At 39.0% G+C, this 72,089-nt stretch overlaps 1 non-coding gene across 1 annotated transcript; it reads left to right on the top strand.

Moving 5' to 3' along the window:
- The first annotated feature begins 2,016 nt into the window (after positions 1–2,016).
- Positions 2,017–2,110, top strand: TRNAI-UAU (transfer RNA isoleucine (anticodon UAU)). The gene is made up of 2 exons: positions 2,017–2,054; positions 2,075–2,110. It is a non-coding gene; the product is annotated as a tRNA-Ile (tRNA).
- Positions 2,111–72,089: the final 69,979 nt, after the last annotated feature.

The following is a 72,089-nucleotide window of genomic DNA, read 5'->3' as shown; positions in this document are numbered from 1 at the left end:
GAGAACAAACATAAATTAAGCACTTAATAAAATTATTTTTATTAAAAAATTCCTATATAGTTGCTGAAAACAAAAATTCTAATCAATAACAAACTTATTACTTGAACCTATATACAGTTATGTTCCCACAAAGCAGCTGATATGGACAAACTTCGCTGCTATATTCATCAACATACTACCAAGGTCCTCAGTCTGAGGGGATAAACATAAGAAATAAGTGACTCACTTAGCAGAATAGAATAATTAAAGATCCTACTAAAACTTCTAGAATCTTCACCATTATCACTGTTACTTTTAGGGGAAAGCTGATTAAAATACAACAAGCAGTGATTATCATCCATATAAACATTAAAACTAGATTCAGAATCTTCTTTCTTGCCCGAGTCTAAGGTTAAATCTGCAATAAAGCTTCAGCTTTGAGTCTTCCTGGCATTCTTGTGTTTGCCAAAAAAGCCCTTGGTTGGATGAAATTATGTTCACAGCAATCTTTGTGAGGCATAGAACATTTTGTTAGTATAATGATGCACTATTAAGGGCAATGAAGGCTGCTGCTGTTTTCTGGTATGCCAACTAAACCTAGGTGATAATGGAAAGTTTCTTTAAAAAATGAACTGTCAGTTTTCTCTTTTCTCCATGCCAGCCACCTTCATCAAGGACCAGATACAGCAATTGCATTCTACTTCACCTGCCAATGATGTACATCACTGAAATATATTTTAAAGCCTACAGTAATGTCAACAGCAGAACAACTTTCTTGACAAGTGACAAGCACCTCCTCTCCATTCAAAGCAGTCTCAAGAAATGTTAGCTAATTTATGGATCCATGGCAGGGAGGAGGTAATGGAAGTTACACACAAGTGCTGCTCAGTCTGCCAGAAGTAGCTGGGAGATCCATGCGATTTCCTTAAACTGAGTGTGCTCATCCCCCTGCTGGCCACCAATAGCTCATTTTCAGAGGCCATGGAAATACCAGCCCTGTGCATCATCCATCCTGTAATGCCCACAGTAAATCACTGTAGAAAGGAAAACTTGTCAGTAACCCAAACAGTAAATATGGCAACACTGCTAACCACAAGTGAAAAAATGAGCATTTGTCTGCCTCAACTGTGTAATAGTGTTGCAGAACTGCTTGGATTTAAATATCTTCTGATGCCAATTATGTTTACAATCTTCACATAAAACAGATCTGACTGCTGAATAAATCCACGTTAGAGGTACACTTTGGCAATAAGCGTGTAGTGTTGAATAAATACTTGTTTGGAAGGTGCCAGGCATCCCTCGTGTCACACACAAACACGCAGGGTACGCAGGTAGCGATGCCACAGCCAACGCTTAATTCCTTGGCCGTAGCCGGCTGCTCCTCCCGGTGGCCTGGGCCTGCGCTCCACACACGGTGCATTATCTCCCCACGGCCGCCGATGAGCGTGAGTCAGAGAGTGGCTGACCCAGCGGCCAATGCCTTTACCGAAGGCCGGCAGGAGGCTCGGACCGGCGCGACCCGGGGCCTGTCTGCATCGCCTCCGGAGCTGAGCGCTACGAGGGCCGCTTCAGCCGACAGCGGCCCGAGGCTGGCCGGGTCACCTCCTACCACCCAGGACTGTCACCTGCTGCCGCTCGGGCCACGCCGCCCCCGCCGGCGGCAGCCGCGCTCCCGGCCAGGCAGCCCCGCCCGCTCGGCGCAGGGGCCGGGCTGTCCCCGCCGGGCCTGGGGCCACCCCCATGTCCGGCCGGCGGGGGGGCCGCGGCGGGGGGTGTTTGTCTGGGCGCTGCCGCCGCTTTCCTCCCTCCCATGCTCGGCGGCGGCGGCGTCTTCCCGCAGTGGCGCAGCGCCCACCGGCTCCTTCCTGCCCTCTCCCCGCAGCGGCACGGCCCCAGCGCCAGGAGCGCGGCCCGGGCAGGGAGCCGGGGCGCCCCGAGGCCGCCCCCCAGAGCAGGGTACAGGCGGGTGTCAGCTGCCCTTCCCCCGCCGGCGCCGGGCGAGCCCTGATAAAGCGTTCGGGAGGCGATGGTGTCAGGGCTCCAGTGGCGCAATCGGTTAGCGCGCGGTACTTATACAGCAGTACAAAGCCGAGCAATGCCGAGGTTGTGAGTTCGAGCCTCACCTGGAGCACACAGCTTTTTGGGAGGCAAAACTGGCTTTTTTGGGACTCGGCGGCGCTGCGGAAGCAAAAAGTGAAGGGAAAAATGATGCAGCCGTGGCGGCAGCGTAGGCGCCCTGGAGAGGGGCACCCGCGCCCCGGGAAGGGGCTGGCGCTGGTCCCGCGGGGCATGGCGCTGGCAGCGTGTGTGCGGTCACGGGGGTGGGCTGGGCGTGTGCAGGACACAGGAACCAGCGTGTTCATCGGAAGAGCTGCTTGGGAGTAAGAACTTGCAGGAAATAAAGGGTTGTTTCGTACCATGTTGTTTAATACGGACTGCGAGCAAACACTGACTGGTGCGATCACTACAACTGAAGGGTGACAACACCTCCTTGTTTTCCTCCTTTGGCCGTGATGGGTCTTTCTCATTACCTCAGTAATGCTTTACAGATGCGTGGGACGCAGCAGGAAGTAAAGTAATTCAAATAATTTCTGATTTCACCACTTAAGAAAGGCAGCACGGTCATGGGAAAAAGGGCAACTTCCTGTCAGAGAAAGTTGGAAGACAGTCGCTTGTGAACTCAGCTCTGTGTTAGCATCTAGTTGGCTGCTTTCACAGTGCCATTGATATCAAAAAGTTAAGTGAGACCTTCAAGATCATGCACCTGGAGCTGCCTCCATTGCCCACATCAGCCCTTTAGCATCTGTACCGCAGAGGTTAACTTCCTGAAGTGCCACTCTAAGGGTTTTAATTGCCACTTGTTCTCTATTCTAGTTACCTTCACTGATTTCAGTGCTGGAGCAGTGGTGCCTGAAGTGTGCACCCTATCAGTATAAGGAAGTCTAAATCAACAAGAGAGATCTGTAATGTATTAAAGGGTGAATAAAATCCATCTTCTGCTTGCAGTGAGTTTCACATTTTCTCCTTCATGCAGCAGATTCATGTCTCAGTGCTCAGGAGTACAGGGAGTATGAGAGGACTGTTTGCAGAGGTACTGGAAATGGTAGAAAATTAAAATGCTCCTTTTGTGTAACTGGAGAAACCCCCCCCCCAAAACCCTTAGCAGAAGGTGGTGGACTCCATTCACTGGACAGAGATGTCTTAAGAAACTGAGTGGGGACAGTGCTGCTTCCTTTCCACTTTCCCCTGTGGGTCTCCAGGAACAGGCAGCAGCTCCTGTGTTCTCTTGCAAAGGAGGAACTGCTAGTTTTTGGGGTCTTGCTCTGGTGTGCTGGGCAGGTGATTGTGCAATTTCTGCCATGTTCAAGCTCCATGAAGCAGATGTTGGTTGTTGCCTCCAGAGATGTTTTGCGATGTGCCTGTGCATTGCCAGAGAGTAGCCAGGACATGCAGTGGGAGCACATGGTACTATGGCCTGCTCTACAAGATCCCTTTGGTTCTTACCTAGGCTTTTACTCTCCCTGCAAGATGATTTTTGTCTTGACTCTGGGGGAAAAAAAGTAAAAAGAAACAAAAATTCCTCTGTGAGACCACACTTGTTTGCATTCCTGCCCGTCCTGATGGACTCCTAGGCCTGACACCTGAGGGAAACGTTCCAAGGTGGGCATTTCACACTGAAAATCATGCTAAATCAGGGCAATTTATGGGTATTTACTAGACATCCCTGTAAAATGAGAATGTTATTTGTCTAATAGTGTTTACAATAGAAAGTGAACCGCTGCTAAAGCAGTAGGGCTGTGAAGTAAGATGAGATAAGCCCTGTCAGAGTGGTGCAGCTGGCGGTGGGTGCCTGGGCAGGGGCATGCTGGCATCTCCTACTGCCCCAGTGCATGGCAATGCTGCTGTGGGGGCTGGCACCAGGGAGGTCCTGCAGATTCTGGGGAGAAAGGATGCCATGCTGAGTTGAGGTCAGTGACTGCCTCATTTCCTTCCCCCAGAGCTGCTGTGGGGAGGAGGAGGTGAGCCTGGGTGCCTCTGGGAGAGCAGCTGTACCCAGGGCAGGATTTCTCCAGGGCATGTGGGAAGTCCTTGTGCAGTGCTGAGCTGGGCAGCCATGGTGCCACTGGTGTGGTCTCAACAGCTCTGAAGGGGTGAAGTGTGGAGTGACCTGGCCTGTTAGTTGCATTTGCAAATTTTTCCTGAGAACTAAGTGTCTTACAGGCTTATGAAAAGAAAGTATATGTTTTATTATGCTAAGTTGATTTTTATTGGGCTTTTTGTTCCTGAATTGTTGGCTATTGCTTTAATGCTAGTTAACACTGGCTTATGTATACAAATATATATGTATATCAATACATGTATGCATAAAAATACCTTTGAACCATTATAGGAGAGCTTCCCATTGCCTGTATTTTAGTCCTATCTTACTTTCTAAGTCTTTAATGAAGGCACATGATATATTTGGAAAACACCTGTGTGTGAGGGATGCAAAGTGTCAACCACACTAATGTGATCTACTGGGAAGTAATCCCTTCCTCCTCCCTCCTCTTCCTGAAATAGTAAGGTGATTCACCTGTGCCTTGTTTTAGCCAACTGCTGGAACTTGTTCTCCCTCTGAGCCACTTCTCAGTGCTTATCACTGTCTTTATAGGTGGTAGCTGGGGTAGGCCTAGCTTTAGTTTGGGGTCTACTATCAGTTGGCAAGGGGCTTGAACTAAGCCATGTGTGTTCCTGGAAGTGCATTCAGGAGGAAAGGCTTCCCCATGATGAGTCTTCCATGCTGCTTAGTTCATCCAGGGGCCTGCCTCATCAAGGGACCTGCCTCTTCTAGCCTATGCCATGGTCTCTATTTCTCTGTTAATTTGCCTGGTGTGAATGGCATCCTCACAGGTCTGTATCTCTGTAACTCCTCTGGAATTGTTCCAGGGTCGATTTTGAAAAGGTCTGTCTTCTTAAAACTTATGTTGCTCTTCCTTTAATGTTGGGCATGGACTGTATCTACTCTCCAGGCTTATTCTGACTGCTATGAGTTCCCACTGATTGGAGAAAGAAAGAGAGCTTGACATGTGTGCTGCCTATTGATGGAAGGAAAATTTACAAAGATGTAGCTATTGCCTGATCTTGGAGAATTAATAATCAGGTTAGGGAGAAGGATTTGTGTTTATCCCTGTATGATCTGTTCACACAGAGCAAGGGTTGGGACATATAGGAAAAGAAAAGACAGGCTCATGCAGGATAGGCATTCCAACATTTATTTCTAGGGCTAGCAGCTTTTGTTTCAGGCATTTTGATACAGTTTTGTGTTTGTGAGGCTCTTAAGTGTTTGTTTAACTTAAACTTCCTTGAATGTAACAGTCTGAAACTTTCCATAAAATTGGAGTTTGCATATTGTAACAAATGCCTGTAAAACCCTACGATAAAGACTCAACCAACCTAACTGTTATGAAACCACAGTAATAAATTCTTATTGTCATTGCAAATAGTAAATAGCAAAAAAAGACTGCTCTTAACAGCTTTTTCCAATAGATGGCACTGTGGTCCCACAGAGCGAGAAAGAAAACCCAAAGCAAAACATTCCCAGACATCCTAAAAATAGAAACCACTTGCCGAATGCTCCCTTGTGGACAGCAGAGAACAATAGGCCAGCATTCCGAGGGTTGCTTAGAAAACAAAGTCTTTTGGAGGTATAGATGCATTTTAGTTTTATTTGGGGTTCCACCATCACCTTTGTCCTTTGTATGTAACATGTTAAGGACTTTTTCTGAAGTTAAAGTCTGTTGAAAGTTGTGTTTGGAGTAAGAGAGATGAATGGGCTGTATCATGTGTTGTAAGTCTATATGAATTCAGTAGTGCGTCAAAGTGCCAGTGCAGCAAGCCTGACTTAGATTCTCTTAAACAATTTTTTTTTGAAGACTAGCTGGTGTTAAGAGGTTTTAGTGCAGATCTTCCAGAAGTCCAGGTGGCTACTTCCCACTGGAGGTGCCCCTGATATGAAGATAAAGCTTAGAAACAGCAGCTGAAGGGAGAGCAATGAAGTGTAGGTGTTTGCAAACTGTGTGTAAGAGCTCTTTGAACCCAAACAGAAATATGCAATTTCTGTGAGGGGAGAGATGAGGTAAGGGTGGGGAGGAGAGGGGAAAAAAAAAAAGATGCTCACATGGAAACCTCCTTGAGGAAGAGAAGGGCAAAGAGATGAAGAGGACAGTGGGGCTGATCCAGGCTGATAGACGGAACACGAGTGGGAAGAACTTGTAAGAGGAGTAAAAAAGCAAGCTTACAAAGAGAGAGACTCCATGCATTGATCTCTGAAAGTGGAGAAGGGTGTATTACAGGGAGGGAACAGGAACAAAAAAAATGTAAGGAAGAGCCAGGTAGAAGAGCATAGTTAAAGAAGTGCTAAAAAAAATCATTCTGTCTGGTATAGCTATATGAATGTGCTGCCTATGAGTAAGTGTTAGCTAGTCAAGCCAACCTAAGATGGAGTTTTTGTAGAAAGCAAATTGGCCTTTATGTTTTGCTTGCGCAAAGAGAGATCTTAAGAGGCAGGTTTTTCTTCTGTGTGTTTTGAGTGGTTACTTTACTGTGGCAATGTAAGAGACCCCTCGGTGTCTCAAGGGTTTGAAGTTGGTGTTGGGAGGGTTAGAGAGCTCAGCTGGTTTGGAAAAGGAAGGAAATGGACAACCAGTACTGCATTTTGTGCCTATTTAATTTTCTTGCTTATGCTGAGTTTGATGTGTTATGCTCTGCTTTTAAGGTGGAAAAAGACTCTTGGTTTCTTCAAATAGTTTTGGTACAGCCTAAATATTTGAAACCTTGGAAAAGTCTCAAAACACAGCAAAACAATCTAAACCAAACCCAGAGGACGAAGACGCTGAGGAAGTGGCTGAAATGGAAGGGGATAGTCAGAGAGTCTGTAATTACAACTTTTGGGGAAGGGATGCTCGTATGAATTAGGCAATTGAGCCTGTACTGACTACTTTAGTTCAGAGATCTTTATACGTGGGGTAGCAGATTTATGGTAGCGTGAATAAATACTTCTAGAAATTTTACTATATGTATAAAAATATATACATATGAAGACTGTGTAAGAGGATAAAGCAGTGATTTTAAAATGTTTTCCTTCTGAAAATTTGGTGTAAAAAGAGGCAGTTGTGCTGGAGGTTGTGTGGCTATACAGTGTAACTTAGAGATTGGTTTTGTGAAGAAAGGCTGTCAGTCAGTAAACATGAACATTCAAAGTCACTTGCAAGGTCTTAGAGTCAGTTGACTTCACTGCTTGCATTTATTTTCCATTTATCCTACCTGTTGAAATGGGGATGAAAGTTGGTTAGCTGTCCATCTTAAATTTAGGCACTACTTACATGCTGTTTAAAGGAAAAGTTTAAAGGATATACCTCTATCTTTAAGGAAAGTCACATAATACTTGTGCCCGTACATTTAAAAGCCATTTAATATTAAAAACCTGTGAACAATGCAAGTTTGTGTAGCTGCCACATCTTCTTCCTCATAGAGGGACTCAACCTCAAAAGATATCTCCTGGCACAATTTTAGGAAAGGCGGGAAGAACGCATCTATATGCTTCCCTCCCCACGTTCATTTCCCCATACTCCCGGCTGCCTCTTGAGAGGTTCAGGTTGTTTCCTACTTTGTCTAGTGCTCTAAGTGTTTTACACTGCAGCCCAAGGTTCATGCCAGTTGCCTTGTCTCAATACAACTGAAACACTGCTCACGTAGATCCCTGTGGAGTGGCAGGTGGAGTTGCACTTCCGGGGGTGGCTCAGGAGGGGCTGTGTGGACAGGAATGGTTGTTGGGTGGTAGTGGCTTGGGCCAATTCAGTGGGCAAATCCTTTTCTGGCCCTAACACCTCAGGAGTGCTTGTACCCACTTGGGACTCACAAAGTCAATTAAAGTTGGTGGCTGTGTCCTGTTGAAATCAGTGCCAATAAAATATGCCTACATTGAAACCTACTGAGATTTATACATGCTTGTGCATGTATTTAATACTCTAATAGTTTTGAAAATTTGACTCCTAATACTGAACTCTTTGCAAGGCCTATAGGAGCCTAAACAGGTTTAAAATAGTGCTGTTACTGATGTTTGTATCTGATTGTGGCTGTCAGTCTTATTTAGCTGTTTGCCTGCAGTGTAACCTAGCCAAAAAGATGCTTACTGCCACTTATTATAATAAAGGAAATGCTTGGTGTGGTTGTGTCATTATTCAAGTTCTTTTTTTTCTGGAGTTGCAGACTTGCTGTTGCATTGGGGCTACTAGAAGTGCTATACTGTGTCTTTGTGTTTGAAGGCAGAGTTCTTTAATAGAAAAATAGGATACTTACTCCATTGTCTGTAGATTCCTAGTAACTGTAGCCCTTTGACATGTTCTTACAACACTTGGAAAAAATTTTAGAGCTGTTTAGGGGTGCCTGTTTGATGCTGATGTTTTTCTGCCTGATTTTAAGCATCTAGATGTTGTAAAGGATATCTAGCAAATAGACCTCCTATTGAAAATGCAATGTATTTGAAGTATTCTTGGAAGGAGTATCCTCTGAAACCTGACTACCCCTGAAAGCAGGTGCTAAACTGTCAATGAATCAAAATTGAGGTGACTGTTTTTGAAATGTAGTATTCATATATAATGCAAGTGGGTGCATTTGCACTGATGTCAGTGAATTCATGTTCCATAAGAGGATAAAGATTGGCACAAAGTAATGGGAAGCTTATGTCTGGCTGCAAGAAAACCAGGAAATTCATGGGGCTTTAAAGTATGAGCCACAGCAATATTCGGTATGTGTGATTTTTGGAATGATTCAGCAGTAAATACTAGTTGAAAACAGAAGCACAAATTATAGGGTAAATAATTCAGACCAAACTGAGGCCTGCTTATGCATACATGATAAAGGAAATGGAAGTAAGCCACAAAATACAATTGCTGGGAAGAACAGCAGCGATTTGGAACAGTAACATGGAAACAATCCTGAATGACACCTGAGTTCAGAAGAGCATGAGGATCTCCTTTGTATGTATTTGTGTACACTGACAGGCATCATTTTGGAGGGGCCTTTCTGTTCTGACCTCTGGGTGGGAGGGTATAGTCAGCATAATGCTCCACTGTAAATGTCTGTGGCTTGACTTTTGAAAATTTGTTGGGGTTTTTTTGTTGTTGTCATTGGTAGAGGCATTATGCAGTGGAAGAAGAGACGTTTGTACTTAATTGTTTTTCTCACCTTTCACTTTGCATTTTATTTATAATTTAAATAGATACTTTGACTGCTGGTATAAGGCAGCACTTGTGGCCTACTCTGCCACCTAAGCAATGTTCTTGCATGCCATTTGATATGATAACACTTCTACCTTCTGGAAATAAAAATGTAGCCAGGGTAGTCCTAACAGATGTGTTTGGCTATCACTGTGGCTGAGTTATCTGGCTTCCATTTGCTTCATTTGGAGTGAGGAGTACCTTCAGAAATCAAACAGGTTCCTTCCCCAAGTGAGATGCAAATTAAGGTGAATAGCAGAATGAACAATTAGTGCAGTACATTTCCTTGCTTGGGCATCTTTAAGTTACTTTTGGAGCATAGATTGCCTTGGCTTATTGTATATCAGACTTTTTGCAACCTGGATGGGGTATTCCTGGTGTGTGACCTCTATAGAGCCAGGAGCTGAAGAGGACAGCCAGCAGCACTGATCAGGTGTGACCCATGGGGAGCTGTTATCTCAAGATTGCTTCCTTGTGTAGTGTGTTAATTAGAAAACTACAGTTCCTTGATGTCTTCAGTGCATGCTGGTTTGAAATAGACATTGGACTGTATTTAATTTTTATATGGAATATTTTTCCTTATTAAGTTGTTTGTTTTCTCTGGAAGCTAATTCATGGAATAATGGGGTGAAAATTCCTGTAACTTACTCCATTAAATGACTGCTAGACAATATAAGAAACTGGGGTTTAGGGGTCAGTTTGGAAACCAACTTAGACTAGAAGTTTCCAATAACAATTGTGGCTTGGATACAGTTGAAATAAGAACAACACATCTAAATTCAATTGTTCTTGAGTTGGGTAAGTAATAATATCAGAGTAGATGTGAACAACATGCATTGGAGACTAACAAGTCATATCCTGAAAGAAAGTTATAACTGATACAGACAAACCAGGGAAAAAACTGGTAGTGATTGCAAACTATGAAACACTGGTCTTAGCTGTCTCAATAAATAATCCTGAAGGGGTATTAGCAGCATTAGTAGTAGCAGCATTTAGCCATCTGGCTCAGCTTCTGTGGGAGGTTTAAAAAAGTAAAATACCACTGTTAGTGGAACTTCATCTATTGAAATCATAGGAGAACTTGGCCCTGCCTTTTCATGTTCCCATTCATTGTGTGCTGTACATCCTGTGCTTGGATCTCATGTGGTCATTTGATTGGGCAGATGTTTCCTTGATGTTCATGGACCACCAGTGGTCTGTGAAGTCCTAGTCTGTGGTCAGTTCAAGTTACCATGCATCATTCCAGCTATGTTGGTTTGCAAGGAGCCTTGAGGTGACTTCCAACCTACAAATCTTTGTCTGGTAGTACTGGTGGCTGCAGCTTCAAGCTTGTGTTACCCATTGCACTGTGCACAAAAAAAAAGAAAAAAAAGAAAAAAAGAGAGAGAGACAGAAAAAAGGAGGGAAAAAAGCTGTTTCTGTCTCTTGTATAATCAAATCTACTGACTTTACTGTTCCTTGGCTTGGAATTGTAAACATGAGTGTTGATCTGGTAAAAATGCATCTTGCTCATTCTTTACTGAGTGGGTATTTATGAGCTACTTGGACTAAATGAGTCCTTACTGTAGCTTAGTGTGACTGTGTTTCCCACGCATGCTGGTTTTGTCTTGTTTTACTGATAAACTTCTCATCTTGTCTGTTTTAAACAGTGTAGCATTCAAAAATTTCAACTAAAGTGTAAAATGTCAGCATACTACATATAACTCTTTTGGCTGACATTTCTTTCTTAAAATTTTACTTTCTTCATCCTGTAAGAAAATGAAGCTAAAGATGAATGTTTGATTCTCCTAGCAAAGGCTTTTTTGCCTCAGTGTTACTGCTAGAACTAAAACTGTCTTGAAATGCATAGTTGAAAGTATGTCTTGGTATGTGATTCATACTATAATCAAACTGACAGACATCAATGGAGCACTTACAAGTGTATGCTTGGAATTAAGTCCAGTAAAATGCTTCTGGAATCTCCTGGTAATTTCCTTTTATCAGTGTATATGATGCAGCATCAATTCATCATAATTAACTGTGGAGCTGCGCCAAATTAGATGGTATGATTGAGGCTCAATTTTTCCAGTGAATTTTTTTAAGAAATGAGAGATGGTAGCAAAGAGGGAGGCTGTGTAGCATTCATCATCTGATGAGTTTGTTTACCCTCTTATATATAGAAGGGACCCATTTATTCTGTATGGTGTTCCCCATTATATGGCTTATAATCTTTTCAAAGTGATTATCAACTACTGTTCTAATGGAGTAGTGATATAATTCTGTTCTTGCTCCAGTGCAAGGCATAGACAAATCAGGATTGTACTGTTAAGTATCTGTATCTAGTAAAGCCATAGAGGTCTGAACTAGGGGCAGTGGCTCACGTAGGTTATTTATTTACACTAATAGAAATTGAGATCCATGTCCACTCAGCTAAGCAGAGTTATTTTAGATTTATACTGGTGAAATGGGAACGAAAATATCTTGCATATACTTTAAAGATCCTGTCCTACTACAGCACTTTGTTTACCTGAGAAGTGCTAATCAAACAGCAGAGCACAGGGCATGAATGTCAAACTGCTTCCTGGGTAACAGTTGTGCAAGACAGACTGTGCTACGTGAGAGCTCTGTATGCCTCTCTAAATTTAGTTACCACAGCTAGTCTAGGTCACAGTGAAAATGACATTGTGGTACATTCACATGAGTTCTTGTGGGGTTTTTTTCCTTCTCTTTGGTGACTTTTGCTAGGCGAACAACTTTGGTTTGGCCCACAGATGAAAAATCTTGTCTCTTGGCAAACTGGATATGAATTTTGGCAGCTGCAGAAGGCCATATCCATCACTTGGGAGAGAGGACAACTTTTTATTCTGTGACTAGATGTGGAGAAATTAAAGCCAATTAAAAGTGTGGACTTCAGAGTTTCCCAGCAAGTCTACCACCTTTGAGTGCAGCCCTGTAACACCAGCCCAAGCTGCTGGAGGGAATGGTGTCTACCCTGATGTGCAACTTTCTTTTGTGCATAGCCAAAGGAACCTGCAGGCTTGGATGTCCCATTTCAGAGTTACCACTATGCAGGCACCATTACTTTTGGGGCCTGCTGTTGAAAGGGGAAACCTTCTGCAAGGCTGTGATTCAGCTTTGTGCACAGCACATGGAGACTTTGATTATTACCTAGTGTTGGATGGCCATCCCTTTAGAGGGAAATATAGCTACTGTACTTGAATACGGTGGACCTTGTATCTATATGCACAAATGCTTGATCCAAAAATATTGGTTACTCGTCCTCAAATTGATTAGATTAAATGCATCTAAATAGCTTAGAGTGCTCAAAAGCTTGTATGTAACGCAATCTTTGAAAATAGCAATTAAACTATTTAGACAAGCAACTTTCAGCAGATGGCAGCATTGCACTCTGTAACTTCATTTTTCCAGCAGTGGTTTTGCAACTCATTACTACTTGGGTTGGTCAGAGGCTGCCAGCTAAGTAGTAATCCAAAACCACTTCTAAAATGTTTTGAAATACAGGTTTTAGTAGATTATGATAATTGGGTATTGTTTCAGACTTGGGGGTTTCATTTGGAAAATACCACTGTGCTGCATAAGAAAACATTGTAGTAAAAAGCAATGTGAATGCACACAGATCTTTTCTGTTAACTCTTTAAATAACTGCTTTCAGGCAGAAGAAGGGTGTTTGATAAAAGTATTCTTATTTGTAAAAATTTTAGCAAATCCAAGATTTCAAGTGGAACCATGATTTGTGGGTTTGGGAATGACTTCCTGTATATTGTGTCTTTAAAACTACAACATTCTTCCCCATTCCTTCTTTAGAAAAAACATACTGACTTTCCTAATACTTTTTGCACTACCCCTTTTAAACAACATGCACCCTGATCGTGAGCCCTTAACTAGGCAGCGGACGTACCCTTGTTAGAAGTCATCAACTCTGACAGTGTTCAAAGGTTCAGATGCAATAGTTAGTTTTTGTCCAATTTTTGTTTTACTCAGTTAAGAATATTGCATTGTATATAAAGGACATGTTTGATTGGAGAGGTTCTTCCTGCCTGCCTCATCTTCCCTTTTGATTCATGCGAGTTCCAGTGATGCTGTGGAGGAAATGAAAGCTGTTCCTTCTGTGAAGGGGAAGAGTTGAGTTCAGAGGCCTCTTCAGAAAAAACCTTCTACTTCCAGTTAGTTATCTGTATGTGATGTACCACTCTATACATAATCCTAGACTGCATAAGAGATTTATTTTTTGTCTATGTATTCTCTTTCTGAGAATATAACACTATTCTTAGGTTTGGCACAAGGTACATTTTGAGAGTGCTGCATTGCAACCAGCTAGCCCTGATGTAAATGGCAATACTAAACACAAAGCTATAGGTCTAGAATAGAAACTAGGTCAGCCACTGACCATTCAGAAAGAGGTTAAAAACTATGCTTCTCTTGCCCCTGGAACTGTTGGGTGGAAACAAGTATACTGATATCAATTAAATTAACTGTCTCTTCAGGAAGCTTTATGCACCTTCTACAGGGTTTGGCCTCAGAGTAAATGGAGAAACCTTCATCCTTTCCTTTCTTTTTTCTCTTTGTGGAATAAAACAATAGTATAGGTAAGCCAAGGTTCAGACTGACTTACTTGGGTTACATTCCAATACGGGTCTGCATTTTGTCATACAAGTGAACCACAGTGAAAATTTTGAATTATTTTGTTTTGGTTTTTTTTTTAAGTCAAAGTAGAATACTGCGGTTACCAGAGTATTTTGTGAAGATGATTTTTTTTCAGCTATATGCTGTCTAGATGTGACTATCTTAGTATTCTGGATGATATGCAAATCTCACTTGTATGAGAGAAATTCATGAACATCAGCATCATGGGAACTGGTATTTTGAAGTTGGAGGGCTCCTCATACTAATCACATCCTCAGAATATGATCTGGTGATCAGTCAGTCTATTGCACACATGTTTTTTCCCCTCAAATAACATAAAGACAATAGTGAACAAAGGTTTTGTGTTACGCAGTAGAAATGTGTGACAGGACTTTTTGGCCTACCTGGACTTCTGTTGCAACTGGACCAGAGTAATAAGCATTGGAGTTAGTTTTCTGTAGTCATCAACAGTTAAATGGAGCTTGCATAAGCCAGTTTAAAACAAAAAGCAAAATCAAAACAAACAAACAAAAGGCTTGGCTTATGTTGCAGGAGGAAGTCCTTTGATAATATTAGTAAGTGTAATATTTTATCTCTAAGTGTGCATTGAGATACTGAGATTCACTGCCATCTGTGTATATGCTGTGAAAGGGTATCACTAGTTATCTTTCATCTTGGTCACATTTTAAAGTTTTGGCACCAAGCTTTAGGATAGTTTGAGTAGAGTCATCTGTTACTTTCTGCTCCTTGCAGTTAAAGGCATAGAATTGTTGTATTCTAATGCAAGGTAGTGATGTGTGGTGTGGAAAAAGCAGTCAGTATTGTTTCTCTGGTGTAGTAACATCTTCCTTCTCCAAAACAGGGAGGGGACTGAGGCTCTCCAATATATCTGCCCTTCCAAAGGTCTAGCAGAAAGCCAAATAAATGTCAGGAGATTTTTTTTGGTCTCAAAATTAAATCAGACCATCCATCTCTCATGTCTCTTTAGGTATTAAGTTTGTGAGGTAAGTCACTCTTTCTAAGACAGCATTCGCAGGTCACTAAAGACTGTTGGCTTTATTTATTTATTTATTTTTAAATGAGACAGAAAGACTGGAAAAACCCAAACAAAATAGCAAACCCCGCTAGCCACAGAAGTAAGGTCTCACTTTGAGAGACTTGTCCTTCCAGTTATGTGTTCTGTCTTCCTTTGCTGTGTTAGAAAGAGTAGTTCTGGGGAAGGCAGCTACTTTGGGTGGCTTCTGCTCTTGGAATTTTATCTGTAAAAATGTCTTTCACTGTATGTTGGTCTGGTTTTGCAACAGCATTTTATATCAGGAGAAGTTGCATCACAGTAAGAGAAGGCTTAATGGTGCATTAATTTCTGATGTCACTTCAGAAACAATATAAAGCTTATCCTGAATTTGAGATAAAAGTTTAAAGATGAAGATAATCTTTCTCGTCTGTAATATGTACTTACATGTGTTTTGTCAGGATTGAATGACCATATTTTCACATTTTAAGGAAATACTAGGTTTTGTGACTCTGGTCTTACAGAGGGTATTATAAACAGCTTAAATAGTCTTACAGAGGATATAATAAATGGCTTAAATAATCTTGTTTATCTTTGGGATACTGAGTAACACTGACTGTGCAAATGGGTGGAATGTGTGGATATCTAGAAGTTAACATGGCTGTTGTAGTAATCGAGGACTTACCCAGGTGATTTAGATGATACTTATCATACCATGGTGGAAGTTCTGGGTGTGTAACTGAATGTGTGGAACATGAGTTTTGTGTGAAATGCTCAGCGTTCAGGTGTTATACGCTCTCAGGATGTCTGGAGGTGTCATCAGTTTCCTCCTTAATACTCCTAATAAATTAGTTTATTGGTTTGGTGCCTGCAATTTTTTAGCTAATGAATTTGATCTTTGTTTGCTAAATACCTTATTACCTAGTTGATTATGTCATTGTTGCCTATGTTTCCTGAATACAAAGTAAATGTTATTCATTTACGTGTTTCACAAAACAGAATAAAAGATGTTTTTTCATGTGTTAAGTCTCTGTAATAGTTATTTGCATATTGTATGCATTTTGGAAGCAACCTGTTCAAATAGCTACCTAAACCATTCAGAAGGAATCCTTTGGGTTCTGTTTGCTTTTATAGTGCAGGGAATTTAGGAAGTGTTTCTTTTTAAAGGATTAACATCTTTAAGTACATGCTTTCTAAAGAGTTGCTTTTGTTTTCAAAGTAGGGCAAAGTTGCTGGCAGATGGGCTTTCAAAGCATCTCAGTTCTGGTGTACTTTGGAACTTGCATAAAGAAATGATTTCCTGACCTATATAGCCAACAGTTCTCCAAAATAAGACCTTTAAAAGCCTGCTAGGAAAACTCTTGCCAGTGTTTAGAAAAAGGAGAGAGCTTTATAGCTGCTAAAACAGAGAACTGGCCTGGTAACTTTAAATATAAATAACATGAAGAAATTGTACAAAGCATCACAAAACTCAATGTTTTATCTTTCCAGAGTCACTCATAGCATTCTGGATTGTTTGATTTTTTCGTTTGTTTTGTATTTTTGTGCTGGTTTTTGCTGGGTTAGAGTTAATTTTCTTCACAGTGACTAGTATGGGGCTATGCTTTGTTTTGGCAGTCCTGTGGTGTAATGGAGAGCACTCTGGGCTCCGAATCCCAAGAACCTGAATTCGAGTCTCAGTGGGGACCATCCCCTGGCAGTTCAATGCCTCCCTGCCATCCCATCCCGTCACATCGCGGATGCTCAGCAGGGTCAGCCCCGGATAGTACCAGGTGCTGTGGCAGTCCTGAGGACTTCACTGTCACTGTCCAAGCTCGCTCGGCTGTGGCAGATGGACCTCAGGACTTAAACGGTGGGGCCAGTTCTGTGCACGCTGTGCCTCACCTAAAACATCCACTGCACAGGCTGGAAGGGCACACCCATGTGGGGAGAGCCCTGCCCAAATCTTCGTTCATGATGTCTGGCAGTACATACATGCTTTGTTTTGGAAAAAATTGCCAATTAAATCAATTTAACAAAAAATTTAACAAAAAAAATGTTTTGGAAAAACAAACGCAGTAAGTTTTTGCAGAAAGTGTTTAAGGACATGAGGAGGTAAGGCAAGGTTTGTAGACAGAGGTGATGTCTCAATTGAATTGGTACAGTGTTAAAAGCCACTGAGTTTTCAGGTGTGTAAGGCTTGGTCCCTGCCTATGTGTGGGAAGCACTGGGCTACTGAGCTCAGTAGAAAGGGGAGTATGACTGTGTAGATCATCTCTGTAAGAGAGGCCACCTCAGATCTGGAGCAGAAATGACACTTGAGATAAAGTGGGGATAATGAGGTAGCTCTTTTTTCCATGTGTTGGAACACTTTCCCACACCAAGTGTACAGTTTCTGTTTGTGAATGGGGGAGAGGCTGGAAAGCTGAGGAGACATATTGTACTTTAATCAAGAGGGATGTGTAGTATCCAGTCTTGCTGTGACTTTCACTTTCCAGGATCACTCTTCAGCATGAAGTCATGATGTAATGTATTAAATTGAATCAATGTTATTTGTATATTACAGAATGAGGAAATCTAAACGTTTTTAAACAATCTATATTATACTCAGGGTTGATGGAGTCAAGGAAATGACTTATCCTGTTTTGTCTGCAGCAAGAAAACTATAATAATCACTGATGAAAGGATCTGGTGGGGACTCTGGCACTCTCTAGAGCGAGAGATGAACTATAGGAGTGTTTCATTTTTCAAACAGGAAAAACAATAACCACATGGAGAGGATCAACCTTCAAGTGTTAGCTTTCAGCTAAAGCTGTAGGTCAGGCCTTTTTCTGTGGTCCTTCTCATCTTATCTGCAGCTATTTCTTGTGTGTTGGCTGTGTTAGCTCTCTGCTGTAATATCCCACAAATATTTCACAGATTTAGCTTATAGCGTCCCTTCAAAATAAAGATATAATAGTCTTTTCTTGCTGATGGTGTGGGGAGGGGGAAGCAAAGCGATCTTTGTTTCCTTGGAGTCAGATATTTAGCATATTAAGCTCTTCTTGGTAAGAACAGAACAAGCACAAAACACAGTATTTGCTTCAATGAAGGCTTTTTTTTCTTATTACAGTTTAAAAATCTATCAGTTTTGTAATGCTACAGTCTGCAGTTGTACATAAGTCACAGTGGGAATGAGAACAACAAACGTAATATTTATCATCCTAGAAACAGAAGTTTTTGAAATTGTACTTGGACAACTAGTGTCTTCTGAAACATTCTGGTTACCTACAGGAAAGCATTGTTATGGCAAAGACTCAGCTTCTAAAAGAGAAAATGGGGCACTCTATCTCAATTGTGTAGTATGAAAGCAGGGAGCATGAATTTAAAGTGAGTTGCTATGAAATTTGTTTAGGCCTGTATTTTAATGTGGTGTTTTTAATATCTAGACTCTTTGTTCTAAAGTCTTAATAAAGCCACATGTCTCATATCTAAATTCAGGCAATCTGAAACTCTTATCTTTAGGGCTCTGTAGAAATATGGGGCGATGCCTACACTGTTATCCTTGCAGGATATGGGAAATCAAAAGCTTAACAGTGGAATTGTGAATTGGGATAGTGAATTTGTGATATTAGATACCTCTATGTGGCTGATTTTTCTTTCTTTTTTTTTTCTTTTCCTTTTCCTCCGTTCTGGAGTTGCATCAGAGTAAATCACTGCATATAGAACCTTGTTATTACTGTACTGATTTCCATCCTTGTTGTAATTGAAACCTGTATTCCTTGCTCATGGAAATTTTAAGCCATGGCCGTCTGATCTTAAGGAAGGACCAATTTTACCTTTTCCTGTAGCTAAAAACAACAAACCTCCTCCATAAACCGGAAGGAATATGCTTCCTGGCAGACAAAAAAGCATTATGCTTCCCTGCATGGCTATCATGATGTTTAACTTTGATATTTAATTCAGAAAGGGACGAGGGGAAGTGCTACTATGGAAAGATATGCAGATCTGAAGACCCAACAAATCTCGTGGCTGTACTTGGCTACAGAGCCAAGGGTTTCTTGGAAGTAAGAGTGAGGACTCTCTTCTGTTGGATAAACCTGGTGGATTCAGCTGGCCTTCAGAGAAGCTGTGGATTTGTTCTGTCGCATGTTTCAGTCTTTTCTCCCTGCAGTTAGAAATCAAAGTGGACACAACAGTGATTTCTGTGTAATTTCTTCATTTGCCACAGGTCTCTGCTGCAGATGGGGGTACATATATGGGGGCTGACCTACTTTTTACTTTACCATATGGCTTCAGGAGGAAACTTAGATCTTCATATTTGACTGGCACTATTGTTAGACTTGTTTTTCTCCCCAATAGAATTAAAACATTTCAAGATTCAGTCATTCTCTTCTTTCTGATTCATGTTTCCCCCCTCTAGTAAAGAAATTAAAACAGCAGAGAGCCCTTTTCATACTGCCAGTGAAGCAATTGGATGTATCAAACCATGTGCTCTGCAATACGTTGCAAGATGGTCTTAAGCCGTGTCTTTTCTGTGTGCCTGCTTTATTTTTTTGGCCTTTTTTTTTTAGCTACCCAGTTCAGGTATACTGATACGTAGTTTGAAAATTCCGAAAAATAGGGAGAGCTGATGGTTCAAATTCTATCATACTCTTTAGTCTAAACCAGTGGGAGTGCAATACATGTTTAAATCCGTATAGATTTGTGTGTGTGTGCCAGTCGCCTCAGCAAACAGCAGAATCCAACTGAAAAGTGAATCTCACAATCACCCAGGTTTATTATTCTCAGTAATCCATTATATAGCTTTGGTAAATCTAATAGTTACTCATCTGTTCTCTGGGCAGTGGTACTCATTGCAATACTTACTGCCCCACAATATTTAGTTTTATGTTGGGATTTTCATTATTATAAAAAGAGCTCTTAAAAAGCTAATAAATCATGATTTGAGGTATCGGTCTATCCAAAAGATTAGAAGCAAATTTCTCTGAGAACTGATAACTGTTTATTTGAGGCTATCTTGTATGCACTAGAAGATTATCTTTCAAAGGTCAGTTATTCTCTGGCAGAGGACTTGGTAAGATACAAAAATAGGTTAACATAAGCCAGAGCTGGCAGTGATTTAGACTTGTGGTAGGTAATATTTATGAGAGTTCACAAATGTCTAAGCAGCCCTGCCAAATTATTACTTATCCTTTCAGTCTTTAGAAAATTAAAGTTGTTTCTTCAGTGTTCTGGCATTTATGGCCTATACTGAAATGTTCATTTCTGTTTATTTTTACAGAAAGCAATTTCTCCCACTTCTGTGAGAGAGTGATCATGATGGGATTACAATTTCTTTTCCAAATTGTTTTCTTTCCAAAATCCTCTGGTTACAATTACAGAATGTCCTGGTTTTTAGTCTTTTGGTTCCCCCCCTCCCCTCCCCTTTCCCTTCTATGACTCCAAGCAAAACTTATTTTTGCACTTCTGTTTCATGGTAATACCAATACTGTACAGTCTTTCTGGCTAGTATCTTTTCAGTAATGATCCTAGAGATGTCTAAACCCAAATTCATGGAAAACTCTACTGGAAAGCCTAAGAAAGGTCATGTTTCTTCTTTCTGCATCCACTGGAGGTATTCTGTGGAAAGCTCGGCAGAGCATCTAAGCAGCTGCATTTCTGAGATGCAATAGAGGTAATAGGATGTTGGCCTTGCTAATAACAGTGTTTTCTTTATTTCCCTAAGCTATTAATTTGGATTTTATAAACTCTGCAGGCTGGTTAATGATCCTGTGTTAAAGGCCTAAAGTTTGGCAAGTACTGCTGGATGGCTACTCATGCTGGCTTTGTGCTTCAATCCCCAGTCTTCCTACAAAACTGGTTTCCATAGTATTTTATGTTTCAACAGCAGAGTAGGGTGTAATATGCTGATTCTGTGCTCGTGGGTCAGTGACCTACCAGTCAGACACCCTTAAGGGAAAGACCCAGCAGCTTTGGTGAATGTATATGGTTAACATTGCCAGCACCAGCTGGCTGCAAATGCTGCTGCTTTGGTCTGTGTTCTCTCCAGGCACCCATGTGCGTGTAGCAGTCAAAGAGCAGGGGCTTACCTGGTGCAAGTCACCTCCACAAACATAGTGCTAGATCTTGCAAGTGAATGTGCTTCTCAAATACAAGATCCCTGAAATCTCAAAATTTGTACAGGTTAAGGGTGCTCTGAGCAGTCAATAACATTGACACTTGAAGTATTTTAGTACCAGTTGGAATTTCTGTCACTTCCATAGCATAGTTGCCATTACCCCTCTTCTCTAATGTTTCTGGATATGTAGATAGGCAGGTGGCTTAATGAAGAAAACATGAATGAAGAAAAACTGTGAAAACATCTTGTAGCAAATGGTCGGATATTGTGTTTTGCTGCAATAAGGTAGTGAGTAACACTTCTGTATTTAATAAATACTAAGTGTGTGTGTGTGTGTAAAAATAAAACCTGTAATGGGCAAGAAAGAACTTTCTGACTTTGTGTTTCTCACTGTGTCAGTTGTGTTGGATTACATTTCCAGTAGTGCTGCACTATATCCTTCTAGGTCTGGGAAGAAATGGAAGTGATGCTCTTTACAGGCAACTTGCTCTAACCAAAGCAGGACAAGCTGGTTTACGTTTTACTTCCTTACCTTCTTTCTGAGTATCATGTTCACTCTGTATTTGTGCGAAACTGGTGCTTCTCTTTCTCTGACAAAATCCTAATGACTGTAATGCAGTTATCCCAGAGGAATTATGGACAATGCAGACTCTTTAACTCAGTCAGACTTACTACTAATCTTGATGGAAAACAGAAGGACAGACAATAAGCCCTTTCTTGGCCTGTAATTTTAATTTTCATATGCATTTCAACATGAAGAAAAGTTCTTGGAATGCCTGGCTTTGCTATAAGAGTCAGACTAATTTGCAGTTCTATCTGTATTTTACTTTAGAAAGTGTTGAAAATAGAGCTTTGCATTAATTTATGTCACAAGCACCATGTAAGATTCTTTTGTAACATTTCTCTATGTTGGATGCAAACCATAAAAAAGGAAACAAAGTAAGGATCAAATATTTTAGCAGCTTAGGCATCGGATTGGTGCAAGGAGGAGACAGGTCTAAGGTAGGTGGGGGAATTAAGCACAGTGGCATTTAATCAAAATTAAATGCTCAGATTAAGTCCAGTGTTTGTTCTGATCAAACCAAGGGGAAATTAAATAATACAGGTATTTCTCAATATCTTAGGCAAAGGGAGAAAATGTGTTATTGGATTCTTCATTTTTTGTGTGTACACATGCAAATGTCTCCTTAGATTTGTTTCTATTATGCAGGAGAGTCACGAGTGACACTTGAACTGGATAGAAAACAATTTTCCCACTTCATGAAATTTTGAGTCTGTAAATATTTAAATGTTTTGGTCTACTTCACTTACTTCCAAGTCCTTCTGTTTCATTTAGTGATTTTTATCACTTAGATGTTTGAACTTAGAAGTTGTGTAAATGAGGATTTGTTTGAAGATTACAAATCAATTGCCAGAATTTTTTTTTTCCAATTTGTTAAGGGAAACTTTTCATGTACAGTCTCTATGGATGAAAAGTATTTTATCCTGGTTTGTAATATATCAGCAGTATGGGGAAGTGGAGAAAGAACCTTGTATTCACCTTAAACTATTAGTTCTAGTTTGGATAGCAGGGAACAGTATTTAATAGACCTATGAATTACAGGTTTCATTAGGTTCCTTTTTAATTTTTTCTCTCTTCCTTCTTGGCTGTAAAGTCATAATGACAAACAGAGTTATTTCCCTTCTCGGCATATGCCACATGCTGCTGGAAAATATGAAACAAAATGTAACATTAACATTTTCCTGACACTTCTAAAATTAAACAAAACCTTCAGGGAAAGGAAGCTTCTTGTTAATTTATGTATTCCTCTGCTTTCAGGTTAGAGAGTGAGGGACACCACCCACAGCCACTTCTAAGTCAAAGTTATTCCTAGTTTACAGGTAGAAAGTCAAATCTGATGAGCAGAAGACAAATAGTGATTTTAAAATTATGGTGAATATGCATTTGTCTCCATGTATTCACTGCATTCTGCAGGATTCTGTACTTTTAGCACAATAAGCTTCTCAAATTAGTGTTTTAAACACTAGTAAGTCTATGGATTATGCAGCCTAACTCTTGTTTGTGCTTCCTCATTGGAATAGCTACCAGTGACTCTCTGGATACTGCTCAGCTATCTTGGCAACTCAAAGTTTTTAATTTTCTTTGTTCAGTTGGGGTGACTGTTGTGTGTTTCCTCAGCTACAGAGGGTGGACTTTCAGGTTTGTCTCCTGCAGAGCAAGACATATAGTGGGTCACCTTAAAACGAAAGTAGCCAGGAGAAAGTCTCAGGGTGGCCTGATCAGTGGTGTTTCTTTTTTAGTTTTGTTGGTTGCTTTGGATTTTCGTTTTGTTTTTGTTTCTTTTTGTATGTGTGTATGGATTTTTTGTTTGTTTTTTTCTGGGTTTTTGGTTGGTTTCTTTGGTTTAGTGTTTTGGTGGGGATGGTTGTTTGTTGTTGTTATTTTGGTTTTTGTTTTGGTGTGATTTTTTTGTTGTTTGGTGGTTTTTTTGGTGGGGGTGTGTTGTTCATTGCTGGAGCAGTTCTGTTCAGAAACTGATCTCCATTTCATATTGTGCTTAGACCTCATTACATGTTTGGACTGAAGGCATAACAGAGCTGAAGCTTCTTTTTCAAGATACTAAATAGGTGGATAAAAGTAGACATTCTTGGTAATAAATTTATGATTTGGCTAATGGTAAAACCTTGCCTTTCATGTTTCACTCCAAGAAATATGCTGCTGTGTTAGTCCTTTGTACCAACCTCTACTGACATTCATTTCAAATGAAATTTAATGTTTTAGTGTGTCTTTTATATTAGCTGAAGACAGACTGGTACATTAGAAAAGGTCAGGCCATGTCAGAATGAGGTTAGTGAATGTTCTCTCATGATCTCTTCAGCTGCAGCCCACTCTTTCTTGTGGTCTCAAACACTGACATAATGGAGGTTGCCGTATTTCTGAAGCAGTACTTCTCACTAGAACAGGACAAATATATCTTCCCCTGCCTCTCCAGTAGCATGTACCGGCAAGAAACTATGCTCTCCTGAGGGTGGAGGGGGTATCCCCTAGAAACACAGGCCGACCACAATGGCAGAGTACAGGAATCTATAGACTTTGAGCAGCCCAGTTATTTAAAGTTCATCCAGATTTTACTCCTGTGAAATCCATTAATCTAAATGTTCTGCATAAGGAAAAAAACTCTACGCTGCATGCGTTTCTTTGAGAGCTTGGCACAAAATTCCTCTGTGGATTTTACTACTGTGTGCAATAAGATGATATGTATTCCCATTCTCTGACTTCTAATCCCCTTCCCATGATTTCCCCCCCCCCCCCTTTTTTTTTAATGTTATGGTAGTCTTAAAATACACACTGCATGAAGGTAAGGTCTAAAATATTTTTTTGCTTCTCCTGGCCAAATACATTTAGAAGAACCACCTTGAACTTCAAGTTTGTTCAAGTCTGCAGAGACTTACAAGGTACTTTGTGTCACAGGTACTACACGTTTCATCTTTTCCTGCAGAATAAATTTAGACTGCACGTGTGTCTAGCACGCTCTTCTTTAAGCATTGATTTCTTTGAAGATATAATCACAAAGTTTGGGTATTTTTTTGTAGAAATCATACCTAGTTAATTAGACATTTAAATCTTTTTTGTTTTTCATAGTGCTTGAAGGGAAGCTTTTATTGGTGAGGTGCATAACCTTATGGTGTATTTTGTGTCTTTAATATCAGTTTTTCTGTGAAGACTCATGAAAATGAACAAGTTCTAAAATAGCCAAGAATCATAAATTACCTCAGAGGAATCACAAAGCAACATGATACATCAAACCAATTTTCAGTTAACTCTCTTTATACAAGTAATAATGGGTGTTTCCACCATAATTTGTTCTAAATTTAGGGATATATTCTCTTACTGGTGTATGTGGAACTTTTTCACTTAATTTCTGTTAATGTTAAAAGATGTCATTGGGGACCAGTAATTCCATGGCGTGGCTAAGAAAGAGTAGATCCCTTCAGTTTTCTTGGTAGTTGGGTTTTAGCAATAGCTATTGCACACTGTTGTCATTTAATTTCAATGTCATTGTCACAGATTTTCAGCCAAAGAGGTAGCCTTGAAGATGATTTTCCTGAAGTTCAAAGCTCCAGAAGTGTTAAAAACAGCTTTCCAAGCAAATTATACAGTAATGGCAGCGTTCCACTATCTCTCTTGTCATGTTTCCAGTAACCCAAATGAAAGAGCAAGAGGGTGGCATGCAGACAGCCACAGTCCCATAGCAGCACATGATGTGTCTTCCTGTAGCTTTCCCGTACGGAGTGGGAATTTGCAACATGCTTAACCGTATGTGCTTCTGGTCTGGCATGCTTCATGAAGGGATGTGGCAGACAACCTCAGGGGAAGATTATTCTTTCTGCTAGAACTACTTGTGCCTTATGAGCTGCCAGGGAAGCAACTTGTGAGAGCAAGCCTCTTGTGAATGGGCACTGAGTCACGTCATGGCAGAATGCTCATGTGCCTCGTGATTCAGGTGTTTCAGGCAGACACAGTGAATGTCTGCCTGGCTTACTGAAATATGTTTGTGACGTGTGACAGTCCACATACAGAGGTACTCACATTTGGGGAAATTTGTGATGTTTAATATATTTAGGTAATTGCCCAACATAAATGTGCAGCTTTAAGGTGCTCCATCTCCGGAAGAGCAGTAACATCTGTGAATTTGCTCTATATCCAGACCAGCATTGCTGCTAAGGCTTTAAGAGCTCAGCAGGTTCCATCACTGTGGAATAAAAACACCAGAACAGTATGTACTCATGGAGATGGACTTTATGTTCTGTTTGTGAAAGCCAGGCCCTTGTCCTCCCTATGCTGCATGAATGTGAACCTTGGAAGACAAGGATTAGGAAATGAATTCTAGAGAAGATCAGGGAGACAGTAGTCAATAATTAAATTAACACATGCCTCAGGGCTGTAAGAGATAGCATATGGAAAATCTGCCCATCAACTTTGCAAGAGCAAGCATAATTAAAAGGAGAGCATTTGGTACATTGCCCAAGCTTGATATAAAACTTTGGGAGAGCGTGCTAGTGAATAGGGTGGATTGAGCAGTTAAGTCTATATTGTAGTAATCATTTTTTTAACGTATAATTCTGCAATTTACAGTGCAGATGTTCAGTGTATTCAATTACAGGGGGAAGAAGAGGGTTAGTAGAACCAAATGAAGGGGAAGAACTGTGAAACAAAGTTCTGCAAACCATGCAAATATCTTAAAAAATGAAACACACAATCATGATGAAACATTTTCAGAATGTAGCCAACACATTTTTAAGTCTTGGCACAAATGCAAGATTTGTAACTGTAAATCTGCATAAATTTTTATCATGCTAACGTGTCTACAGGCTGTCTGTGGCTCTAATTATTATCTTCAGTGCAAAATTAGGGTTTTTTAATGCTATATCATAGTCTAGACTGGGCCTTATAATGAGCACATATCAAAAACTGTGGAGATCTTGATAAAATCAAAGTCATTCAGATATTATAATATTCATTTATATCTACAAATGAAAACTGAGTCTGAATTGTGCAAGATTTGCTGAAGGCTTGTGTGTTGGTACTCACTCGGTACATTAATGCAGGTATGTTTGCTGCAGTATTTTCAGTGTAAGATTATGGTTGCACAAGTTATTAACAGACTCTGTGTCTATTGAGGGCTGTATGTACGTGAAAACCAGCAGTTGACAGTTTCAGTGTTCTTGCTCATGAGGCTTGGTGTCATCAAGAGTTTGATTTAATGTGGCTTCTACTGTAGCAATGTAGAATAAGATTAGAGACCCACACAACACATGCTCAAAATCATTATTTTCACTTGAAAAGATATTTTCCATGAACTTGATCATACTTGTATGCAAAGTAATGACAATGTTTCTCTTTTGTGTCTGTGAACAATGCTGGGATTTCAGGAACTGCTTCTAGTTTTAAAATTAGTTAAATTTAAATTAAATATGGGCAATGAAGGGAAGAATGACCTTTTATTAATGTAACTTCACTGACTTCAGGTCATTCTCTTTAAATCTCCTATTCCTGCTGAAGTAATTACAATTTTGTTTGATAAATTTTTGTTTCATATAAACCTATTAATAAGTCCCGTTGCTCACTCTACCTCCTGAAAACAAAGCATAACTCAAACTGCAAAGCACACAATGACCACCTGAAGATTTCTTTAATGAGTTGAATCCAACTGTGCTTTTCAATCTGTTTGTTTTTTTTTTCCAGTGTGTATGTGAGAATAGGACTTGACCAAAAAGTCATTCTACTCTTGGAGAATTTCAATAAAAGTGTTTGATTGCTGAAAGCAGTGCTGTATTTAGAGATAGTGAAGAATAGGGAGGTGAGAGAGATCCTGAAAAAATGTTATGCTGCTGGGAGACAAAAACTTGATGTGATAAAGAAAACCTAGATACAGTCTTCAGTGGCTTCAACTGGGAATGAGCACATTCAACTCTGACAGGGCAGGAAGCTTGAAGGCTTCCAGTGCTCATAGAATAACTTCCCACCCCTCGTCTTCCATTTCTGAGCCCTTTTCAATTCTGTATGAGGAAATAGCAAGTGAGAGCACAAGGCATATTTCTCTCTGAAGCATGCTTGGGTTAGAGATTTCCATCTTAAACATGTCTTATGAGGAATGGCTGTGGGAGCTGCGTTTGTTTAGTCTAGAGAACAGGAGGCTCAGGGGGAACACCTCATGCTCTCTAAAACTACCTGAAAGGAGGTTGTAGTGAGGTGGGTGCTGGTCTCTTCTGCTGTGCCTTCAGTGAGAGGACAAAATGAAATGGCCTTAAGCTGAGAGAGGGGAGATTCAGATTAGATATTTGAAATATTTTTTCACTGTTAGGGTGATCAGGAATTGGAATAGGCTGCCCAGGGTGGGGTTGGAGTATGCATTCCTGGAGGTGTTCAAGAGCCATCTGAATCTGATGCTGGGTGATGTGTTTTAGGGGTTACTGTGGTAGTGCTGAGTGGACAGTTGGACTAGATGACCTTGTAGGTCTCTTCCAATCCTGCTAATTCAATGATCTACAAGATCTTTATGGGAAATTGAATGGACATTTCTCTCCCAGCTTGTTTGAACCTTCTGTCCTACTCTGAGAAGTTTTGTTCAGCTGAGGGATAGTTTTGGGGCGATTATGAAATAACATTACTTTTAAATACAATAAAGAATTATTTTGTTTCCTAGTCTCTTTATGGTTAAGTGGGAGTTAATTTGGTTTTCCCTGTGAATGGCATCTGGATTGTAAATAGTCATGTGCTTAGACTTAACAAGAGAGAAACCTGTCTTTACTTGAGTACTTTTTATTCATAAAAGCGTATTTGCCACTCTTGAAGTTTCATAGAGAGTGAACCAAGTACACTGATGGTCAAACACTAATACTTAGAGGTGACCTGCAACACTATCTGCATCTCCAGCTAACAATGGAAAGAGGTAGATGTGAAGTGTATAGGCATACCATGATTATAAGTAGGTTTAAGACTGAATTTGGTGGAAACTGTGCAAATATATAACTGTATGATAGATTTTGTGTGTGTGTTTAAAAAAAATCAACTTACTGCTGTGTATTTAAACCAAGGTTCAATAGGATTTGTAAAGGTACTTAATGCTATAAAATCATCAGCCTTTATATTTAGGGTCCTTAAATTTGTTTTATAAGCATCTTAGAATGAAGTTGTTAATTCTTTTAGTTAATCTTTGATAGCATGAAGTCTTTTTGTTGTTACAGTAAAATCAAAAGTGAGCAATTCAGATCTATAGAAAAACCCTGTGAGACTTAGCTATCAGCCAGAAGCAGCAAGGAGCTCAGCTGCTGCTGGCTGGTAGGGAGGTGGTTTACTCCCCAAGAATTCACATAGTAGGAATTCACAAGACTCTGCAGATGCACAAAAATAGCCAGGATGAAATAATATAAACATGGGACTTGTGAGAGATGGGTCCTAACCAATTGAAGTATCTAGCGTGGTGGTGTGTAACTCTTTTAGCCAATAAGCTGTAGTCCTAACCCTATATAAACTGTGTGCTTTGTGTAATAAAATGTCTTCACTATGAATCTCATAGATTGTGTGGAGTCCAGTTCCTCCGCTGTTTATTTTTAGTTTACTTTATCTTTTCATGCTTGAAGCCATCCATCATTATGTTAGAGAAAAAATGGAAAGAAGTTGTCTTTTGTGAAATGTCCCACAAATTTGCATTTGCAACTGATGGAGAAAGACAGATTTTAAGGTTTGAGTCATGATGGTATAGTAGAGTAGAGAATGATTGATAGAATGATTTTCTCTGCACTTTGCAGAGTTGTTTGTTTCTATTTCGAAGTTCATTTAATGGTTTCTTGCCAATGTTGAAGCAAAACATTAACTTTCAGCTATATTTCTTTTGTAAAGCCCCCAAATAAAGCGTTGATAGAAACAATAGGGGAAGGGCAAACATAGAGAGAAATGAGTGCTGAACATGCGATGAACTGTTCAACAGGGAGTTCCTTTGCTGTCCAGACAGTGTGACCCACCAGAAGCACTGTCTGTGCTATCTAGGCTTGGTTTGCACATTCACTGATGACCAGCATGCACAATGAAATCTGTATGAAGCCTAACCAGAAGGAGCATATGGTGGGCATTCCCTGGCTGGCACCTTGTTTGTGACCTCTATCTGGTCATGTGTTTTATTTGGAGGAAAGTGCTTTTGCTCTCTCTCCTCTTTCTCTATGGCTGTGAATGAGTTCATTATCCACTGAGGGAAAACTATGTAAGAAGCTGAGCTAAGAAAGCATTCCAAAGAGTACCCTACAGCAGATATCAATTTTTGTTCTGATTTGCAGAATATGCAGAACCATTTCTAGCTTTCTCCCAATGGCCATTGACTTGGTCTTGCCTGATTTAAAGTACTTGTTAGCAAATCAGCCTCTGTCAAGAATTTTCTGAAATCTTTTAAAGAGGGGGAAATGGCTCTGGATGTCATTTGTTAAGGTGACAAAGGATGAGCTGAAAGTTGTGCTTTTGTTCTGAAGACTAAAAAGATTATACAGGAGGAAGGTGGCTCTCAGTTTCACAGTCCTGTAAAAACAATGCTGTATGTTGGTAATGCAAAGTATCGCTATTCCTTAGCATCCTTGGATAAAAGGACACCCATCTACTATACCAGCATTAATGGCTCTTGCCTGTTTGTAGAAGTAGGATGTTTTACAGTTGGAGAGTAAGGGCTTATACCTTCAGTTTAAATACATCAATCAGCCGAGATCTGACTCAGTGGTAGGAAAAGTATCTAAGAAGAAAAAATTTTTATAATTGAGGAGAGAATTAAATGATTGCTGGGAAACTCCCATGCAAAAAAATGAGCCAAACAGGAACAAAAAAATCCTTTTGGCATAATGAAAACTGTATTTAAACACAGCTGAAACTAATTAAATAAAAAATGAGCTAGGCAAGATTGATCAAGTTGGTCTGGAAAAGCTGTTACCTCTTTTATTGTAGGCTGTGATTCCCTAGAAGATTAAAATAGCAATAAGTTTTGAGGTGACAGATGAATTTTGCTTTCATTTTCTAGAGAAAAAATATTAAACTTTTTTTTTAAGGATTTGGAGATTACTAGTTCTGTGCTCAATGTAGTCACCCACACAAGAATATAAAGAGATCTCATGAAATACATATATCTATGCTTTTAAATATGTTTAAAAGATTCTTTATAAAGGAGCAATTTGATAACACTCCAAAAATAACTTGTAACTAGTATATTACTTAAATTAGAAAGTAGACCAGATGTCATATATTTTTTAGAATTTTATATTTCTAGATACATTAAAGGTAACTTAACTTCTAGAGAAACTTTCCAGATCATGAGTTTTCTCACTTTTTATCTGTGCACTGTGGTATTAAAACCAAGTCAATAATCAATAGTTGTGGAAAGACAATGTACCTTGATTTCAGTCTGGCAATGGAATATTGAATAGTGGAGAAACAAAACACAAATACTTTTGTTGTGTGAGGTATGTGTGTGGCTGCCAAGATAAATTTAGGAGGAGAAGCCCTTCTGCTTGCATAAGCAAGATGGAGATTTGCTTGGTGTAAGATTGTTATTGTTCAAGTAAAACTATTTCAGACTAAGTCATGTGGATATCTCCACCCACTGTAGAGCAACTTGATGAAGAATTGATGAGCAATTCAAAATAAAGGGGTTGTATTAGCGAGTCTGACACTCTCATAGCATGAACACACTAATTTCTTAGAATTTTTCTGATCTGTGGATTAATTTGAAATTGTCATCATTTTGAGTCACTGAACAAAGGAAGAGGTCATTTCCCCAGGTGGAAAATACTGATTTATTACAAAGTTTCCCCAACCCTCTGACATTTGAAGCATGGACAGACACACAGAATGGCCCATGCTTTCTGGAAGAGGTTAAGGACCCTGTAGGTACTGCATTGTTCTTCATTTACTGAGATGGTAGAAGAGGCCAGCCTCCTAGTCATCTATGCTGGTCTTATAGTAAATATGTTAAAGACTGAGATAGTTATGAAGAAAGCAGGATTCCCTTCTAGATGTATTTATGTATCCATCTTTTTACATCTTTGTGTTTCGTGTACAGAATAAAGGATGTGACTGGGAATCGTTTGGATTGCAGTGTTGCAAGCATACGCATAATGTACTCTTGAGTTGAAACCAAACCAGAAGATATTTTCTGTTTGCACAGACTGGGCATACAGGTGCCCAGATCAATGCATGGGATCCAAACAAATGAAGTCCTGCAGCTTATCCTAAAAATGTTCACAAAGAGAAGTTGTGGATTTGATGTGATAATCTGAGAAGACTTCTTACACTCTTAAAGAAGCCAAATGACATGGACAACTTCAAACTTGCTATAAAGTGTCAGTCTTCCAGCAGGAGTTCTGCTGTTTTTTGCATGTTTGTAGTTTTACCTTCTATTAATATACTCACTTCCCATTGCCCTTGCCCCTTTCCATGTCTTTTTCTGAACATTTTGTCTCAGGAGTAGACCATTTTTAATTTTTCCCATTTCTGATTGTCCGCTCAGGTCTTAAAAACCTGGGCTTCCCAGAAAATCCACTGTGGGTACTGAGGAAATGACATTGCTGCTCATCAGCTTGTGCCATGAAAGGCTGGAGCTGCTCTGGATAGTGTAGCACAGCAGTGGGATCAGGAGGCTGCCAACCTTGTTGGTACTCTGGGATGTGAGGAGAGCACCAATCAGTGTGCATGATGTTCAAGATGATGAAAAGTATCTCCTTGAGGACCCAGAAACTTGGGAACACTCAAAACACTCAAAAGTTGTGCCCTCAGTGTATAGATCCTTAACAAATGCTTGAATAGCCATACTTAAGAATCCAGGGGTATAGCAGGTATGAGTTTGGGGAAGAATGCAGGCTCAACTCTGTTCCTGGATTCCTGTTCCTGAAAAAAAATTACTAAGAAGGCCACACTGACATCCAAGCATACCTATATTCAGTCTGAAAAAGTGGAGTAGTGAGCTGAGCACATTATGGGTATGCCCTCCCTTGTGTTTTAATTTTACATGGCAGATAACTGAGCTCAGCATTGAAGTGAGATTCAGAGTCGTGTCACTGCTTGATGTGATGACAACACAAAATGCTGTCACTCCTGAGTGAATAGGGGCAGAAATATGGTTTCCTTCCATAAAGGAAAGCGGTAATGTGTTGCTGGTGTTTTGCACAGGACAGCTGCCAAGATAGTGTGACGCTGCAGAGTGGTCTGCTGAGGTTCCAGCAAAGCAGGCAGCAAAGGCTTTTTGAATGGCTTTCCCTCAGGTGGATTCAAACTGCGAATGCAGTCAGGACATGAGGGTCAAGGAATCAAAATAAGCCAAAGTAGAAATCCAGAAACTGTGTATAGTGCAACATAGCCTACAGAACCAGCTGCTCCAAGCTGCTGATCTGCTGCAGGGTGGTACCAGACTAAAATTGCTCTTTTTCCCTGAAAATGAATGTGCTGAATTTGTGCTTGAGCTGTGTATGAGGGTTTCTCTGGGAGTTTCTCATTTAACTCTTAACAGATTTTTCTGACAAATAAAACTATTGGGTTTTTTTTCAGAATAGTAATCAATCTGTTTGATTTTCAAGTAATTAATTTCATAATCAATGGCAAAAGGGGAACCCAAGGGCAGGGTCGCAACTGTAAATAATAGGCAAGGATTTTTATCCTTACCTAGTGTTCAAACAAACTGCTTATATTAGAAATTATTTTACATGGAGGGAGGACTGGGCTCCTAAGGGCTTAGCCAAGACCCTACTTCCATAGGTTACCTTGTGATTTGTAGGTAACATAACAATTCAAGGTATGGGCAAATGTCTGAGAAGTTCATATACCCACAACAATAGTTAACTTTACAGTTACCAAATGGTTGCACATAAGTGCCTGCTGTTGTAACAGAGAAATTATTCAGCAGCAGCTGCTGGTTTCTATAAATTCCAAAATACACAGAGCTGGATCTTTAGGGCTGAATGTCTCTGTGGTTTGTTTTGCTTTGCGTGCATGAGAGATAAGGTTTCATTATTCATTTTCTTTAAATGTTTATCCAGTATTATAACTCGTTCAACTATTTTAGGGAATCTTGTAAACTGATGGTTTGTTTCATTGATTAAGTAAGAGTCGTGTGTAGGAAAGACTTTGTCTTGACGATTGAAACTATACACATAATTGCATAGTTTCCACTCATAAAAAGTGATCTGCAAAGCTGGAAGATATCATTAGACTTGTGTTTATAACTCAGGATGGCCTCATTTCACCAGCTTTTCTTGCAAATTAGTTCCCAGATGTCAGATATATTGTCTGGTTGCCAGCGATTGTGTAAACCCCTGAAGTGTGAGATATGACTTACTGCTCTTGCATTGACCTCAGCTGTCAACAGGAAAGTAAATGATCATGAAATAGATTGGATGAAGCAAGCTTCAGAAAAGCAAATTTAATATCTAATTTTAAGTGGCCTTTGGTTGCACAACTATCACAATTGTGTTTGCAATACAAAATTTTAACATTTCTCAAGGCAAAAAGCCTTGTGTTCTTGGATTACCAGAAGACCTTTATAATGGTTGGAAGCCATGTTTAAATCTCTACCTGTCTGTCTTCTGTGTAATGTAGAAATGAAAACAAATACTTTCAAAGTTTCCCTTTGGTGAAGAACTGATTCCTAAGCCTGTGTCCCAGCTTCTTGATGTTGTCTTTCTAAAATCAGATGCTTCAATTTGTGTGCAATATGTTTTCCTACAAAGTGTTATAGAGTACAAACTGTCTCAATGGCACAAGTAGCATCTCTGCCCCATATTGTACATTGCATGATAGTGTGAGTCTCCAGAAATGACCTTTTGAAAAGGTCAGCTCCTCATTGCTGGACTTCCTTGGGACCTTGCTGGAGTCAAGAAGCTTAGGCTGCTCTGTCTTTGTAGTACTAGTTTTCTGTTGGCCTCAGAGATGGGGATGTTCAAGTGTAGATCCTGTCACACAGTGACTCCTTCTCTGGTTCCCAGAGTAGCCCAGAAATCTCCTGGACTAAACCATATCTAGGGAAGGCCTTCATACCCTAAGGAAGCAAGGAATCCAATATTGAGAGGGGTCAGCCAGGTTGTAGGAGCTGAAGTACATTTTTGCTTGAAGTGTCACAAAATTTCCCTGCATCTTTTGCTTAATTCTGTTTCCCCCTATGTGATGACCCCTCCCTAAGGGGAGGGAAGCACCCAAGATTTCTAAATGCTTGTGGTCAAAAGGAACAAAAAGTAAATGCAAACAATCAGATTTAGTAGCAAATTACACACTTGGCATGGAAACTGGATAATGGGGTATGGTGAAAGGGAAAAAAGAAATGAAAGAGATTAATTAAAGAAGGAGAGAAAGAGAGAAGAAAAGAAAGGAAAAGAGATCAATCCCCATTCCAGGGTCAGTGCAGTTGATGAGATGTCAGTCCTGGTTTCAGCACCAATTCTGCTGGTAATGCTGCTTTCAGTGTCGATTCAGCTGTGACAGAAGTCCCCTTTCCCACTCAGAATACCTCTGTTCTGTATCTGAGTCTCTACATCCTGGCATTGCATTTTATAATCTGAAGGCTTAGCATTTTGAGGAGTGTGAATAGGGCTGTAGTCTTGCATAAAGACATATTTTAATTTTTCTAGTGACTTGGTTGACTTCTGTAGGAGAGGAACTGATTTTTGCATTTATTCACAGTCCTGCAGAATCTGCCAGGGTGGATATTGTAAATCATAAAGCTCAAAAATCACTATCTAGTTCCTAGGTCAACTGGATTATCTTTTTAAAATAAGATTTTGTTTACCCTCTGTTTTATGAATATTGGGAAAACTGTTATTATGTTTGCAAGATGTCTGCATAAACTGAATCTTAAAAACTTTTTAAGTGAGATTGTTTCTAGAAAAAAATTCATGATATAATAAACTTGAAGATAGTATCCTTTATGCTTTCTGTGCAATAACTCCCTTGTTTATTCCATGTGTTTGTAAATCTGAAAGCTAATCATAGCTAGTTGTAGATGTCCTACAGTTTGACACCTGTGGTACTTGAAGGTATCTATAGTTATCCATACATGAAGTTATTGCTGATTAATCAGCTGGTCAGATAAGCAACATATTTACTAAGACATAACCCCCCTCCACACCAAAACAAACAAAAAAAAAACCCCAAACAAATGCTTTCTGCACTAACTGGACTTGAAAACTAATCAGATCAGCTCTGTCTTGTGCCTTTGGCTTTGACTTTGTTTTCAGATATTAATGTCATTCTCCTAAATAAGAGTGCTTTGCTGTGTTACATGGCAAAAATGTAAGGGAGTTGACTGTATTTTGCTACAGCCTTGCCTTATTCCAAATTTTCAGACTAAAATGATTAATATTGAGCAGCTGGCAGACAGTTTGCTGTAAATCATGCAGGGTTGTCAACTCACCAGTCATTGAATCTCAGCTCTAAAAAGTGACACTGGGTTAACAGTCTAATTCTGTATGAAGAGATCTGCATTCACAAAGTAGTTTTTCACTCAAATAAGTTTCTAAAGTGACTTCACTGTATACTTTCCTAGGCTGTTGTTATTTCTCCATTCAACTTAATCTCTTTTCTCTGTATAAACTCATTAGATGGCTTCATAATCAAATTTCAAGGTTGGCCATAATTATGCAGTCACAAGTGGTTAATGGATCAATTAAACTGTAAGTTCTAGCTGAAAGACTTGGGAGATGGTAATTCTGGAGAGGTTTTTTTAAAAGAAAATTAGCGTAAATTGATTTTTTTTCAGTTCAGAACTAAAAAGGCATCTGAACATATGTCACTGTGCTCCCTTTAAAAACTGTAAATGTTACTGGAGTTGTAATGCTCAAATGCTGTATGTGAGCTATTTATTGTGTTTTCATTTTAACAAAAAATCCATATCTCAGTACACCAATTCTTAGTAGCTTTTTAACCTAGGGGCACAAATAAATCTCCAAACATCAGTTGGTAGTTTACACTGAATTTATGTGAAGTTATGACCTGTGTCTTTTTGTGTGGTTCAGACTCAGATGATTTGGGCAGAGAAGCAGATGTTCTTAGTTTGTTTTCAGTGAACCTGTTAGAAAACCTAACCTGAAATGCATGTATTTTGTAAAAATGCCATAGTGACTTCCTCTGAAACTCCTGCAGAAAATGTCAATTGTGTAGATACCTTCTGCCAGTCAGTTGAAAAATAATAAATGTTTTCCATGGGGGTAGGAGAATCATTTTGGTATATTTCTCAAGAAAAATTAAGAGTTAAAGTGAAGTCACAATTCTTGTGTTTCCACTTAATTTACTAGGCTGGTACTTAGGAAAAAAAAAAACCTTTAAAGCTTCAAATAGTCTTTCTTCTGTGTGGCATGCTACAGTACCTTAGCATCTGTTGTTGTTTTGAATATGTAAAATGTTTATTTATTTTTTATATGTATGGATTCATGTATGAACACCTTTGAAAATTTTGGAAATATCTTCTCTAAAGCTTGAGTAAAAACTATTTTTCTTAAAAAAAGAAATGCTTAACTGGAAAAAGTTTCTCTACTTCTAAAACAGATTTTTGTCCTCATGAAAGGCAGTCATTTTTCCATAAACGATGAGAGAGAACCTGAAAAGATAAGCTTCACTTCTGAATAGCTGCAATTAAAGTAGGGAATTTCCTTCAATTTGTAGGGAGTTTCTTCTGTCCTTTGAATTATTTTTATGTCTGGGACATCTGAGATGTGTCTTCACAAAGCCTTGCTTGCACTGATTTTTAGCTATGATTAAAGTATATTCCTAAGCATTAAGGAATTTTGTGCACGCAGCAATATTTTGGCAGAGTAGGTAATTGTGAAGAAAGATGCATTGAAGGATGCTCAAGATGGAGTTCCCAATGTCTGTATTTAAATTCCAAAGCAGGCACAGAACTGGCCTCTTTTCCTTCTGTCTTTGTTAGTACATCAGACTCTGAAAAAGGGGAGACTTGTATTGCTTTTTGTTAACACCCACTACCCTCCTCTCCCCATTTTCTCTTAAATAGCAGCCATTTGAAATGTGTAGGTTCTCTTTGGTCACTCTGCTTTTACTCTTCCTAGTCCAGGAGCAGTGGAAAATGCCTGCTGCCATCTCTGCCGCAGGACTTTGGCAGCAGCCCCACAAACTCATTGGTTTACAGCAAAATGAGATTAATAGCAACAAGGAAAGCAAATCTTGAAGAAATTGAGCTATTTTGTGGGGTTAGGGACACGGAAAAGTTATTCTAAGCAAGAAAATTCTCTTAATATATCTGTGATAATACCTGTGTGACTAAGTGGGCTTTGTCCTAAATCAGAATTTCCTAAGACTGGGTTATTGAGAAGCATTAGTTGATCTAACTGGCTTAAAGAGCAGGGAGACTACAGAATGCTGATTCTGCCATAGTTTTCTGCAACAAGGTTTGATGAAACTGTTTAAAATATTTAATGGATCTTCCTAATTTCACATTTCCCATAAGCAGTTTGTGAGGTTTTTGTAAAAATGCTCGTGAGCAAAGGGAAAATGACAGTTACGTATCTCACAGGGATGACAGATTCTGTGTACAGATACTTGTCCAAAGGGGTTTGTACTTTGGCAGTCAGATGCTTATCTGTCTTGGGTTGAGCTGCCAAAATGCCAACTGTCCAAGACAGAGTGAAAGGGGGAGAGGGAAAAAACCCTCTAAACCAGGTTTATGCTGAAACTAACTACATGTATTTATACAGAAAAGAGAAAATTAAGAGAAAACTATAATATAACACACACTTACACAAGTTATATTTATATAACAAGAAATAACTTCCCACTCCCCAATTAATATGAAGTGTATTACTCTAGATCTGTAAGTACTCTGCAAGAAAGAGAAGGTATAACAACAAAATATTTCTACTTCCTTGAACTCAAACAAAATGCAAGCAGCAGCAACAGAAGGAGCAAGGCCCGCTTCAAGACATAAGCTGTACCATGTCTGGCTTGTAGCCTGGCCATGGTGGAACTGACCAAGCCACACGCACACACTGGCTCTTACCCCTTCTGAGATGATGTTGCAACATGGTACGGAATACAACATTACTGGCTAGAAGTCAGCTGTTAGCTAGCCCAGCCCAGCTTAAATCAGCTGACAATTCCAGGCCTAGTCTGAACTTTAAAGCTTAATTTTTTTGGCCTTCTTGGCTAAGCCCATAACATTACCTGAGAAGATTTTAAGCATTTTTTGAAAATTACTGTGAAGAGAAAGTAAAAGAAAACTGTAACCTAAGCACTTTCTAATGTGTTGAAGATTTCAAGATAAGAGAAAGATATTCCCTTATTACAGATTCCAGTATAGAAAGCTAAACTGAAAGACAAGTGTGAGGAGCTATAATTAAATGCAGGGGTGACTGTCTACAGTTTAATGATCATAAGATTTTTATGCAGAAAAACTTCTCACATCTAAGTTTATACCAAAACTCACTGTGTGTGGTGAGGACTTTGGTGTTTGGGTTTTTTCCTAATTTTTTGTTGGCCTCACTAATTACAACTTTAATGTTCTTTTTTAAAATCTCTATCCTTATGTGCCTTAAGCCATATCAAAGGGATTTGATTTATTAAGAAAATTATGGTAAGATTGGTGTCTGTTGTGCCCTTACATTCTCTGAATAAAAAAGTAAAGTATTCTAGCAGAAGTTAGGGGCTTTGCTGGGTCTTTCTTTGTTCAAATAATACCACATTACATTTAATCTATTTCTTAGATTTTAATTAAAAAAGCAATCCTAATAAAGAGCCCTGTTCTTAAGATGATTAACATCTTGGAAGCATTGAATGTTCTTACAAAAAATGTGATTGTGATCATTCTTCTAAGATTTTTTCTCCCCTTTCTTTTGTATTGTAAGTCTTCACCTAAAAATGTGATCATGGAGGTGTACCTTTCTTACACCTTTTTTTTTTAATTATATTTTTAAAAAAACATGTTTATTTGGATGGCACAGTTGGGATCTAGAGCTGCTTACTGATGTCATTGTAGACTCAAAAATCATATCCATGCTCTCAGCACTTCTATATTTTTGCTATGAGGCACTTTGTGTACATTGACATTTCTCTTTCAGATGTTAGGTTTGACTCTGATTTGTTTGAACTTCTATGTAATATTTTCTAAAGGTACCTTGAAATGGGACGTAAGTACACATTATGAAATGGCAGACTCTGTAATTATTGTCTTGAAGAAGTTGATATGACATAAAAGAAGACACATTTCCTGCATTAAAATTTTCAGTTGCGAAATATCAATAAGACAATTTGAGAACCCTCTGTTTACCTTCAAGGTCTTAAGAATATTAGACAACTTTTACTTTTGCATTTATGTTTACCACTTAAAGAAATTTCAGTGAGAAGAGACTGTAAAATGGAATGATGAACAGAAACTTCAACAGTAGGGTCTGTCTGGTTTAGCATAAAGACCAGCTTCTATTTATGATGAAGCTTTAAAGCTGTATTTACAGTGGAATAGCACTTCCTATGTGTCATTTATCCTGCACTGTCATATTATTTATCTTTTTTTTTTTTAATTTCCCCACTTTGGTTTTAGATGTGCCTTTTTTTTTTTTTAAGAATGTGTTTTTCTGTTTCCCTGTAAAAAGATGGTGGGCAAACAAGAAGACAAAGAGTATTGCCGAGAGCATCAGACACCTGGACTCACAGTTAACCCTTGGGAGTGTATGTTTGAATAATAATATGTTCATACTCTCTCTAGGCTTCTACATGAACACAGGAGGGCTGAAAAGAAAGTAAAATGCATCTTATGGATTACAGTGTATTTCATCAAGAAAGATTGAAAATGTGACCTGCTGTTATGAGGCCAATGTGATGTTTAAAAATGTTTTAAAGCATGGTGGTGGATATGCAATAATACCTTGGGAAAGAGTTGCACATATGTTGCAAACACCCATGCAAGGCACATGTTGTAGTTTGAGCACCTCCATTATGTTGCAAGAGGGGAAAATAGCCAGCATTTTAACTATATAGCAATATCTTATCCTATATAGACAGTAAGAACTTTTCTAGCAATTTCTTTTTTATTTCTGTCAGGATTGGCTTTCAGCATAAATGGCTAAACTGTCAGATGGAGAGTTTGGTGTTGCTAAACAGTTTTGCATGAAATGGCCTCTAAATCCATACTATTAGCTCCTATAGTCCAAGCGGTTGATGACTTCCTGGTGTCTGCACAAGAGAACTACTCAGCACCATGAGCACTGGGTTGGTTTACTGATGGCTGGATGAATCAAGTCAATGTGACTTCTCAGAAAGGGATGAATGAAGAAATTACCCTTTCCCCTGCTTTATTGTTCAATGAATGAATGAACGTTCAAGAGTACATTGCTATTAAAATATCACTATCATTGTGCTTAAAAGAACTGTGTAGTTTATTAGCACAACTAATCTCAAACTGGTCAAGCTAATGATGCCCCCCTGCAGTCATATTTTTAAAACTTGGACCATGCCACTTTTTAATAGACTTGTTGGCTTAAAACTAAATTTACTTCAGCAGTAACTTTACCAGATATAGTTGAACTATAATGAAAGTTACTTTCATCCTTTATTAAACATTCTTGAAGGGTTTCTCTGTTTATATATAGTCTCTGTCCAGTATTGTGTTTACCTTTTGTAAAACCTAACTGCTTTGGAGACTTAAGTTGTATTTCAAAAACTTTAGCTTGTATTTAATAAATAAATAAATAACCGCCAAACAACCCAATGAATATCTAAAACATCAGTTTGTTTAAGTTACACTTGCTGACTCCACATTGATTGTAGCTGCATGCAAAACAAACTACTTCATTTTGTTATTGTAATTGCATTGAATTGCAATTTTGCAAGATGTAACTGCAACAAGAAAAATAACTTTTTTAGTTCAATAAATGTGCTCAAAGGCAGATGTAAATATTTTTGAAATCAGCTTTCTGCAAGTGGGCTTATAACTGAGCCTGGATAATGCTAGCATTGACTTTGCCTTACTTTTGTTGCTTAAGCCCTGTAAACACAGACACTTCGGAAACAGGTTAATGGAGAAAGATATACAGGTTACCTTTATTAGAAGCTTCTGAGGTGCAAACCATAATGGTCTAACACCCCACCTACCCCCAGGCTGTTACAACTTTTATAACTTGTCTAGTAATTTGCATATAAGATATTAACATCCAATCATCCTTCTCATTTCCCTTGTGGGTCCACCCATAGGGGTCTTCAGAACTGCCTCCTGGAGATCTTCCAGGGGCTGTTAGGCCTTCTCCTTATGTTTTGTCTTCTGTTGTCTGCAGGTGGCTTCTCACAAACACCATGGCCTTGGCAGAGCCTGAGAAAGCACCCAATCTTGTGGGAAAGACATTTAATAACTGAATTTAGGATTTGAGCAGCCTAGAAGAACTTATGTGGTTCTAAAATCTACCAAAAATACATTAAATCCTTAGGCATCACTTTCATACCTTTGTTTTTATCTATGCGATGAAAAGTGACAGCAGTTATGTGTTTTCATCTCTCTTCTTGTAAGAACTCAGTGATTTCTGTCTTCTGCTCCTAATCTTACCTACCTTTATTCTGATTGTTCGTGCTATAATTGAAATAGGTGCAGAAGCCTCAAATAATGGAGGAAGCTCACTGTGGTTCTGTCTAAGGGGAGAGAATGTTCCTTGTAAGGGTTAAGTTCAGACACAGCACTGTGAGTTAACTGATTTCTTAAGTATCCATAACGTTTACTTCTATAGTGTATTTTCGAGTTGTTTAATTTTATAGTTTGCACAGCACTATTGTTTAGTTTTGAAAAAGCAGCTCTCTTTCTTTTCAAATGTTTGCATAGTGGGTCACAGGAGTTACTCCTACAAAGTCAAGAGAGCCTTCCTCTGAGCAATGCCCTTTTGTGTACCTCTAGTTTTTCAGCAGCTTGCTTAGTAGCATCAGTTTGGCTGCTTGTTTGCCTGGGAGCTGGAAAGGAGATAAGGAGTCTAAGGCAAGAGGGTACAATTAAACTTTTAAACCCTGTGAATAGCAGGCTAGGCATACTGATCCTTCAAAGTATAACTTAAATCTGTACCCTCATCTAGGCTAGAGATTTATAGATTTTTGGTGAGTAATCTCTTGTTTTCTGGCTTCGTGGGGGTCTCTACAGAAGGCAGACTCAGAGAATGAGACCGTGATACTCTGCTTTGCAAAGAGTAACTTACTTCTCTTAAATTTGCTGCATCAAAGTGAATGTAGCTAATTACACACAGTGTCAGCTTATCCAGATCTAATATATCAAAAGTAAGGCTCTCAAATGCTTCTGGTTTTGTGTATTGAACAGAAAAGCTGCTCCCTTCTGACTCACTGCCCTCTTACTGCAGGGTGCCTGGAGTATGGACTGCAGCATAGAGTTGTGGCTCAGTTCGTAGCTGCTCAGACTTCTCAGACTATGCCAGAGTTGCTCAAAATCTTCCACTGATGTTCTGTAATTTCTGTGCTCAAAATCTTCCACTAATATTCTCTAAGGTAATTTCTCTGATAGTGCTGTTAACCCACACAACACATTATGCTTTATAACTCACTCAAGTAAGAACGATAACAAAAAACAAGCGGAGTGTCATATGTCCAGTCAAAAGTGCAGTATAAATACAGTAAGTATAAAATTGCCTCCTGTGGACTACAGAGCCAAGAACACAGTAGTAATCTTCCAGGATAATTATAATTCCTCTCGCATTGTCTTACTATTTACAAGATACTTGTGGTAAAATTTGCAAACAGAAAAACGCATAGTTCAGTTGAACAAACCAGCATTAATTTTCCTTACCAAGCTGATCATTCCACATGATTTCTTTGTTCATTTTCTTCCAAGTTTTGATTTATCAGTAGTGTTTGTCCCTGAAAAAAACCCCTCTTGTATCTTCTGCATTACAACTTAGATTATTTCCTATTGCACTTATTGTTCCCTCCATTTCTCTCCCTGAGCTCCAGCATTATTTTTGGAGAAGAAAAAAGTATTATTATTTTCAAGCTCTTTCAGCATCATAACTTTTCATGTGTGGATGAAGATAGGAATTCAAATCCCAGGTGTACCCCCCAGACTTAGATCTATTGAACTGGGTAGCTTGCTTTGACTCGAGGAAATACCTGAGGGAGGACAAGTTTTGCTTACATAAGTACCTCTTGGGAGGAATTAAATGTAGACACCTATTTTCACCCCCATTTTTCCTCTTGAACATGGATGGACATATGTGGTTACATCACATGCAGTCATAATGGGTGTTGGAAAACTGAGAGAAGGCTGGGATTGTTGGAGGTGTGATGTTCCTGGAGAAGACTCGGCAGGAATACTTTACCCATCATTTTGGACAAATCCCTGCATAAATTCAAGCTTGGTAATAGGAAAAATTTACTCCACATGTTGTGTGTCTCCCTCCTTCCTTCCCCTTACTTTTAAGTCTATTGTTTTACCTAGAACTTGAAAGCCTGTGTTGTGCAAACTCTAGCCTTTTTGAAATGGTAACAGTATCTTTGACAGACACTTTCCCCTTCAATATTTTATGTTTGTGCTGGGGCAATTTCTAGTCTATGTTCAGTGAAACGTAGATTTGTAGCAGTAATTTTCCATAAGAAAGCTGTTTCCCATGCTATCTTGAATATAGAAGTGGAAGGTAAATAGCAGAAGTGAAATACTAAGATGTGCGTGTTGGATTGAGTAGTACAGAACAGAGGAGCACCTATGAAATGGAAATCTTCAGTGGATATCCTCTCTTGTGCTCTGGTGCTAGGCACTGTAAAGCAGCTACAGATCACTGAGGAGATGGCAGAGTTTCAGTGATGAGTATAAAATTTCTAATAAATTCTGCCATGTCTGATCTCTAAAATTTTTAATGAAAAAGTTTTCTTTTTCCTTAGAAAAGTCTCTTGTGACAGGAGATGCCTCAGTTGTGACTACAACATCATAGAAGACAGCTTTCTTATGTCTATTTTCTATACTGAAAGTGTGTTATGCTCTCGCTTATACGGAATTCTCCCAGGATAAGGATGGAAGAGAATAAGATGCTTTTGTGCATACCAGCTCCAACAGCAAGACAATTTTCTCTTTGAGACAGCTATTAAACTGTTGATCACAATGATACCGTAATCCCAACAGTGGTGTATCAGCACTGCCACAACACAAAATGTGTGTACACCATGTTTTTCTACTTTTTCCTGATTTCCTCCCAGCAGGCATCAAGAACACCAGAAGTAAGCTGTATTGCTCAAATGAATGTTTCCTTTTCCCTCCTGTGTTTGCATATAAAGTCTTGAAAGGGCTATATTTCTTGAAGCAAGTTTTATCTTTAAGCTTCCTCGATATGAAACATAAAAGAAATAATCTTCTAACAGTCTTATAATTTGGAAATAGCAAGACCATATATCATGACTATCACCATTGTCTACTGTGCCTCTAGTACAGTTGCACTCTATCCGGTCTCTGCAGAAGAACTGCATCTTTATAATCTCTGTCTGCAAAAGATCAGATTCAGAAATAAGTAGCAGAGATGCGCTGGAATGCCTGGTGAAAGAAAACAGTGCAATTAAAGCACTGGTGATCTTATAAATGTGCAAAAATTTATGACTGAATAACTCAGTCTCAAATCTCATCAGGATGTTGCCTGCAAGAATGGCTAAGTAATTTTTTTAAACATTTGTAACTGATTGCTCTTATTCAGATTCAGCTGTGTTAATTGTAACACACCCCTGCAATCTGCATTCTTGGAACAACTGAAGCACCAGGAGCATCTGATTTTGCTGTGGATGTAGTAGAGACAGGCATCTCACTCATAGCATCATCTGTGAATTGACAGTTTTGAATAGACTTGAAAGATGGGCTGATTCCAATGGGATGAAGTTCAATAAGGCCAAGTGCCGGGTCCTGCACTTTGACCACAACAACCCCCTGCAGCGCCACAGGCTGGGCACAGAGTGGCTGGAGAGCAGCCAGGCAGAAAGGGACCTGGGGGTACTAATTGACAGGAAGCTCAACATGAGCCAACAGTGTGCCCGGGTGGCCAAGAAGGCCAATGGGATCCTGTCCTGTATCAAAAATAGCGTGGCCAGCAGGACAAGGGAAGTGATCCTTCCCCTGTACTCTGCGTTGGTGAGGCCACACCTTGAGTACTGTGTTCAGTTCTGGGCCCCTCCATTCACGAAGGATATTGAGGTGCTGGAGCGAGTCCAGAGAAGAGCAACAAGGCTGGTGAAGGTTCTGGAGCACAAGCCCTATGGGGAGAGGCTGAGGGAGCTGGGGTTGTTTAGCCTGGAGAAGAGGAGGCTCAGAGGTGACCTCATCACTGTCTAGAACTCCCTGAAGGGAAGTTCTAGCCAGGTGGGGGTTGGTCTCTTCTCCCAGGCACTCAGCAATAGGACAAGGGGACACGGGCTCAAGCTCTGCCAGGGGAAATTTAAGTTGGATATCAGAAAAAAATTCTTTCCAGAGAGAGTAATCAGGCATTAGAATGGGCTGCCCAGAGAGGTGGTGGATTCACCATCCCTAGAGATTTTTAAACTGAGATTGGACGTGGCGCTGTGTGCCATGATCTAGTAAATGGACTAGAGTTGGACCAAGGGTTGTACTCGATGATCTTGGAGGTCTTTTCCAACCCAATCGATTCTATGATTCTATGAATGGCAGAATATGAGTTGCAAGTCATTTGGCTGCACATGTGTAGCCTTGAAACAATCATTATTTCCAGCTGGAGCTAAGATTACTGTCTCTCCTTGTCCTTTCCCCCCACTCCCTTTTGTTAAACAATAAAAGCTTGGATTGCTTGAAATAGTGCCAACATCCAGTGTCTTGAGCTTTTTCAGTAATTTACCTATCATATAATTTCATTCATATCAAAATAGGAGTGAGCTGTTGTTATTCCTAGTGGATTCTAATTACAGACACCTAAATTCAATGCAGCACGAGCAGCAGCCCTGGCAGTGGAGACCTGAAAATATGGTTGGTCCCAAGTTGCTCCTGATTTCTTGAGCTCAATGCTGCAAGTTTCACATGAATATTTTGCTCCTTGCTTCTTAATAACAGTATTGGTATTAGTGTACATGAATACACAATAGAAGTCTTTTGACTAAATTATCACATCTGTCTGCCATAAAACCAGACAGACTTCTGGAAGCCTACTCTCCCTTTCTCAGAAAGAATATGTACGCATATTGCTGTTTTTTGTGGGGGGTGCCATTCCCATCCTTTTGGGCATACTGAAACAACGTTTCCAGATTAAATTGTGTTAACTGATAATTTGATATATGTGGCAAGCACTGGATTTTTTTTTTTTACTTATCTGTTGAAAGTTGGGATGAGGCAGATGGAGTCAAGGCTTTGGATATTCCTATTATATCTTTACATTTTGACATTGTTGTCTCCTTTGAGTAGAGTGAATTGCTACTGATCTTTGAGCTTTCATGAGCTTTGGGCACCTGTAGAAATTTTACACAGCTCCCATTCTATGAAGTGAATGTGATAAAGTACACATATTTTAAGTCAAAGCTGGAAAGGGGAGTTTCTCCTATCCCCCCCCTCCTCTAACATCCATTTTTTCTGTCTTAACAATTTGGTTTTGTATGTAATGCTTGAAGACAGCGGTAAATAATTTCTAAGTCTCTAATGGTTATCTCTGGGTTTGCATGTGATAAAATGACTCCTTTTTATTAAGGAGGAGACTGAAAATAAGGGAAATTGTGTATTTGGCCATAGCCTGCCTACAGTGCTGTGTCTCTTAATACGTTGCATGGTTTTGAGGTGGAGAGTGGTGTTTGACACTTCGGTTCCCACTTCTATGTTAATAATGTACTGGGCCAATAAATAGGTCTGTTCGTTATTTTGATAAGGCACGTCTAGTAAGAGTATTATATCATCTTTGGCCTGACAAGCTTAGGAGAACCTGATGTATTTCATGAAGCTTAAGCTTTGCAGAGATGTGAAAGTTACTCTCCAGAGGGCCAAACCAATTTGGTATCTCCTTTAGATGAGCAGTTATGCTAAAGAACAGGTTGATTGTTATACTCTGAAATTCATCTCTTTGAAATCATTAATGATCATATAAAAATTCATCTTCCACAACTGAACATTACTATTATGTCTGGGTTAGGTGGTTTCCTTTGCTGATGGAGGAATTCTTCCCACAATGTCATGACAGCTGTTGTGTGCTGCATCACCAAAGCTTTTTATTTTCAGAATGGCTGTTTTAAACATCTCCAGGAGATAGCTGACATTTAAATTTCTGTCTGGAGGTCTTGCTGGATATTTTGACAGCTGAGTACAAGCAGTGAGTTGGAAGATGTTCATGCAGCCATGTCAGTTCTGTGTCAAAACACACGTGCTCTGTAAGCAGCAAAGACTGGGGAGGTCCAGGAGTCCCCTTGTTGCTTCCTTTTAAATGCCAGGAGGATTTCTAAATAATTGCAACTTGTAATACAACTGTGTGTATCCTAGGCCATATGACTGAATAATCAGCCTGTAAGCAGTGTCCAGTTATGTAAATCCCTCTCATAGGAGATAAGCTTATATTCTAATGCCTCTTAGAAAGGTAGCTGCTTTATTGGTGCATGTAAACACTACATGTTTACTTTGATATCAGGATCAATTCTGCATGCAGCACAGTGAAATCAAAACATGATTTTTCTGTTCAGGCTTGGCTTGAGATTGCAAAATGCTCAAACACGTTCTTTAATTGCAAAGGGATAGAGGGTTATTGTTGAATTATTTCCTCTTTTCTAGTTCTCCAAAGCATTTTTCTTCAAATTACTATGAGTTTGTTTGCAGATTGTTGTTTGATTGGATTTTTTCATTATTTTACTCTTTGAGCTAGTGACACTACTGTAGCACGCTAGCAGCGTGCTATGAAATTCTAGCAATATTTAATTCATTGAGCCTTTAGAGTCTTTTCAAGTCTGTTAATATTTGTATTAAGTTTCTGCCAAATCTTTTAGTGTCTTTACTTCCTACTAAGTGCTTGAAGTGGTGAACTTCAACCAAGATACCAAAAAAACTGCCAAGACAAACCACTTAGGAGCCATTATCTTTTCTTTAACTCATCTGGAATCCCTCAGCGAGCAAACTGCCTTATGCTGTGTGTGCAACATTTTCATTTTATAGATACTAGAAAAATAGTGTAGGAATAAGAAAGAATCTTTCCATTCAGAAGGCGCAAGCCAATCAAGCAACTGGTGGTGTTTCAGAAACTTCTGTGGTTTCAGGCTGCCCTTGCATTTTTACATACTGTTTTTGTTGCCAGTTCCATGCTGGAGGTTCTGTTAGGTTTTTGTTTCTGCTCTTCCCTTGCTATACTACTACCTTTTGAGGAACCAAACTTGAATATTAGAAATAAGCAGGAATTGCAAATGCATGCTGTAGTTCAAAGTTGCCTATTGTGGCAGAACTTCTCCACAGTTTTTTTCTTTTGAAGCCTGTTTACTTAAATTTTGTCAGATGTGAAACTGTATTTTTAAATAGCAATTTAAAATTTAAATTTCTGTTTGAAAAAATGAGACCATTCCTGCAGCTGACTTAAGAGCTTTAAGCTGATAGATTCCTCTAAGGCAATAACAATACTGATTTTTAAAGTCAATTCAGGTATTTATTTTGTAATGTATCTCAGATGGAATAGATTGAAGCCTCTGGTAATCCTAAGTAATTACTGCAACACCTTCCACAATTAGTTTCAAACTTTCAAGTCAAAAGAATAATTTCATAAAAAGATGAACCTGCTTCTCTTCCAACAATGATTTAAGTGGAAGAATAAATTGGACTAAACAGGTGCCATAGATTTGTATTTGTTTAAGAGGGGATGTGTGGCCTAATATTTTGTTAAATCATTTGTTTTAAGAGAATGCAGAGGTTGGTTTGTCCTTTTTTGCACCAACTTTCCTCTTCAGCAAATGATTACACTAAAACCCAAACCAAAACAAAAACCCAGTAGAAATGCAGAAAATATATAAGCTCAAGTCTGCATGGCTGAACAGAACAATATTGAAATGGAAGACAGCATCCTGCTCTTCCTGTAGTGTGAGATTGTTAAATTGCTCTTAAATTTATTCTGATTTGTTTTGGTGCAGATTTCCAGTGGACACTTACTTTAGAAATCAACATGTATTTCGAAGTGTCATCCTGTTGCTATTGTAAATAAAGTACTCTAAGCCTGAGTTTGTTGTCATCATGGACAGTAGTTTAAAACTTTGTCAAGATTTTGATTTTTTTAACTCATATTTTCTCTTTCGTCTTGTGTTTCTTTCAAAAGTGAAGGTTTATGGTGTCTTGGGTTGGGCTTTTGGTGGGGAGGGGTGGGGCTAGTGGTTCTACTAGTTTCTTTGGGATAAGGCAGAAAATTAAGACTTATTTCTTTCTTTATCTTTTCTTCCCCTGAAATATATTTTTGCTGCAGACAGAAGGGATGTATTTTAAAATACACCTTTCTAACATGAGATAGAAATGACTGTGCATTTCAGATAGTATTGGGGACTTTTACCTTGTCCACAGCTTTCATTTTAAGGAAGCTCCTCAAAGTAAGAGTTACTGTTACTGAGGAATAGATGTGTCATTCTGATTGTCTCTCTGATGTTTCCAATATTGTTCTGGTAATTACCTCTAAAAATTAACAATAAGTAAAATATATTTAAATAATGTAGAGCAAGAGAAGGTAATAAAACATATATTTTTAAACTCCTTTAATCCTGCTGTAAGCAGACACATCTTTCTGCCATTATTCTTCTTACTTTCTCTTACATTTAAGATCCAATGTCACCTGACAAAGGCAAGACTCTAGAACTAACTATAGCATAACTTTATTACTTCATAACAAATATTGTAGTTCTTTCTAGGAGTCTACTCTTGAGCCTTTTTTTTCTTTATAATTTTATAATGAGCATTCTTTTTTAGATTAATTAAATAGTAAGGTACCTACACATGTTTTAAACCTGAATTCTTTATAGCAATTCAACTCAAGCACTTCTGTTATTAAAAAAGACTTTATTCTCAAAATGCCTGAGAGTCTCAAGCTGTTGTACTCCAGGAATCATGGAATCATAGAATAGTTTGGGTTGGAAGGAACCTTGAAGATCATCTAGTTCCAACCCCCCTGCCATGATCATGGACACCTTCCACTAGACCAGGTTGCTCAAAGCTCCATCCAGCCTGGCCTTGAACATTTCCAAGGATGGGGCATCCACAACTCCTCTGGGCAACATGTCCCAGAGCTCACCACCCTCAAAGAATTTCTTCCTAGTATCTAAAATAAACCTCCTCTCTTAATCTGAGTCCATTCCTCCTTGTCCTGTCACTACGTACACTTCTACAAAGACACTCTCTTACCCTTTTAGTAGGTTCCCATCTGGCAGTGGAAGGCTGCAGTTAGGTCATCCCTAAGCCTTCTCTTTTCTAGGCTGAATAATCTCAATTCTCTCAGCCTTTCTTCATACAGGAGATGCTCCATCCCTCTAATTATCTTGGTGGCCTCTTGCTGGACTTGCTCAATCAGATCAATGTCCTTCTTGTGCTGGGGAACCCAGAGCTGGATGCAGTACTCCAGGCGGGTTCTCACCAGAGTGGAGCAGAGGGGCAAAATCACTTCCTTTGACCTGCTGGCTATGCTGCTTTTGATGCAGCCCAGAATACCACTGGCTTTTTGGGCTGTAAGCACACACTGCTGGCTCATGTCCAGCCTCTCACCCACCAGCACCCCCAAGTCCTTCTCATCAGAGCTGCTTTCGATCTGTTCATCTCCCAGCCTATGTTGATATTGGGGGTTGCCTTAACCCAGGTGCAGCATCTTGTTCTTGGTCTTATTAAACTTCATGAGATATTCATGGGCCACTTCTCAAGGTTGCCCAGGTCCCTCTGGATGATGTCCCAGCCTTCAGGTGTGTCAACAGCACCACTCAGCTTGGTGTCATCTGCAAATTTGCTGAGGGTGCCCTCGATCCGTTTGTCTGTGTCACTAATGAAGATATTAACACTGGTCCCAGTATGGACTCCTGAGGGTCACAACTTGTCACTGACATCCACTGGGACTCTGAACCGCTGACCACTACCCTCTGGGTGTGACTGTCTGTCCAATCAGTTGCTTATTCATCTATCAGTCCACTAATCAAATCCATCTCTCTCCAATTTAGAGAGAAGGATGATGTGGGGGACCATGTTAAAGAGTTTATGGATGTCCAGAGAAATTACATTTGTAGCCCTCCCCTTGTCTACTAATGTCACCCCACCGTAGAAAGCCACTAGGCTGGTTATACAGAACTTGTCCTTGGTGAAGCTATGCTGGCTGTCTTGAGTCACCTTTCTGATTTCCTTGTGCTCTAGCTTATATTCTAGGAGGATCTGTTCCATGATATTTCCAGGCACAGAGGTGAGATTGACATATCAGTTGTTCCCAGGGACCTCCTTTCTACCCTTTATAAAGATGGGTACAGTGTTTCCCCTTATAGAATCACTTAGACTGGAAAAGAACCTTTAAGATCATCAAAGTTACCTGTAAAAGAAAGTTACAATATTGCCCATTGTTTGTTTTATTCTTACACAGGACTTTTTTCTTGACCCATTTTAGTGTATTCACCTTCACTAATTTCAATCTTCCCTTCCATCAAGAAATAATGTGGAACTAAATTGTAGTTTTGTGTTAACACATTGAAAATTGTTTCTTTTTGGTGGTTAGAATCTGCTTCTGGTAGTGCAGAGTTAGCTAATGAATTTCTAATGGCACCAGTGCTGGTACTATGAGAAGAGCCACATATGTACAGAACGAGACAAGGCCAAACCTTCATCCGCTTTGAAAGTCTGACAGAAATCTTTCAGGTTGCTTTCACAGACCTTTTAATTTGGTGGTTTGGTATATTTAAATGACAGCTTTACACAATTTAAAATTAGGAAAAGCGTCTGGTTCAGTGTATTAAGTTGATTCAGCCTGGACACACCTTTGTTTGGTCAGGTGCTGGGGCACTAATTAAAGCCTATATGCATCTTGCCAGCCCTGTCTGAAATCATTAGAAATGCCTTCACATTGCCTCTGGTAATCTAAAGGAGTAGAACAACATATTTAAAAAGCTGTAACCAAATATAGTGCTTTGTAGTTTATTGTAATAGGATGCTGGTGCTTCCCTATAACATCTCATCTTTACAAATTGCCGTTTTTTTGGGCAATCATTGCCAGGTGCAGTAACAGTAAATATTTTCTGAGTGCAGTTAACCAAAAGGCCTTTATGTTTATTTTAGTGCTAGTAAATCCAGTTCTTCATTTATTTCCAGAAGTATTTATAGGTGTCACAAGGCTCTTTGCTTACTTATTTTCCCTGTCATAGAAAATCCTTTGTGGAGAACAAGAATAGTGTTTATACTGCATTTACAGAAGAATTTTCTGCTTTAGTGATTGCCTGGGGTGTGCTAGCTAGTTGTTAATTCATTAAAAATAATGCTAATTCTACTGCAGCTCTTTTTAAAGTGAATTTATCTTTTCCTGGTTAAATCTATCCAGAAAATTGGAAGTACAAACAGGCTTCTTGATTATTTTTTGTTTTCCTTCCACTAACTGCATGTACCTATTGTAGTGATCAGTTCACTACATTTCACTTGTAAGATAAATTGCCAGATAAATGTGTATGCTGCTGTTTTGATTCTTTCTTTCCTCAGTGAAGAGATCTGAAAGTTTGTTAGAGGAAAGTTTGTTATGGAGGGAAATCAGTGCCCTAAGTGTGTGATTAGAGTTCAGTAGAAATTATAGGAAGATACTGTAAAATGTCTTCTGTTTTCTCAAATTCCTGTGCTCCCTGCAGATGTAAATTTAAGGAATCAGCATGATGAATGCATTTATGATTAAAAACTTTTTCGCTGGACTTTTTTAAGTGTAAGAATTTCTTCCTAGGTTGTCAGCTTAGCTCATAATACAAATACTGTACTATACAAGTAGTGTATTCGTTTTTACTTATTTTCACAATTATTCCATCTGAGAGGCAGCATGCTTTCTTTTCTTGCAAGGGTGTGATTTACAAAATATTCTTAGTACCTGCGAGTCTAATCGCTGACAGCACTGATATTTTTGTCTTTTTTCTGTCCTCCCACAGATAATTTGCCTCAGCCCTGCCATTCTCAGTTCAGCTATTTCTATGACTGTGCCATAGAACTTGTTTGTGTTAAAAAGAAAGCAAAAGGAGTGAGCCAGAAGGACTGGGTCCTCCTGTGTTGGCTCTGATGCCAGTTCAAACATTTTGGGAACTGAGAATGTTGGATAACAGATCTCCAGGAGTCTCTCTTTCTGAGTGCTGTTGGAGTGGGATTCCTTGAACAGCAGTAATTAATGGGCTGTTGGGAATGCGTCAGCTTTCACAGTTTGAAGTGTGGAGCCACAAAGGTGGAAGCAGAGGAAGTGTGTGCTTGCTCTTGAGAAACCAAACTCCTTTCTGATGATTGAGCAGAACAGTTTACCTTATCCTTCTGTTCCTTCTTTTCTCTTCTTGAATATTTCTTCTTACTTTACTGTAATTACTTATCATGGGATTTTACTACTAATATATAGGTAATCAACCTTTTTCTAAGGAAGCATGCAACACTTACTGAGGAGATCAGTGTGCTGGTGGAGACAAACTGGTCAAGGAAACTGCATTTGACTATCTGAAATGCAAATACAAAAGAAGAAGAAATAAAATAAACAAGGCACTAAAGTGCTTGATTTCAAGCCCCACTGGTGTTTCACATTGAAAAACTCTGCTTCATTGTGTACTTTTTGTACTTTAGAGAAGAGAGAACCAAGCAAACCTTTCTTCACCTTGGTCATGCCCATATTACTTGCAAGTTAGCACTTGTACTGTAATCCCAGGCAGTTTGGTTTGTCTGCAGTTATGCCTTGCATGAGATCTGCCTGTGTCAAAAACCAAAACAGCCCTGTTGGAAAGGAAAGCTCCTCACCAAGCTGCAACTTGTACAACCGCTGTAATCACCTGACATTGGAGTGAGACAGCCTGCCAGAGCCTGGGAGTTGCACATTACAAGGGTTGACTTGGTAAAAACAACACCACAGTTGCTAAGGAGAGGATAATTAAACCAGTCTATTAATTTTGAAGTGCCTACAGCTAGATCTGTTCAAAGGCAGTAGCCTTTTGAAGTTGGTACTTCAAATTGCATTGCAAAGGTGGGCAATTGGAAATCACAGGTGACCAAAGCTGCTCTTCCCCCTTGTCTTGGGGCTGTTATTCAGCACAACAGTTGTTTGTCTCACTGTGTAAAGCAAATGTGCAGAGTCATCCTTAAACCTAGGGGAGTGATGGCAAGAAGATAGCAGCAACAGTGCTGTGCTAAACTTCAAATTATGTGATTCAGCATATGTGTGAAAAAGAGGTTGAAATGTAATCAAAAGCAACAGTTTTGTGGGTGGTTTTTTGTTTGTTTGATTGGGTTTTTTTGGGGGCTTTTTGGTGGGTTTTTTGTTTGTTTGGGGTTTTTTTTGGTTTGTTTTTTTGTTTTTTGTTTTTTTTTTTTTTATTAAACCACTGCATTCTGGTTGTGTTTTCTGTATTTTTAAGGCCAAGTAATAGCAAACCACCTAGCAGTACAAATTTAGTCTGACTGGGCTTGAGCATGCAATTAATTCTTGTCCAGTTAACACCAGCAAACAAGTTTGCATAAACCTCATTGCTTTCTTTTTCTTAGTTATGGAAAGAAACATAGTATCTAATCTCACAAACTTTTTGACATCAATAAGCTTTTGTCTTCCTCCTCATTGCTGCATGGATTTCATGCAAACCCAGTGTAATTGGGATGTCTTTTATTGGCATGCCTTTTACTGGAATCCTTACAGTTAATCTTCTTTGTTAAACCAGGGCTTTCATGTATTTTCTTGCTTCATATAACTTGTGGCAAGGAAGGACTCTTGTGGTGCTGTTAGTCTGGGGTTAAGGAGCTGTTTATCCACATGCTGTGCCAAATGCTTAAGTACGTCTGTGCGGTACAATAATATCAGCCAGAAGAGCCGATTTCATTAGCCTAGGGGCTAGCTGCAAAGTAGATCAATGGATACAAGACTGATGACAATCTAGCAAAGCTGGCTGTGGGATTGCCTGATAATAGAAAATGAAAGTTGTGTTTAAATATAAATACATAAATCCCTGGAAGTCATATATAGAGAATCTGTAAAGAAAACTACATATAATAATGTTTTCTTGTGCGATATTTGGTCAGTTTAATATGCCTGATCCAGAAAATGCTTTAATATTAAGGAAATTAAAGCAAAAAATTATAGACAAGATTAAAAAAATATATACTTCTTGAAACTAGTCAGAACAAAACTCCTTTAAGCCACTGTGTCCCTGGAGAGGTAGACTTCAGTTTTGATTTTCTACTGGTGGAGTGCTTAAGACAGTGTTTAAGGAAAGTCTTCAGATAATTGTGAATCCTAAATCAGCAGCAGTTCCTTTGTCCCACTTCAGCTAAGAAATAAAAAACCTTCTCCTCTTCTCTCTTTTGCAGGAACTTGAGTATAGGGCCATGGTGGTCTGGCAACCTTCAGGAGGTGTTTGGCTGAGGAGGAGGTAGTTTAGTAAAGCAAATTATTCAAGGCTTGAGACCTAAATCCATAAATAGCATAGATTATTGGTTTGTGTCATGTGCAGTCTGATTTTATTTTTTTCAAGATGAGAAAATGCATACAACCTCCTGGTTCTAGCCATGCCCACTCCTGGCTACTGCAAAAATCAAATCTGTCCTGGCCAGAACCAAGACATAGCCCTATTATTTGTTCAAAACAGTCCCCATTGTCTGTCTTCCCACTGCCTTATGAAGCAGACTCTTATTCCAAGTACAGTGCAGTTAATTGCTGTTGCTTCTGAATACCCTAAAGGCCATACATATAGGTAGATGTCTCATAGGTGTGAGACAAATGTGTCTGGAGCTCCTCAGTCATTTTCAGATAAACTGAAGGGAAGAAAGAACATTCCTCTATGAAAATGTAAGCTGTAACTTACATTTGTATGGAGTAATAAATGGGGTACTCTAGACAAGAATGAAGTGAGAATTGCTGCTGGTTCATGGAGGGTGTGAAATCGACCCTTTCCTGTCTTTGCAATTGCTAGATGGAACTGTCACTCCACTGATTTTTAACTCAGCCTTACAATAGTGAGATAACCCACAAAATACAGAACAAACACTCTTTTGTGTTATTAAATAAAATAAATCAGTAATTGCATATGATTTTTTTTCTTGTTTTCAATCTCACTCCTGGGCAAGTAGTGTATCTCCAGCTACTCTGGTCAAGCAGGATGCTGAGATCAGTCCTTTCCTCAGTCATTTGTGTATCTACATTTGTTCATTGTTTATCACTTCAGTTCTCTATGAAGAACTCCTTACCACCGAAAATATTCAAATTCCAATAAAAAGTATGCATTAAAGTAGTGGCATAACAAACAATTGTTTATTTAGAAATGGAAACAAAGCCCCAGGATAAGGAGAGATCTAAACCTCTGATATTTTCTTGATTTATGCTTGAAATCAAATGTTCAAACAGCTTTTGTTTTCTGTGTGATCAGACATATTTCCTGACATTTGTTCTCAGCTTGCTGCTGGCTAAGTGAAGACTGACTTCTTAGCCAAAGAAGTACTTCCCCAGGAGGAGTACATCCTAAGCTTTGGAAAAACTCTGTAGTTTGTTGGTCAAGGCACTTGTCAAGTCCCATTTTTCTTTTGCATTTAAAGAAGGTCCCAGGGTTGATCTCATCAAACATGTGTCCAAAAGCCTTATGACTGACACAGTTAGAGACAGCAATAGAAGACGTGACTGTTTTCAGTGGAAAAAGATGAGTAATGTTGTGGCCTATTACAGGAAAAAAAAAGTGATTTAATTCCCTGATGAAAATCAATTTATTATTCCTTGTTTTTTTCTTTTGTTTTTGTTTTTCCATATCGTGAACACAAAAGTTGCAGTTAAATTGCAATTAGGCAGATGAGTTGTGAAGAAAAGAGAACATAAACCAAAGCATTCTCAAATGTGACTTTAGGAATGAACACCAATAGTAAATAATACTCTGAGTAGAAAAATGTAAGACATTCTTTCATTTATGAAAACTGTAATATTGTTTGCAAGCAGAGAATTAGTACTTAAATATGAATTCTCAACTGTCTTCTTTCTGCATGGCAATGCTGGTACAATATTGTGGTTATACTGTAAAAGAAAATCAGGGAAATTATTTGTCTGTAAACAGATTTGATTGTTTTTCAGGTTTTTTTGACAGATCAGTGTCCTGAGTTCCCTTGTAGCACTGCATCACAGCTTTGCAGGAGAATGAGAAGGCAAGCGAGCAACTTCACCAGTGGGACAGAGGTGTCTTGGTTTCTGCTGCTGCTGGATCTTAAACCGTGCTTAAAGCTTCCCATGTTTTTATGCCAGTATGGAGAATGGTGCTTCCCTTTGCCTAATAGAGCCATCACAACATTCCACATGCTTCTACTGTGTGCTAATACTGAAATAGCTGATTTTTCATCTAGATGATGTTGGGATTGGGCTGTGGACACCCATCTTTGTATTTTGAAATGTAACCTTGCAGCACATTCCTGATGCTTCAGGAAACAAGTGAAGCTCAAATGCAATTCTGAGCTGTAAAAGCAAAAACAAGTAAGCGGTGAAGAGACTTAATTATGTAAGGCAAACTGAACACAGGGAGGCTGGTTTGTTGCAAAACTGACACTGGTGGCCACTAAAGATAAGCAGTGAAGAAACAAAGATGAGGGCAGATTTTATGGAGGGACAAAAACTGTAGCGTTAAAGGAAGCATAGAATTGTCCATATGAGAAAATGTCTAGAAGCAGTTTATATAGCTGAAAATCAAGTGGTAAATGGTTGTACTGGGACTAATATTAAGTTAGCCTCACATGGTAATTTATTGTGCCATAGTACTACTGTTTACTGTTTGATTCATCTCTGAGTCTCCCTTAGGAAATTCATATGAGGTAGGAGAATAATTTTACTTCTTAGGAAAATGTTAAACAAAGCATTTCATGTTGTGCTCATTAGCAGAAGAAAAGAAACAAACAAGCAATAAGACATACTGGTTATGATTCAGATGTCTACAATCCTTCTTCACAGTAGTTTGGATTTCTTCTCACTAATATCCTGCTTTTTCATAGCTAAGTGAATAGTGTCTTCATTTTTCCTTGTTGATTTAAATTTGTATGTACAAAATCAATGTGATCATATTTATTGCAAAAGCCAGTTAATAGTAGTTCAGTGGACCTTGCATGGATGAGCCTTCTTATGTAATTCTGTGTCTGCTATAATATACCCTTACATGATGTTTCTTTCACCCATGACTCTGTGCAGACCCTGTTCTGAAGATTTCTACAATGCCAGATTCAATTAACTTTGTTTATAAAGACTTACATGAAATTCCACGCAGATCATGGGAATTATCTATGCTTTACAGGTGAAAAACTTTGGTCAAGAACAAAAATGTGCTTGGGATTAAGCAATTAAGAAGTAAAGCTGAGACAGCAACTTGGCTCCCTCAAATCCAGTCTTTGCCTGTCTGCTCATATGTGTTGCTGCATTGAGAAAAAGGGAAGGAGTGGCTAGAAAGTAGAAGATAGGATACTCTATTTGAGATCAGCAACTTGGAGACGTTGTGCAAATCGTAACAGGAATTGTGTATAGGCTGATACTTTTTGTTATCAGCTTTGAGAAGAGGTAAGTTTTCTCTCAAGGAACCATTTCATTACTGATAATATTCCCCCCTCTCTCCCTCACAGGGGTACCTAGAATTTATTGTAGTGCACATAGAGGAAAATTTTAATCTCAGTTCATGATCTGTTGTGCAAAAATTTGCTTCCCTTCCCTTTCTCCATGATCAGTGGTGTTCAGCTCAAGTATTGAGGAGAAAGCTGGGCTGTCACATAAGGCTGTCCCTCTTGGATGTCATACTCTAGAAAGTACTGTTCTGTACTTATCCTCAGATGAGTTCTGGCTTATAATAAGGTTTCTAGGTCTTTGGAAGAATTATGTATTACAGTGAAAAAAAATTAGCCATTGTTTTACCGTAACTTTGTTTTGGCTCCACAGTCCTTCTAACAATACAAGTAGACACCCTATGCCTAGTTTTTCAAAAAACTTGTTTCTGCTGGTTAGTTGTAGAACCAAGTCTGGGCCGCCAACTTTACTTTTGCACTGTAGAATGAAAGGGAATGGTGAATGGACAGGTGGATGAAATACGTACCATTATGAACAGCAGGAGCAATGTATAAGATGCCTGAGCAAGGCTTTCCTATGGAGATGGAGTTGTAGGAATGCATGAAGTTTTGGACTTCAAAGGTGACTATGACTCTTTAGGGTGAATGCAGGGAAAAGGGACTCCTATTGATAGACCAGCCAATATCCATGATTACTAGGCTAACCTGTTGTGGTGACTGGGAGTTTTCAAGGTTTTGGAGTCTACTTTATTTCAAAAGGACCAGAAATGAGCAAAAAGAACTGGGATATGGCTGCAACCTTAGGATCAGATATGGCATGCTCAGATTTCTATTTTCTTAATTTGCCTGATTTCTGAACTCAGCTAAATACTTCAGTTTTTGAAGTGTAGCTGTGCATATTAGAGATGTTTAGGTTGTCTGGACCCAGTGCACAGCATGAAAATGCTCTTGGTTTTCTCCCCATTGTGGTTAAGTCCCTCAAAACAGTTGATTATTGTCATGGGTACAGGGGCTCTTTTTTTCTGTCTCATAAAGAATTGCCAGCAGAAATGTAGATGACACTAGTGAACTGCTCTAGAAAATGCTCACTAGAGAGCAAAGGAGTGTGGATGAGGTCTATTGGCCATGTCTTGGACTAGCTTGATGTTGATGTAGGTTGCTTTCTAGATTGATGAAAAGATTGAGTGAAGGTGTGTTTGGGACTGCTGATCATTCTGGCAGTGAGTGTTTTATGTTTGTTTGTTTGGATTTTTTTAGAATATAATTATCTTAAAATCTTGTAGTTCTATAGGCTGTTGGCCTCAAAAGGATTCACAAGGGAACTCTGCTGGGCCCACAGCCATTGATACCGGCTTTCAAAGTTGTACCTTTTTATTTCATGAGCACATTCAACTTCAGTTCTGACTTAAGAGAATCTAGTTCAGAGGTACCAAGTCTGGAGAACTTTTTGAACAGTACTTCAGTGATCATGATGTGTTTTGTGACCTGGGCCAGAGCTGAGAGGCTGAGGTCTCTGAATCCATAAACACGGCAGAAGATTGAATAGAGAGTGCTGAGTTAATCCATAAAGCATCAGTAAATCACTGCTAAATACCAAAATAATTTCATCTGGAGGAGGTACTTGCTACAATTGAAGAATAGTGTTTGGCGTAGGAAATCAAACTCATGTTACTGTTTTATTACTTTTTGTCTAGCTTAAAATAAAATATTCAAAAGACATGCTGAGTTCATAGTATATGTAACCATGACTGAAAAGTTACCATTTTGGACTTCTGAAGGTTGTTCTAGAAGAAGCCCTTAACTGAAACTTTACTCAGGTGTAAGGTGTGCTTTCTGCCCCCAGTCTTTATTTAAAAATACAAGTTCTTTTTATCCCATATTCTTCCAAGGGTTGAGATTTGACTGAGATGTAGCTAGTGTCTTGACAATGTAATGATTGACTTTTCTTTCACCACTTAGAAATCTAGAATTTTCTAAGTGAGGAGGAAATGGAATGGCTTAACTAAGAATAAAAAAAATAAAAACAAAACAGGAACTCTTGGCAGTGGTTCAATTGCTTTGCCAAGTGACCTAGCTTGAAAAAATACACTGTTATTGCCAAGGAAAAAGCTGCTCATTTATGGAGTTTAAATGAAAAGGTTTAAAAATGACCAAGTATTAGAATATGTGTGCCAAATGCAATTTTGGGCTGTATGTAAATAACACCCTGAAATCTGGTTTGAAACCAGTTTTCAGGTTTTGGTGCTGTCATTTGCTACCTTGATCATAAACTGTATGTTTTGGATTTTTTTCCTGCTTGTTCCATTTTCCTCCTTTTCTGTAGCACTCTCACCCCCCCCCCTTTCCTCAGGAAAAGAGTACCTGTGTGCATTTTTATTACCTTTTTATGTATATTGCTGGATAGCCAAATTCATCTTCATATTACATCTGGATGGTGGAAAAGTATGGTTGCAAAATTAACTCTGAATTTATTTGAATTATTCTGTAGTTTTCATTTTTAAGGCTGTTTTTGTTATATGGAGAGAATCTCTAACAGTTAATGAGTAAGGAAATATAAGTGATTTTGAGGTAAAATTATTTACATTCTCACTTGGGTACCTAAACTCCCCTTTTTCAATAGCAAAACTGAAAAGCTAATTTCCAAAGCTTCAGGAGCAAAAATATAGTAGTCCACACATGTGAAGTTGTAAAGCAAAGTTTTTATTGACTTAAGATATCACAGGAATTTATCTTAAGAATGTATAGTGTGTGCTTGTATCCTTGAGACTTAAATATGCATGTGCAAGCTTAGGTGTTTGGAAATGATGCTTTTGCCCCAAACCTGTCCAAACAATACTGGAGAAAATGAAAATCTTTTCTTTAAAATGCTGTGTTTTATCTCTAGTGGGACCAGAATGTAGCAGAGATGTAAATCCATTTGACTGCTAAACAGGACACCAGCTTTTCTCTGAAGCCAGGCACATCTATGTATATCCGTGTAGGGTGAGAAACAAGCTGATATATTAGCCTGTGTATCTCAGGTGAAAAATCAAGGCATGGTGATATAACCATTACTTCCCCCTCTAGTACTACAGATGATAGGGGCTTGGGTATTAAAAAAACAACAAAACCCCCTGTAATCTGGAGGTACAGACTTGAAGCCTAAGGTTATCTCATTAAAGTTAGATATAAATTCATCACCATGATGAGTAAGTAGTTACTGAAAGTAATTTCATATCAAGGCTTTGGGTTCTGTTTAATACTTGGGGTTTAAAAGCTATATTGAATTAAAAAAAGAGCAACAATACTTTGATTCAGATCAAAGGATGTTTTTTACTCATTGCAAAAGACATCCCATGATAATGTGGCACGGAGTGCCATCATCTAGTAAATGGACTGGAGTTGGACCAAGGGTTGGACTCAATGATCTCGGAGGTCTTTTCCAACCCAATCGATTCTATGATTCTAGGAAAATGAAATCTTTTATGCAGTGTGAATTGTTTCAAGTGCAAGGTGCAGGGGTTGGAGCTCATGGTGGGAGAGAGCACTGGCTGTATTGATTGTCTGGGTGGTGGCTCCACTAGGATAAAACAGAGGAAAGAATGATGTTTCAGGTACTTTCATCTACCAGTCTTACTGTTGCCTTCTGTATTGTTTCACTTGGTATAATGAATTGCAAGTAATAAGCTATCTCAGTTACAGGATTGTCTTTGCACTCAGGCTGATGGTTTACATCCTGTATTTCCCTTCCCCTCTTTGGACTTTCCTCCTCTCTCCCCTCCCCTCCCCTCTCCGCTCCCTCTTTTCTTTTTTTTTTTTTTACCTTGCCTCTCTCTTCTCTCCTCTCTCCATTTCCCCCTTTTTTTCCTGAGGACTCTCTTGGACTAACCCCTCATGGATATTTGTACATATGGACCTAATGTTTCTGACTTCTTTTTAGCTGAAAATCTCTCGCCTGTCACGGTAAAGTAAATCAGGATTGGAGACTCTCATTTTGCGGTGTTCTGGCCATTGAGCTAGCAAGATGTCTAGTTCTCATACAAGTGTTCTGATTCATATAAAACACTCAAAATTGTCAAAAAGATAAACTGAGAATGACTTACTAGGGAACAATAGTTTGCATATTTACCTGAGAGTTTAATTTCACTACCACAAGACAATTGATCTCAAGATACTATTTTAAAATAATTAAAATTACAATATTTTTTTTTAGTCTCTGACATAATCAAATATCTGCCTCAAATTTATCTCTTGCAATTTCAGTCATTTGGTATGTGTTTGTATTCTTTTTCTATCATTGGACTACATTTTTTGTCTATATGTTCTGTAGATAATGCAAAATAAAAAATAACCTGACTGTTTTTATAGCTATTTTTGTAATTAATATGTTTATTGAGAAGTAAAGATTTCTATTGCTGCCAGATTTTCTATAACACTTTTGGTGGAAGAAATAATAACTATGCATAGTTAAGCCTAGACCTTTTTGACGAAATCTAATTCAGTAATTCTTGAGTGGCATCCTTATCTCCATGCTTACTGCTTTTATTTTTTGTTTTGTTTTGGGATTTTTTTTATATGAATAGGTGCCTTCATATTTGAATTTGACTTCTTTAAAATCACTCATGGCTCAGTAGGGAATTTAAGGAATTTAAATAGGAATTAATTGGGTTCTGAAGTCTGAAGGTGTCAATATCAGTTATATCTTCTATTCAGACCTTTTTTCTGTAGGGTTTTAAAGTGGCTCTTATAATTATTTTTGAGTCTGTAAAATCCACTGACCACAAACTGCTTTTACAAATGTTGTTCTTACTACCCGATGACCATAGTAGAAAAACATGGAATTCTTTTGAAACAGAGAATTTTGATTGTTCAACAAGCATATGGCTGAAGTTATGGGTAACTCAGAAAACCTGATGGAAAGCATGATTTTACAAAGTAATAGGAAGCAAGTTGGTTTTATTTCTACCCTTATAATGGAGGACTCAAAAACGTAACTGAGCCATCCAGCACAGCAGTCTGCTGAGAAGTCAGGACATGAAACTGAGATGTGTACAGGCAACAAAAGAGCTGTGATGTGGGGAGAGGTTTTGAAGTCCAGTGTCAGAGACTAGGTTGGAAGGTGACTGTGGACTAGCTGTGAGGGTGCAGCCTGAGGTAGCAGCTGACCATGCTAAGAGAGGGGGTCCCATCCCACAGCTCCGCAGCTGCTCTTGTGGCCTGGGGCTTGGAGGTGTTCCCAGTGACTTTGGTACCTGTCTTTGCAGGAGACTACCAGTTTGGGAGACTGAAGTCTTCCTTGATGATTGGAGGTTCTCTCTCAAGGCACTTTTGGATACTGACGTGTGGCCACAGCAGACTGGTAGTTCAAACAGCTTTCTGTTGCTGTTTGAAGCAGCTGAAGAGTCCTCTGAAGCTGACCAAAAGCAATCAGCTTTTTTTTCTAGTCACTTGAGTTAGATGTCTGATACAGCAAATGCTCGCTGTGATTCTTTCCTACTAGAACAATAGAGTTGGTGTGTAAGCGCTACTTAATTTCTCCCCCTAAAAGCAAGGATTTGTTGTTGCAGTTTCTCTTGTGCTATAATTTACTTGTGGCCAAATTCCCCCTAGTGCTTAGGACCCAGGTAAATGGGCCATCTGGACCAAGTTGTATAAGGGCGTAAGTGCTGCAAAATCCCACCTCCCCTCACCCTCCATTCAGTGAGAGCAAGATTTTGGAACATGAAGCATTTGTTGTATTGTGGATATTTATGAAGCTCTAATTGTGCTTGGTAAGTGGGTTTAAATCTGCATGAATGCAACTGGATTTACAAAATTCTTTACCTTTGCTGGGGACCATTCCACCAGTGTTCTGGCAGCTTCCTGTCATTTTTGAAATGTCCTTCAGAAGGAATCCAATGTTTACCCTATGTAATACAAAGGGTAAGAAGGGGCAACTTTCTTTTCAGTAAAAGTAAGTATAAGTCTACTTCATGACATTCTTTGAATCATATAAATATGTACATTGAGTAAGAGCTACAGACTTTTTCAGGTATTTTGCTTCAGTTAATAATTAACACAGGAAAATACAGGAGGTTATTTTCTAAACCTAAGCTTTTAAAGAGTGTTTAATTAAAAGGGTTTTAAAATAACACTGTAAGGAGACAGACTAACAGTAACAGGCTTAAAGCTGAAAGTTGACCCATGAAAGTGCAGGGATAGAAGTGCACTGTTGGTATGTACATTTATAAAAATTTATAACATGCCTGTGAGTGTACCATGCATAGATATTTTCTTCTACCTCCCACTATACCACTAATAGTTCTAACTTTTGGCTTGTGGAACTTTGCATGAAGTCAGATTTTCCCTGGAGCGGCACAGCTTCTTTCACTCTTGCTGGTCTTAAAAGCTTGCTTTAAGCACAGGACAAGACCCAGACCATTTGGGAGTATGATATCAGGTCTCCCTCATGCCTTCATCTCTTGAATCCAAATGACATAGTCATTTGGCAGCTAAACTCAAAGGATCAAAATGAGCCAGATGTTGAGTGGACAGATCTTTGTTTGCCAGCAATCAGATCTCTGCTGAGCAAGCCATTACGGCTCAGCTTTCCATGTCTGTGACCATTTACTTCATTTTGGCTCATTAAATTGACAGCTTTAAAATGAGAAAAAGGAGAGAGGGGGAAAGAGCAAAAGATAGTGTAGGAAGCAGTTGTACTCTCCAGCCACATTTGTTATTAAAGAGGCCCAACACTTGATTGTATTTAAGGCCTGTTTCTTTCCAAAACTTTGCTACTCCTCTGTTATAAAGTAGGTTACTTGTTGCTTTCTGTGAATGTACCATCAGTTTATGTTTGTTCCAGGTGAATTTACGTGCGTGTCTAGGGAGCTGTTCTCTTAATGTCTCAGATTTTTGTGTATAAAACCCAAATCCCTAGTGTGGATACAGTAAAACCCTACCACTCTGGTGCTTTTTGATAGTGCTGCTGTGTTAAAGTGATTATTTTCTTTTGTTACACTGCAAACATTGATAACTCTTCACAGCTGGAGTTTCATTCTTTATGTTTGTTTGTTCAGCCTGATAGCTGAGATATATGGTCAACAAATTCCTAATTGTTTTTTAGTGTGGACCAATGGATGAAGTCATGCTATCAAAACTGATGCTAACTGATCCATTCAAAAAATCTCTGATATTAAACTTATGCTAGCCCATATAGTGAGCTGTTCCTTTGCCTTACTTGATGTTACACCATTTTCAGAGATCTTATCATCAAGTGTGACATATTGTCTCTGCCTGACACAGCCTGGCATCAGTCAGTTGTACTGAGTGTAGCGTGGTTATGATGAGCTGTGGTTTCTAAGGGGTAAAACCTGAGAAAGTGAGGAGACTGACAGTAGCCAACTTTTGGCACTGTCTCAGAAGGCATCTGGGTACAAGAAGTCGGTAAGCTCTGTGCTTTCAGCTACTCCTCAAGCAAAAGGGCTGTGGGGACCTAAACTTTCTGTTCTACTTTGAAATTCACTGGAAGAAATTCCATGAGTTACTGCTGAGATAGGAGAGCTATTTAGTGAGAAGCCAGGACAGGCAGGCTGTTCCTGCACATCTTGCAGACCAGTATATTGTGGTAAAGAAAGCTAGAGGGCAAGGAATTGGTTATTCTATCTTTTCTGTACAAAGGTCATTATGTTTTCTGCAGGTGCATCAGAGATGGTAACAAGCTGATTTGCAGATGTGCTCTGGTGGGAAATTTGAAGATAATTTTTCTCCAGGAACATCTAGTGGAGACAAAATTGCTTTGTAGAAAATCGAATGTTTCAACAGCATGGTAAAATAAATGTACAAGCTCCTGCAATGGGGCAATGACTGGATTGTCTGGGACCTTTACTTTTGAGAAAAAGGTAGTATTGTGTGCTGCAGGAAAAGCTGTTTGGATCCTGCAGGTTTAAAATGAAGTGCCCACTTTGTTTGTTTAATGTGTACCCCCAAAACATGACTCAATTTCCTGTGCTACTGAGCTTCTAGGAGTGAAATGACTTAAGCTGTCTATCCGTGGATAGTAGAAGTGTGGCCAGCAGGACCAGGGCAGTGAACATCCCTCTGTACTTGGCACTGGTGAGGCCACACCTCATTTCCTGTGTTCAGCTTTTGGCCCCTCACTATAGAAACCCCCACATTGAGGTGTTTGATCATGTCCAGAGAAGGGCAACTGAGTTGGTGAGGGGTCTGGAGCACAAGTCTTATGTGGAGCAGCAGAGGGAGCTGGGATTGTTTAGCCTAGAAAAAATGAGGCTCAGTGGAGACTGTATTGCTCTCCACTACTGCATGAAAGGAAGATGTAGCCATGTGGGGGCTGGTCTCTTCTCTTGCCAAATGACAAGTGATAGGACAAGTGAAAATGGCTTCAAGATTGCACCAGAGGAAGGTTAAGGTGGATATTAGGGAAAAATTCTTCACCAAAAGGGTGATCAAGCACTGCAATAGGCACCCCAGGGAAATGGTGGAATCATCATCCCTGGATTAAGACTTGTAGGTGTGGCACTTATGGACATGGTTTAGTGGCAGACTTGCCACTGTTGATTTAACGATTGGGCTTGATCTTAGAGGTATTTTTTAATCTAAATGATTCTATGTATCTTAAAATTTAGAATAATTTGTTTACTATTTCTTCATGAGGAATATTCTTTGTGTCACTACAATAATTATGCATCTTCTGGGTTTTACACTTGTTTAGTAACAGATCAGAGAATTCACCCTGGGTTGGATATGTAGTGCTCTCTAGCAGCTTGCATCTGCATGGAATTTGACTAGAATTTCACTGGAGTTTTTTCCTTTCTTTCTTTCTTGTGTAAATCCTTTTTAACTTGCTTCTGGAGGAATTTTTTTTGTGCAGACAGGTGATATGAGGCTGACTTAAAAGAAGAAAGTCTGAAAGAACTGCTGTCTATGTTGAAATGTAAATCAATTCTTTTTCTTTTTTTGAAAAGCATGTATTCTTGACATGGTCCTTTTTTCTTTATTTTTTTCCTTTTTTTTCCTGCCAGTTCCTGTCTCTGAAGGATCAGGCATCAGTAACTAGACTTCTAGCTATGTGCAATCATAGAATCAGACAATGGTTTGGGTCAAAAGATCTTTCAGTTCTAACTCCAGTCAGTTCTGCAATCAGCATGTGTGTCCTGTTATCATTTTGCCCTCCCCTACAGTTGTCCCCACTGTATCTTCTCAGCAGAAGGCACTGGAGCTGTCTGAATTCCCATTTGGAGCTTTGCAGGGCCTAATTAGAAGCTTAATGAGGTGAACTGGAAAACCTTGCTGTGGGAGGAGGCCAGGGCTCCTGAAAACAGGATTACTGTGAAATCCTGTCTTGTTTTAGCTGTTTTCATTGTGGAAACTGAGGAACTCCAGGATGCAACAGCATCATAAAGATCAGTACAGTCATCTCAGTGGTGCATTCTGAGCTCTAGTTACTGTTCCCAGAGCAAGGAACTCTGAAAACCATCTTAGCTTTTGGTTTTTGAAGATTGAAAGCTGTGCCAGGGGAAGTGTAAAAGCAGTATAAATTGAATCAGTTTTATGTTATATTTCTTATGGCTTTAGTGGAGTTATTCCTCCCTTAGTGAGCATTGTAAAACTTTATGCCAAGCACCATATGTCTTACAGAGAAAAAGCCACAACAGAACATGCTTAAATGAGGTACTGCAGAGGTTTTAATGTTAAAGAGAGGTGTGCAACAATTTAAAAATGGAACTTAGAATCGTATCAGCATTTGCTTTTGGAGGACTTGTTTTCTTGCATTTTATATAAATCACATTTTAAAAAAATACTTAAATGATAGCATATTTTAGTTTTCTAAAAGTTCTCACTTATTTCATTATATAGTGGGGGGTTTTTTCTAACCTGTCAAAATAAATTGTTAAAGCTACAAGTCTCAAAATCTTCAAAGTGAATATAGAAAAACAAACCAAATCAGTCAACTCTCTTTTCTTTCCTCCCTGAAATCCCAAAGAGAACAGAGTTAGTTTGTTCAAAAGGCAGAGAATGTTTCTGGAACCATACCATGAAAGCATATTATAAATATATGTATCTCTTCCATATTTCTCTCCCTCTGAAGTTTTTGTAACATGTTCTTGCAGCATAGTCAGTCTCAAGAATCACCTTTAGTTTTACTGTAATAAAATTACTCTTAAGAGCAATTAACAAAAGCACATAGATTCAAGCATTGCAGTGTGGATAAAAAGCAAACAGTAGTTTGTTTTAAGTGATTTTAATGCAGCCTCAGAGCATGTCATAGTCAGTCATTCATGAAGGTATAGGTTTGCCTTGTCTACCATATTTTTAAGCCATTACTCTCAGAACTTCTGTTTAATGCTGTTTATTTTTTTTGTCTCTATGTTTGTACTCAAGATTGCAGCACATTGCAGAGTATGAAAAGTGCTCTGATGTTTCCATTTAACAGTTATCAGCAAGTCTTCACATGACAGTAAACATAAGTCTTTCAAATTCCGAGGTTGTGGCTTCCTGTTCAAGAGATCCTATTATTTTAGCATTGTGTTTGTAATTTCCCTGGATAGCTTTGTGCCAACACCTCCATTGTAACCTGCCCCACCCACTGTGTATTTTTTAACTCAACTTTTAAATTGTCCTCCTAGTTGAAACTTGTCCTAATAAATGTCAACTCAAGAGCAGGTTTTCTTAATGATGTTTTTTTTTTACAGGAAGGCTTTTTCAGGAATAATAAGCAGTCAGCTTATAGGTAGATATGGTGTCTGTGACTGATTCCCCTGGCATATATGTATATGCGTTCAGAATGTACTGAATCTAGATGGAATAAAAAATAAATGCATAACAACCAAAAGGACTAAAGAAAGTTTAGCACCTGTAAGATCTGTTTAATTCTGCAAATTATCTAAAGCAACCCTGAAAAGTCTGATTTTGCCATCTACAATTTAGCAGTGTCCTGGAGCATTTTGGTTAGAAGTTGGAGAATGCCTTTATCTTAACATGAGCCTAAGAAATCTTTTAAAGTTGTAGTGTGAGTGTCTAGGACTCTTAAGAGAGGGAGTCTCCACTTTTCTGTGCCTTTATATGTTTATGTGCTAGGTATGCTACCAACACTTACTTGACACAAAGAAATGTTCCTCTCCTGAACTGGATTTACGCGTTGTAGAAAAATATCATCAAAGCATGGTTGGCTTGTGGGCATTTTGGTGACCTCTTACCCACTTGGCATCCCTAGGCAGTTCAAGATCTTCAGGTTTCTGGCTGGTATTGTTATCTCTCAAATCTCAATGCCACAAACTGGTAGATATAGATTTGCATATGGATTGGAGATGCAAAATTTGGGAATGCCTATACAGATACAATTTTGAACCTGCTACAGGAATGTAGAATCTGAATGAGTTTTATCATTTGGTTTTAGTGAATTTTCAATGGTAAACATCTGTTCTGATACCTCATTGCTGTTCTGTGATGTGCCTTTTACAGAACTCTACCTACTGTCTGATGTTTCAACTAATCAGTTAATTTGCCCTCTAACTCTGCCTCCATGTACCCTTGGTGAAGCTTTTAAGGGTTTTTACATATTTTTGTACTGTACAGCTCTCTGCAGCTTATTAGAAATTTAAAATTGCCTAGAGCATATATAAGGGAAAGCTTAGGAGAGTCTGGAAGAAAAAAGCATATAAGATGATGTGTAACTTAAAAACAGATGTGTGTTTCAAGTGTGAAAAAGAGAGAAATACTGTTTCCATGTTCTAGTTAAAGAAACACATAGTACAAGGGCCAAGTTGACCTAAATTCTTTTCTTTGCCTGTGAGCTGATTCTTTCTGAATGGGTGGAGATTTGAGTAAGTCTCTAGTGTGAGGATGTGGGTTTGCAATGCTTGTTCTTCTGGGCTGATTGATAGAATAAGTGTTTTACTAAAATAATACAATAGTTCATTGTGATTTGGTTTGGAGATTTTTTCCCCTTGCATTAGGTAGTAGCTTTATATCTAGGTACTACTGAAGAGTGCTCTAGAAATATAAAACTTCCTTTTGTTTTTGAAAAGTTGTGCATGCATGCACAGGTTTGTCCTTTTTTCCGCTTCTTCTTTGAAAGATAAAATCTACATAGCAGGTGAGGCAAAGCTTTGCTCTTCTGAGAAAGGTAGAAACATGGCTGGCATCAGAAAGTTCCTCCAATATCTTGATTACTGGAAACTAAATATGTCTCTAACATATAGACAGCTATGGGCCCATGTACCTTGTTTTGCAGATCCACTGAAGAATGGAAAGAGCATGGAGTAGCCATGCCTATTTTACAGGAAAAAGGCAGAAAGACACACAATGTCCCAGTGCCTTTGAAAGAATCTCTGCACTATGGCATCTCTTTGTGAATGCTGGCACAGAGGATCAAAACACGTGGTGTCAAGTGAACCTTGCCTTGATTTCTGTTCATGAATTTTCCTTTTCCCTTCTACCCTTCTCAGCCTAGTCCCTTGCAAGCTTAAAAATAATGAAAACGAGAGAGAGGGTTATGAAAATGGACTGTATTGTGTGGAGAGGGCAAAAATGTGTACTGTTATACTTTTGAGGTCCCTTTCATGTTCCCAGTATCACCTGCACAGAGGTCACCTTGCATGGTGAATTAGTAGAATTACATGCCTTGTCTATTTATCTGAGAAAATAGCACATATTCATCTTATCAAAAATGATGAACTAACTTAGATATTGTAACAAAGGTATCTGATATTTATTTGGCTAATTAATCCTCCTTTTGTGCCTCTGTTCAGTGTTTGTCAGGACATATGTGAAATGATGATGTGGTTCAGTTCTAGCACAAATAATTCTAAAGTTTCTTCCTCTATCAAAACAATGATTCAGACCAGAGTGCCACCTGTCCCAGTTCCTTGTAACCTACAGTTGCTAGAGATGGATTCCCTGGAAAGTAAGGACAAGGAAAGTGTATATTTCTTTCTAAAGTAGTCTTTTAACCTTAAACTTTTTTTTTTCCTTAAACCTGCTCTGGT

Source organism: Pithys albifrons, chromosome 2, assembly GCF_047495875.1.
Source record: "Pithys albifrons albifrons isolate INPA30051 chromosome 2, PitAlb_v1, whole genome shotgun sequence".
Classification (NCBI taxonomy): Eukaryota; Metazoa; Chordata; class Aves; order Passeriformes; family Thamnophilidae; genus Pithys; species Pithys albifrons.
This window is presented reverse-complemented; position numbering and strand designations above follow the sequence as displayed.